Raw genomic sequence first — 72,089 nt, 5'->3', positions numbered from 1 at the left:
TTTCACTTGTTTTCAATTTGTTTCATATTGCATCAAAACATGACTTGGAAATACACAATCATTTTAAATTAATTTAAAATGATGTTATACATGTCATTTTTTTGTTCAAATATTTTAAATTATCGTATTTTAGGGAGTGGGGCGGAGGTGGATAAGGGGAAGAATATGACTCCACTTGTGACGATGGCGATGACAGCAATGATAGCGAGCTCCTCTTCTCTTTTGATGTCGTGGACGTGGTGGTGAGCTAGGGTGAATTAAGAAATTTGGGTGGGTGTTAGGGTAGGAGGAGAGAATAAGGGAGAGGGAAGAAGAGCGGTTCCCAAGGCAATCGACACAGATTGCTACTTGATTCACCAGTTTTTCTTGTGTGAAAGTAGTTTGATTCAGTTCAACTCTACACTATAGAGCTTCCCAGCAGTATTTTTTTTAAGGGAAAACAGCATGAGATTGCGCCATTTCATTGAATATATCAGGAGAAAAATACAACCCTAGGAGTAAAAAGGAAAAATGTCAACACAGTTGTACACTATACAAGATGCGGTAGAAGCTCGCGTAGTCGCTTAGTGCTAGCTAGAATCCACAGTCTAGCCTCTTGATTTTGGCAATTAGGTATAGCGCCGTGGACTCCTTGTGCTCGAAGATCCGCTGGTTCCTTTCCTTCTAAATTTCCCACACAACAAGGAGGATGAGGGTGCGCAGTCCCTTCTTGGGGACTCTTGCCATGTTTGCCAGACTTTCCTACTAATCCTAGACCGATTGAGCGGGCCTCCCCTGTAGTTTTGAGTAAGTCGATCCAACTCTTTATGCATAATAACCCAAGATGTCAGCTCTTCGTGTTTGTGCAGCCGTGCATAGTTCAAAATTTCCAACTGAAATTTCTGGCCTATATAGAATTCCTACAAAATTGTTTGGTCGAACCTTTTCGATTTCTTTATGAATTTGGCAAAATATGAAAATTTTTATTTATAAAATCAAATTATTTTGGAACCACACTATTTTTCCTGGATCCGCCAGGCTCGTACGGTGCTTCGTAAAATCATCAAACCATGCACATGGCGAGGAAACACTCGGCTTCTCGGTGCGAGCCAGACGATAAGCGGACTCATAGATCAATCGAGCTACTCTATGCATCATGCGAAAGTGTTACGTGTCACGTGTCTACCAGGTTTCGTCCGTTCTGAAGATTTTCATAATCGAACTCTCATCTTGATCTTGTCGCAAATTGCGAAGAATTGAAGTCCAACTTGCATGCCAAGTTAATTGCATACACATTATACTCCTACGAATCGTATTCGAATTCGGATTCGCGAATTCATCATGTAAATATATTCACAGTACTACACTAAACTAAAACCCAAACGATTAATGCGAGCGTACGTCTCAATAACCATCATGGAAATGAACGAGACGGCGACGTCGGCGGCGGCGGCCGTCGATCTGATCAGCGAGCTCAACGACGACGTGCTCCTGCGCATCCTCGGCCTGCTGCCGTCGGCGAGAGACGTGGCGCGCACCGCCGTGCTGTCGAAGCGGTGGTGCCACCTCTGCGGCATCGCGCCATGCCTCCGCTTCGACGTCTCCTCCTCCGCACGTTGCCACGACGCCGCCCGGCGCCTCATCGCTGGCGTGGGACCGCCTAGAGTGCATAGCCTGCAGGGGGGTCATCGCGACGTCGACCGTCCGGCACCTCAAGAAGATTTCCCTCTTCTCGCACGGCGGCGACGACGACGAGACCAACGTCGCCGCCGTCCGCCTCCTCAAGAGCTGCACGGCGGTGGATCATCTCGAGCTGAGATTAACACTCCGCGTCGTATGTCATCTCTACTTGATCTCTCTCTTGATATGTTTTTGTTATGAAGAATTATACAGTACTACTCCCTCCATCCCAAAATTTTTGACGCCGTTGATTGTTTTAAAATGTTTGGCTATTCGTCTTATTTAAAAAATTTAAGTAATTATTAATTCTTTTCCTATCATTTGATTTATTATTAAATATACTTTTATATATACATATAATTTTACACATTTCACAAAAGTTTTTGGATAAGACGAACGGTTAAACATATTTAAAAAAGTCCAACGGCTTTAAACATTTAAGGAAGGAGGGAGTACTTGTTAACGGCTACAATAATTTATAGTGAATTTAAATACGACTTTATTAATTGTTGCTCAAAACTTATAATTTTAAAATAAATGCACGCCAATATACGACATATGAGACTAGCATATAGGAAACTTTAATACTGCGAATCACCCATACTCAACGTTCTACTTTCGACTAGGTAACTTACCTTTATACCATTTTAAATTTAACCACTCTTCACATCCAATACATCATATATTATATGGTCTACTTAGCTTCAAGAGTTCATCGGTATGCAAGAAATTGGTTTAATTGAAGTCACATTGATGTACCTGAAAAGAGAAACATGATATGAGTAGTCCAAAGTGTAATAATAATAATATCACATACTACATCCGTTTTAAGTTATAAGACGTTTTAACTTTGGTTAAAGTCAAATTGCTTTAAGTTTGACTAAGCTTGTAGGAAAAAATAGTAACATTTCTAACCCAAGATAAATTTATTATAAAAATATATTCAATTATTGATTTGATGAAACTAATTTAGTATTATAAATATTACTATATTTATCTACAAACTTAGTCAAACTTAAAACAGTTTGACTTTGACAAAAGTCACTTGAAACGGAGAGAGTAGTTCAAAGTGAAAACATTTGTTAAAATATGATACAAAGTGAAACTTTGGTAATAAAATATGGCCCAAATACAATTTACTTTTTTCATCATTAAATCTTGCTGAGAAACATGTAACTTTATTTATCGAGTAATGCTAGCATGCAACATGGATCTTTGTGTGTCTCAATTTGTAGACACCATGAAGGATATTAGCAAAATTGATGTTTGATATATATTTTTTCAATTATATATGTAATTCTCACATAAAATTACAGGAATCGTCGAAGGACACCATGAAGGAAATACCATATCTCCCCACAGTCACCAACTTGAGGTTAGATGTGAACACATGGTGGAAGGGGCATACCATAGGTGCAACCCTAGCCAGAATCATTGCAAAGTATAACAACATCAAACACCTCTCCATTCGTGTCAGTGGCTTGGTAAGCATGATCACTTATCATGTTTAATTTATATTCATCACTTTATTTAATTAAGATATATGGTTTCTTTGATCCATTGTACTAACTAGAGATAACTACACATGGTTCCTCGGCCGTATGCATGGTTCTAATTTACAGTATTTCATTGATATTTAAATATACGACACTATTGGTTTCATTGAGTTAAACTTTCAAAACTTTAATATTAATTAGTCGTAAACATAAAAATCATATGGATTTTTTTTCTTTATAAGCACTTTTACAAATATTATAATTTTTAGCTTTATAGTATTATTATATTTTAATAAAACATAGTGGTCAATGTTACATATAAAAAACGAATTAAGTAACAATGTCATATATTTAAATACAATGATCGTTTAACCGAGGATTACATATTATTATTGAGAATCGAAATACCAAGATGGTAAATATTACAATAGTATAGAAAAGAAACTCTTAACTGTTCTACGCCAATTTAAAAGGATACTATTGATTAATAAATCCTAAACTTGACATAATGTCTTTTATTCTATAATTGCAGTTCAAAGTATGTTCAGATCCTCAGTGTAATTGCAGTCAGCCAGAGGGCTGGGAGGACCAAAAGATACAACTAGAGCATCTAAAGAAGGTAGAGTTCAAAGGGTTTATACTGTGCGATGATCGGAAAAGCCTCTTGCGACTATTGCTAAAGAACGCACCGGTTCTTGAGAAGATAAACGTGAAGCTCAACAACACATACATTCTCCAAAGCCCAGAAGAATTTAGGGAAAACACAAATTTTGATGTGCCTGGTTATCAAGGGTTCTGGACACCATATGAATGGAAGTACCGTGAGTGTGGCATATTCTATGGCGCCACAAAATATGAGTGGACCCGAGAGACAAATTAAAGGAGGAAAAATGATCGATCGTTTTTATTAATATGATGATTATTATGCTTGAGAAGTGTGATTGTTCCGATGTTTTTTTTCTAACTATACCCTGCGAGTACCAGCGATAGGGCACTACTATTTTTGTTATTGGAGTTTGGGTACAAATATTTTCGTCGTCATTCTGTACAGATTTTTTTCCTTTAATCCTTAATTATGTTTATATTTCCGACCAGTACTTGGGTCGTCCACTGCAAATCATAGGTTTCTTGCTACCGCAATGGAGACCGTAGGTACGTAAATCTCTAAAGTGTACCAGCGCCCGGTTCTTTTTGGAACCGGGACTATTGTAGAACCGAGACTATTGTGAAAATCGTCCAACCTACTAAAGATCACTTCTCCAGTAGTAAGCGTACCATCAGGCAAAATCTAGCTAGTAGCCGGGATAAATAAAAATTGAATGAATTAAACTGAATCAATTTTTAGCAGTTTGAACAAACTTACCTCAACCAATTTGAAGAAATCTGTATGGATATGTTTTTTCCTCAAAACACAATACATACACACATGTACTGCTGCATATAAACGCGCGCACACTTACCCTACACATCATACACCCTACCATTAGGCTGTGGAAGCGTTCCACAGCTATGGTTGAGAACAATTAAATCTCTCATGCACGTAAAATAGAGTGATCCATTAGCACATGATTAATTAAGTATTAGCTAATTTTTTTGAAAAATAGATCAAAATGATTTTTTAAAGCAACTTTCGCATATAATTTTTTTTAGAAAAAACGCACCATTTAGTAGTTTGAAAAGCGTGCGCACGAAAAACGAGATGAGTGAGTTGGGAAACTCGATAAAGTGCCGAACTCAGCCTTATAAGTAGCTCCGAACATTTTGCTGATATATTGAGATTGACAACAATGTCTTCCACTCTCTCTCTCTCTCTCACTATGCCTACATACAAATTTTCAGCGGTTTTTTGGGGAAAAAGAATAACTATATCTCTTTTGGTTTGGAGCCTTACTAAGATGCTCCCTATTGATAGGAGAAAGCAATCTTAACCGTTTATATTATTTGATCGAACTGTTCAAATCTATTTATACTACCATGCTAATTAGCGGTAGTAGAAACGTGGAGGGGTATTATTTTCAAAAAAAAATATGTGCGAAGGGTATAATCGTCATTTAGCAATGACTAAACATTTGTTCTTTCTTTTCTGGCTTTTGCAATGGAATATGAACGATGCTAACGTAATGGATAACCACATATCGATCCAGAGACAGGGAAGGAAACATAAATAACAAAGTTAATCTAATCATTGCATTAGTAGATTATTGATTTACCCTTAATAACAAACAGTTCAGATCATTCTTACTGATAGTATAATACTACCAGTAGAGAATATTGAAGTATCGCTCTTTGGTTTGAGATTAGTGTAACATAATTTTGATATGTATGATTTTTTTTCTAAGGAGAGTCAAACCCGGACCTTCTGAACATAGAAAACGCTGCGATGAACTGCTATTGTTAACGCTGTTGAAGATGAAAAAGGGGTTTAGCAGGAGCCGACGAGTTCGGTGCGGAAGACCAGACCAGAACGAGCCCCTCAAGAAGCGACGTTGTGATGTGCACCACGGCCGGCCACCAATATATTTGGAGAACGCGATGGTGTACCTTGTCAACGGGGAACATAGATGGGAAAATTGACAGGGGACTGCACAAAGCAAATTATCTTATAAGTCACAAATCCTCTTAAAAGAAAGAGGTGTGCCTAGGGATGTCAACGGGGCTGCGCCTGCTGGGTTTTGCCACCCGTCCCGCCCCCATAGCAAAAGAATCATCCCATCAATATCCCCATCCCCGCACACGGGGGAGGGTTTCTCCCCGTCCCCGCCCATGTGTGGGTACGGGGCACCCGACGGGTGCAATACTCTTTCCGGTGCCCACACCCGACAGTGACATCTCACAAATTAGGGGAACAAGAAGCATAGAGTCCTATTTTAGGAGAGAATAGAAAACCATTCAGAAGAAAGAACACATTTGAAATAAAATGTAAACATCCACAGACGATCCATCTTTCTCTTTACATGAAGACACGTACACATGCATGTACAGAACCATTTGATTCATTCCCAACAGAGAGCTATAGAAGCATAAGCATAGAATCCAGAGAAATACAAGGAGAGACAAGTGAATGCTATGTGCCATGGAGGCTGTTGCTTTGTTGCACAGGACAAGCACGACTAGCAGGTGATGGCATTGGCGTGTTATGAGCCGACCTCGCTGCTGGCGTGACGCAGGGCCGTCCCGTCAAATTCGTGGGCCCTGTGCAAAGTTGAAGGATAAAAACTTAATTATGAAAATAATTTATACTCCGTAATATATTTCATAGCAATCTAGAATGGCTTAAAATGATAATCTTAAATTAGGGATTACCGGATTAGAAATTATCAGAAAGAATTAGATAGGGGCACGGCAGGCGTCAGGCGGCAGGACCGCACGAGAGAAAGAGGTGAGGTGTCGTTTACTCCTCTCATTCGTTGCGATTGGCGATTGGCGAGGTCCATAGTGGGAGGCGATTCAAGATTGTGAACCGGCACAACTATGCGAACCGGCAAAGGCGTAATCGAAGCCGAAACAACAAGAAAAATAACAGATTTTCAGAAGTAGCTGGGCTACCAATTTACTTATTGAGTTGTATATCTAGTGTTGAAGTTTTGGGCCTAGGGGGCCCCTGGAAATTGGGGGCCCTGTGCGGGCACGCTAGCCGAACGCCCCTAGGGATGGCCCTGGCGTGATGATGCTTGGAGCCTTGGATGCGGCAACGGTTGCTCTGCTTGAAGCCTTGGATCAGTTAGATGCAGCGACGGCGATGCGATACTTTCGCTACTTGGAGAGGCGTGGCGCTGGTGGTACTTTGAGGCGGCAAGTCGGCAACGTCGTGGATTTCCGTTGGTGCGGCGTGGAGGAGGGAACGAGGCGGCAGGACGAAAGGACCGTGTATTTGAATTTTGGATCTGAGAGGAGGGGAAGAATGAAGTACGTTGCTAGGGTTTCACTAGTGTGTGTGTGTCTGTATATATGGACCTCCAAAATTGATATCTAACTAGCCTTTTAATTTCTATCTGGGCTACAGCTTTAAGGGATATGCACACGACCCTAATAATTCTTGGCCTATAAGGATTTGGGGCCGGGGGCATGTAGAACGTCCCCGCCCCTGGCCCACCCGACGAGTGCCCCATTTGGCCGACATATGCTCCTATTTGTAACCCCTAATAAAGTTTTCCCCACCGAGGTTCGGGTCTCCAGTGCCATCCCTAGGTGCGCGCGCTGTTCTCAAGAACATGCACACAGGTGATGCTCGTTTGAGGAGGCTGAAGGGAAGGGAGGCATTGGAGCTGTGCTCAGGGAAAGTTCTGGTACAGTGGTGTTCGTTGCTTGTGGCCATATTAATCGATGCAGGTCTGTCTTGGAAGCAGAGTTGCTTGCTTGTATAGAAGGGATTTTCCTTGCCCTCCAATGTACTACCTCCATTTCAGGTTATAAGACTTTCTAGCATTGATTAACATCTATATGAATGTAGATAATGCTAGAAAGTCTTATAACCTGAAACGGAGGAAGTACCTTGCTGCCGATTGTGGTCAAGTCTGACTGTCTAGAAGCAATCCAGTTGATCAAGACAGTGGATAAGGTGCTGGCTGCAGAAGCATTCATAGTCAAAGAGGTGAGAGACCTGATAGCTGGAACAAGGGTGATTCTTCTTGATAAAGTGCGTAGGGCTCAGAATAGTATAAGTCATTTCTTAGCAAATACTTTAGCAGGCTTCTGGCCGCACGGTTCTTGTAATTTTATCTCACATTTGCTGTGTGAGAACTCCTATTCTGAGTAATATACCCTTGTTTCCCCGGAAAAAAAAAAGAAGGAAGGGCGTCTCCGACGCCGGCAGCAGCGAGCAGAGGGTGCATGACAGTTGCTCGACAAATGTTCCAGTCGTTGTGGCAGCGGCAACCGTGCGCCGTTCATGTCGCGTTCCAGGCAGCTGGTTCGGCATGGCTCCAGCGATAACGGGGTAATTAACAGCATGGAATTGTTCCGATGAAACTTAAAAAAGCTAAATATAAGGATGCTTGTATAATCTTTTGCAACAAAAAAAAATGTTTCTGCAGAAGCAGCTTATGAGAAGGAATTATATAAGTATAAGTAACAGGAGGAGGCTTTTAATCTGAAGGAGAGGTGAACAAGGTTAAGTCTAGGGAAAATTATGTAAAAGTAACACACTTGTGGCATTTGAGAGATTTTGTTTGCTATTTTGGCATTGCTCTCAGTTTGCCAAGGTTGAGATGCATGACTATAGATGGTAGGTTGCTACATGCTACTCCTTCCGTCCCAAAATATAAAAATTAGAATTGGATGGGACGTTTCTTAGTATAATATATCTGAACAGTCTCCCTATCCAGATACATTATACTTAGAAAAAACGTAGCATCCGTGTTCAACGGATGTAGTACTATGTTCTTTTTTTCACTTCTGTGCACTGTGAGCTTGGTGTGGCATAGGAATAAGTGTTTCATTTTTAAGATTGGAATAAGTGGTGACAGCACATTATTACCAACTTTTTTTTTTGCGAAATGGGCCAAATTAACAAATCGGGCCCAACCCAAAGCCCAAAAACTCTCTCTTCCTCATCACTGCACAGGGTTGGCAAAGGCATTCTTCATTCCCCTTCTGCTTCTTCCACTCGACTTCTCGAGAGGGTGGAGGCAAGAGCGCGAGACGCGAGGAGAGGGTTAGGGTTTTAGCCAGCCTCGGCGAGAAGCGGAGTGAGGGAGGCGGCGGTGGTCGGCGCGCCTGTCTCCTCTTCCGCCGTCGTCTCGGCCGTCTCCGTCCTGCTCCTTTTTTTTTTGTTTTCCCCTTCCGGTCGTTGTGGCGAAAAGGCGCCGCTCTTTTTCTTGATTCCGGTCTCAGCTCTCAAGGTAACCTACCCAAGCTAAGGAATTCCTTCTCCTGATTCTAGTAGGTGAAATTTTTTTTGTTTTGTAACAATGCATTTTGTTGATTGTGATGGTTGACGGCGGTGACCTAAGTGAACTCGGTTCTTGATTTCTAGTGATTTTTTCTCTCTCACCAATTTCGTGGACTTAAAACCTATACGATTGAACTCCTGAGTTTGTGGGGTCTGCTGGACCATACTAGTTATTGAATGTAGCTTGTCAATGGTTAGTGGACCTTACCTGTAGCCGTTGCTGTGATTTTGGTGTGATTAGTTCAGTAGGTGCTATCATGTAGGTTTGTATTTTCTAATTCAGTGATAACTGGCTCTGCAATTGCTTGAACTTCTGTGTTAATTCGGCTATGTATTGTTCATTGAGTTGAATGGTGACGAGGGGCGGTACTTGTCTGGACTTGCTTCACCTAATAACTAGAAGTTAACAGAAGATTCTTGAAGGGTCGTTTTGATAGTTTATTTGGGAGGGACCGAATGGTTCTAATCTGTTGATGGAAAGATCCAATGGTACGTTTTCAATCAATTGTTGTATCTGACGGCTATATTTTTTCCATTGACGTGGCTCATCCTGGTGGCGAAAAAGATTAGTTTTTTCACTACTTTAGATAGATGTGGTAAACGTATACTTCAACTCCTGAATTATGTTGGAGCGCAGAGTTTATTCTTGTGATCAGAGTCAGTGGACTTTCAGTCGTTTTGTGTTGAGTGATTTGGTGTTGTCAGTTGAGTACCAGTTTAGCAAATTCAGACACCGTTGTAACTATCTTGTAGCATTGTATCGTCTCATCAACTGCAGATATGTGTACTGTAATTTCTTATAGATTACTTGTTTGATATAAATAGGCTGCCAACCTTGTCTTGTTTTGAAGGGTAATACATGGGTGTTTAACAGAAAAGGGTTCATAAGTTCATCTTTATATATATGCTCCTTTGATGATTTTCCCTACTGTAATTTGATCACCTTCACCTGTATCTTTCTTATCTTATTAATTTCATCTCACCACTCGGATACCTGCTGAACCAGGTGCGTTTAGCTTGTTCATACGTACTTCACAATGGAGGGTCTTCCGGATGCACTTATTGGAGAGATCGTCAAGAGGATTGACAGTACCAGTGATCTGAGTTCTCTTTCCCTTGTGTCAAAGCGTCTCTACAAAATTGAGGCAGAGCACAGACATTCAATCCGCATAGGCCGTAACCTTCCTCCAGCAACAGATGCCATAATATCACTGTGTTCACGATTTCACAACTTGTTGAAAGTAGATATCAATTACTCTGGTTGGACGCAGGGCCATGGGAACCAGTTGGACAACCATGGTCTCCATATTCTTTCGTCATACTGCCTCTCATTGAGTGATATCACCTTAAGCTTCTGCTCATACATTGATGATATTGGTCTTGGTTATCTAGCATTTTGCAAGAAATTGATGACCCTCAGGCTGAACTCTGCAAAAAGAATAACATCAAGTGGGCTTCTTGCTGTGGCTGTTGGTTGCAAGAATCTATCAGCTCTCCACCTCATCAATTGCAATAAAATCAGTGGGACCTTTGAATGGCTGAAGTACCTTGGCAGTGATGGAGCACTGGAAGAACTTGTAGTTAAGAACTGTGAACGAATCAGCCAGTTCAGCCTCCTATTGTTTGGTCCAGGATGGATGAAGCTCCAGAAGTTTGTGTTTGAGGTCAACAATCTTTACAACATATTTAAACCTCATGATCCCTCGTATGTGAATTACAGTATTGCTATGAATTCTGCTGTGAGAGTCTGAAGGAATTGAGTTTGAGACGGATTGTAACTGTGGAAGAAATAGGACTTCGTTCTCTCCTTGGAAAATGCAAATCATTAGAGAAACTTTGCCTTCATTTTATTCTCGGTCTAACTGACAGTGACATGATTACACTCGCCCAGAACTGCAGCAACCTTAGAAGTATCTCACTTCAGCTTGAGCCTCTCTTCTGTGAAGGACCTGAAGGTAGAGTTTTCAGGACGCCATTGACCGATGAAAGCCTCAAGGCTCTAGCCCTCGGGTGCCGTATGCTTCAGGTTGTTGAGCTCACAATGTTTGCTTGTGAGCCTGCTTATCCAGAAATAGGTTTCAGTCAAGAAGGCCTTGTGATTCTTTTTCAGTCTTGCCCAATCCGTGATCTTGTGCTATGTGGCGCCAATATCTTTGATGACGAGGGGATGAAGGCCCTCTCATCTGCACAATTCCTGCAGACGCTTGAGCTTATGGATTGCATACATATAACTGATGCTGGGATGCGCTTGCTTGCAGATAGCCCATCTTTGGTTAACCTCACATTGCGCCAGTGTAATGGTTTTTCTGATGTTGGAGTTGGTGCGGTCGTATGTGCACGCAAATTGGATTCTCTGGTTGTCGAGGGTTGTGGTAGGGTCTCTCGGAAGGCTGTGCTGGGTGCTGCCAAATCTGTTCGCTATGAACGAGATTACCCAGGCTATGGCCATCTAAGAAGATCAAGCTTGAGCATCCTGCAGGATTGAGTCCCCTCAAGATCTTCAGTTGTTTTTTGGGCCCCCTGTTGAAGTGGTTGAGTTGTTGCTAAGCGCACATCATTGACAGCTGCTGTTTTCATTTTCCATGTTTCTGAACCTGCTTTTGATTGCTCTCTGTCGCTCTGCTATATTAGCTTGTAATGGTGAGCCTTGGACTTTTGCAAGGCATCTGATGTGGTGAAAACCATCGTAAATTCGTAATGGTCACCACTATGGCACTGCAACCAGTGATTCACTTATTTCTTTGCTCTTTCTTCTGTGTGAATTCTGGAAGTATGTCATACATACTGCTTCGTAGTGACAAGTGGTCACGGATGCTAAAATTTTCAAGACTTTGGATGGTAACACGTGTACATGTATTGGTAGACTGGTAATCTGGAAAATCAGGTCACCCTTCCCATTATTCTTCACATACTACCTCCGTCTTAAAATATAGCAACTTTTAGCTATGAATCTGGACATACAGTTGTCTACATTTATAGCTAAAAATGCTTATATTTGAGGAAAAGCTATAGATCCAGTCCTAGGAGATGGGCATGTTTTCTCTAAGTATAATGATCTGAACATTCCGGCATTTGAGGAGCAAGCAGGTATTCATATGCTTACAATGAAATTTTGATATGCACAATATCTAAACAAACTATACCTCCGGTCCAAGAGATGAGCATGCTTTTTTATAATTTTGATCTGCACATGTCTGCTTTTGAGGAACAAGCAGCATAGTTTTATGGTTTTATCTGTTGTGATCTGCACATGTCTGTTCTGGCCAGAACCCATGCCCATTGAAGTATGTACCAAATCTATATTACTAAAGCTGGCTGGTTCTCCAGCCAGCTGATTGGTCCACGTGGCTCAACAGATTTGGAGATAAATAGATGGATTAGCACGGTAAAAAAATAAGAGTAAAAAAAATCAAGTGCCCTAAACCACACGTAAGATGAATCCAGAAAAATCTATACGTGAGAGAATTTAAAAACCACATCTGTATCGCTAGACACAAATCTGAGGAGCATACGAAGAGACACTAATAACATCCCTCCTTAAATACTGACGAAAAAAAATCGTTAAGCACACACATCGACGCATACAAGAAGATGAAGACACTAGGGTAGAGTATATAAAGTCGTGCACGTAATCGTGCGGACGCGCCGGCAGGACACCCTTCTCGATCTCTCCCGTAAGGCCGTAATACGTTTTTACCAGGATGGCTGGGCCAAAACTCCCTCCCACGCACAGCCCAATAAAATATCCAAATTGGCCCCTAACAGTGTGTGCGCTGAAACAGCTACTGTACAATATTGTCTAGGAGTATTGGATGCCATGCGTTCGAAACTTGTAATATTATAACACAAAAGCTCAACGAAATATAAGTTGTAACGTGAAATTTATATTGAATTCATATGTATTGATTATTATGAAATAACTTAATGTTTAAAGTGCAACTCCAATATAATTGTAAAAGCTACAATATGCCTCTCAAAAAGAGAGTACGCTCTACTACAGGTTAAAAAAAACTTTACATTAAAAAATAAATATGAATTATAAACAAATACATAAGGTGTTAAAAGTATATTTTTTTTGCTAATTACAAAACTTTTATAGTTTTAGGAAAGTCATTGATAAAAATTCCGATAAATACGACGTGAGACAGGTTAAAATTAGAAATAGATAACTTAACCCTATATATCCTTTGTTTCTAAAAAAGGTAGAACAGTTAGTAGCAATTATAAACACTATAAAAATTATTTACTTCTAAATTCTACAAATTCTAACAAGTTATGTTTAAAACTTTTAAATTTAGAAAAGCGAGGCATAATCTTTAGAAAAGAAATAAAATTTTATATCCTTTAAAATATGATCTTCATCGATTCGTAGTGCATATAACTATGATTCTTCCATGACGTAAAAATAAAAACACTATTTATAAAGGTATAACTAATGCTTGAGAAAAAATATGGGTTAGATTAGCAAGCACGCCAACAGGCACGCTAATTTTCTAGTCTCTCCAATTGAAAAGTGAATCCTGGGATGGATCCAGGAGCCACGTCATGCAAAATATATAGACCGTTGGATTGATATGGTAAATGAAGCTGGGACGTAGGATTGAAAGTGAAGGGGAAGGAATGGTTGCATGAAAAGAAAGAAAAAAGATGAATCAACAAGGTTCACGTGCCTTCAGTTGGAAGTTCAGCTGCTTGAAGAAAAAAAAAACACTCATCAAGAAGGTAATTTTATATAATGTGTTTTTATTTAACAAATTAAAATGCAATTTATAATACTAGGTCGTACAATATTATATATATCAACAAATTACATCATAAAAATAAAAAAAAGTTAGCTTCAGTTGTTATCATGAAGATCATGCAGCTCAAGGATTAAAAAATCGTTTGAGTGAGCACAGGTACTAACGGAGGGAGTATTTGACATGGTTCTGGCTTTCAAGTTGCAGAATTTCCAGAGGGCTGTACACATGCATATTTGTAGGAAATAAAAAGAAAAGGAAGAACAACGACAACATTAAATCATGCCTTTGCTCAAAATAACACATATTATCATTTCAATGACACAAAGGGTTCTACAATAGCAAACTGTTTAAAATTTTCTGTTATTGATTAGCGTTTCTATTTTTCACACATACTAATACTCAAATTCTTCAATTGTTGAACATCATAGGTAAGGTTTTATCCACACCATTAATAATAGAATGATTATAGTCACGCGAATGCGTGACTTCATAAACTAGTATTATATTGTGTCATGTACATATCCTTAACCTCACTACCACCTAATCTTCAGTAAAGATTTAAAAAAAATGTAAATTTCACAAAACCCAAAGTTATTATTGTTTAAATCTTGTAAGTTTTGGTAGGTGACATATAACCTCAATTATTATGGTCATGATAGTTCATAAAACTACATCATTGTTCCCATTCTAACAAATCCAAAATGAGGGGTCTACATGTAGGTTTACGTGGCATGCCCATGTAGATGCTGCCGGGAACAAATCCTCTCAACTTTCGCTCGTGCAACCTATGCCCATTAGAGGCGCTCGTTCCGAAACGGTCAAACGGCTAAGAGAAGTAGAGGTGATTGCCACCTCTAATTTTGTACATATTATCTAGTTATTAATTAAAAGGTAATGCATACAACACATTGACTATATCATTCCAATACAACATACTTCGTCCATTTCACATTATAAGAGGTTTTGGCCCTCTCCATCTCTCCTCTAGATTCACTAGCATTCATATAAGAGATAATCCATTATATGCCACTAACTTTGTCACAAGTCTATGATTTGAGTTATTAATTAAAAGGTAATGCATACAACACATTGACTATATCATTCCAATACAACATACTTCGTCCTTTTCACATTATAAGAGGTTTTGGCCCTCTCCATCTCTCCTCTAGATTCACTAGCATTCATATAAGAGATAATCCATTATATGCCACTAACTTTGTCACAAGTCTATGATTTGCCACCGACTTTGTCACGTTCTACAATATACCATCAACTTTTGCTTAACTTCTACGATTTACCATCGCCGTCCGGTTAGCCTCCGTTAGTACTGTACAATTTTGTCCAAATGACCAAAATACCCCTAAGGACAAAAATTTCTAAATGTGGATAAAAATTTCAAAATATCATATTATAAACATAAGATTGTAAACATCCAAACTTTGGCCAAAAATTTAAAATCTGATATTTCAGAATTTTTATCCAAATTTTGAAAGTTTTTGTCCCAGGGGTATTTTGGTCATTTTGATAAATTTGTACAGTACTAACAGAGACTAACCGGACGGCGATGGTACATCGTAGAAGTTAAGCAAAAGTCGATGGTATATTGTAGAATGTGATAAAGTTAGTGGCAAATCGTGGACGTGTGATAAAGTCAATGGCGTATAATGGATTGTCTCTTCATATAAATCTATGCATAAATCTATTAAAAACTCAAAACGTCTAATAGTATATATGAAACAGAGGAAGTAGCTATATATCCAGTGGCGGAGCCAGGATAAAATTATAGAGGGGTTAAACCAAAGTGGCCAATAAAAGTTGAAACATGTATCATATAAATTGGCTATATGTCTAATACAAAGTATAAATATATGGATTAGAATTTTAGGTGGTATTATGGAGGCTCTAATGGTCCATTAGGGGGTGTGGGGGGGGGGGGGTTCTAAAGACCCCTCCGCCCCCACGCTGTCTCCGCCACTGTATATATCGGTTGCTTAATTCCATGACATTATGGTCAAGCGCAGTGACCAAATACTTGTCGGAAATATAGATAGATACAGGATGAAAGAAAAAAAATAAATGCAATACAGAGTGACAACGAAATAAATTTCTAGCTAAAACTCCCATAACAAAAAGACTAGGATACATTGCGCTTGTACTTGCACGATTGTTAAAACAAGAAAAGAACAGTCATATTTCTAAAACTATAAATAATTATCATATAATTTGAAAGGATCGATCGTATTCCCCCTTCCTTTCTTGGCTTCTCTCGTGTCCACTCATATTTCGTGGCGCTATCGAATAGCCACACTCACATAACTTCCAATCACATGGGGTCTAGAACCCATGATAACCATGCATGTTAAAATTTATCTTTTCCGTAAATTCTTTTGGGTTTTCAAATATGCACGAGGGGTCAAACTTCACGGTTATGTTCTCAAGAGCCAGCGTTTCTTCAGCAATAGTCGCAAGAAGCATTTCCGATCATCGCATGGTATCAACCCAATGAACACTATATATTTTCTTTATGTGCTCTAGTTGTATCGTCTAGTCCTTAACCCTCTGGCTGACTTCAGTTATACTAAAGGATCTGGTATACTTTAAACTGCAATTATATCAATATAAGAAATTATATCAATTTAAGGTTTATTATTGATCGACAATATCACTTAAAAAAGATGTGAATATTAGGGAAGAATCTAATATCAAATAATTAGAATGGGTGAGACTTCGAACCTAGGTCGACTAGTCCACCACCTTGTCAAGCTGGCCGGCCGGAAGACCCCCTTAGCGTTTCTCATCGACAATATATATCATCAGTTCATGCTGTGTGGTAGCATGCTGGCCCAGGGCGGGCCGCGTGTTGTGCTGTGCAGCGGCTGACGGCGACAGTGTGTAACTGTGTATCTGTTGGGATTTAGGCTTCTCAAGACGAAAGCCAAAAGAATCACTGGGGCACATGCCTACGTACATGCTGCTGAAAAATCAACTGAGTGGACTGGAGACAATTACGGGGTTGACACGGTTAATGACACATGTGGCCCTCATCTCTATCTCTACTACTTAAAAAATAAAAAATAAGAGGTGCTTCCATCGTCCGTCAAAAAAACCGGGCGAAAAAAACCAGGCAGAAAAAACCAGGTTTGTCCGATAAAAAAACCGGAACGGAAAAAAGAAGTCCTATCTAGAAAAAAAAAGGGCGAAAAAAACAAAAAAAACCGGATGGAATCCGAACCAAGGAAAAAAAAGGCGAAAAAACCAAAAAACCGGACGGAAAAAAACCAGGTTTGTCCGATAAAAAACCAAAAAAAAGTCCGACTCCTATATCCGTAACAGTGAAATAAAAAAGTCCGACTCCTATATCAGATTCGTTGTTACAAACCCAAAAAAAAAAGTCTGACTCAATTGGTGAAAAGAATTGATGTGCCGGATTGAAGAACTGTTTGCAAAAACGGAATCTACATATCGAGAGCATTCCATTTTTATATGATTTTAATTTTTGGATTTGTACTTTTATATTTGAGTCCCTGTAATTTTTATATTTACATTTGAGTTCCTATAATCTTGCAACAAGCTACTTGAGGCCGTTTTTGTTAAAAAAAATAATAAAAGAGAAAGAGAACAAAGGCAGAAAGGTGCATAAAAAGAAAAAGAAAAGCCAAAAAAAAAAGTCTGACTCAGATTGGTGAAAAAAATTGATATGCCGGATTGAAGATCTGTTTGCAAAAACGGAATCTACATGTCGCTACATGTCGAGAGCATTCCATTTTTATATGATTTTAATTTTTGGATTTATACTTTTATATTTGAGTCCCTGTATTTTTTATATTTACATTTGAGTCCCTGTAATCTTGCAACAAGCTACTTGAGGTCGTTTTTGTCAAAAAAAATAATAAAAAAGAAAGAGAACAAAGACAGAAAGGTGCATAAAAGGAAAAAGAAAAGCCGCACAAAAAAGAAAATAAAGAAAAACAACAACAACAAAAGTTTTTTCCCTGAGTGGCGAAAAAAAAGTAGATCCGACGGAAAAAAAATCTGATTCATATAAAAGGCAAAAAAAAAAGTGGTGACAAAAAAAACTATCGAAAAAACACGCCATTTCTAAAAAAATGGTTTTAAAAAACCGTGCAAGAAAAAAACACCGTCTATTAAAAAAATCGCTCTGAAAAAACTGTCAGAAAAAAGCTAAATTGATGGACGCTTGAGTTGGATAGGATCCATCGATTTTTTTGCCATTTACTACATGGCTTTATTTTGTCATATATTCTCCTGTATTGGAAAAAAGCAAAAAAAAAAACCTTCGAAAAAAACAAGCAAAAAAACGTGCGAGAAAACAAGAAAAAAAACACACGAGAAAAGAAAAGCAAAAAAGGGAGAAAAATATGGTTTTCTTCATAAGTAAAAAAAGCAAAAAAAAACATGGTAGGAAAAAACTGTTAGAAAGAAATGCGCCATTTCTGAAAAATTGTTTGAGAAAATCACGCAAGAAAAAAACACTGTTTATAAAAAAACAAGCCGCTCATTAAAATAGAAACATTGTCATTGACAAGATTATGCATGAAAAACGTATATTATTATTAGAATTTTTTTACCCGTTGCAACGCACGAGCATTTTTGCTAGTAATATGTAAAAATAAACATCCTGATCGTGCTTATGCGAGACCTATCTTCAGAGATAATCACCGCAGCGCACCTAATCACATTGGCACCAAATAACCAACGAGGTAGAGCTGTGGCCCTAGTCAATTTCTTTTTCTCGAACTGCTCAAATCGCTCGAATTATGTATTCGATCTGAAATCCGATCGATGAAATTAAACCTTCATTCCTGATTCATTAAGGATATACGATAAAACGAGCTCAATATTAATTATATTTGGACATCGTCTGTTATTGAATTCGCCAGGTCGCGTCCACCGGTCATAGAGTCATTCCTCATGATCTCGCAAGTATTATTTGCATGCAAAATTAACGCCAAGTAATTTACTTAACATTTTGTATGATGAATGTGGGTAAAAAAAAATCATTAGACAGGCGGATGTTAAGCTGTGTGTTTCGGGAAAAGAAATCCGTTCAGATTTCTTCAAATTGGTTGGAGATTTGTTCAAACTGGTAAATTTAATTCAGTTAATTCTTCATTCAAAATTTTATTCTCCCAGCAAGGTTTTTACTGACAGTACACATTACGGTCTCTCTACTCGTCACTAGCAAAATTAATTCAGTTGAATTATTTCAAATTAATATTGGATTTCTCTCTGGTCGCTAGCAAGAAGCTTTTGTTTCTCTCTGGTCGCTAGCAAGAAGCTGAGGATTTGCAGATCGAGAAGCATGCTGTCCTGAAGATGCACACTATGTACCTACATATCAGTCGTTCATGGCGATTGGCAAGTGCAGTGACATAGATATGAGTGATTTGATGGTTGACTTCTGGGGATTGACAAAGAAAATAGTAAACTGATACTTGTTGGAGCCTCTGTCTTATGTTGGGCTCTATGTTTGAGCAGAAAAGATAGGTTTTTGATAAATCACCATCTGTTTTCTATATGTAGGTAATTTTCAGGGCAACATATTAGTTCCGGCAGTGGGCACAATTACAAAAATGTGATGAAGATGGGGAGTTCCTGATTGTTGCATGTCGTAAGCTTGAAATGACGGTTATGCAACTTTTTGCCAATTATGGATGGAGATTCACCAGTAGACTAAAATAATGTTCTCCTTGTCTTGTTTGGTTTTCTTCTTATTTTGGTTTGGTGTGTTTCGCTTTATTTTGGACTACACTCTTTTAGAGTGCTAGATTGTAATAATTGGCTGTAGGTCTTTTAATCAAAGGCCGATATGTTTCATTCTATTATTAAAAAATAAGTGATTTTATGGTCCTTAAGAAGTTATCAAGAGGTACCGTATTTTCTAGTGTAAAATTTTGTACTGGAAGGTACAAAATTTATAGTAAAAATTTTGATGCTTAAGGACAGTAAAATTTCTTTTGGCATATATATAACGATGAAATGAAAAAAAAAATAACAGGACAGAATGAGCGAGTGACCATGAAATTCTAGCGAAAATTCGAATTAAAAAAGTACTACCATTTCTTGTACTTGCTGGATTAATTATTAAAACAAGAAATTCTCAAACTAGAGTAATTATCATATTATTTGAAAGGATCGATCATATTCCCTCCGTTGGCTTCTCTCGTGTCCACTCATATTTCGTGGCACCATCGAAAAAGCCACACTCACGAAACTCCAAATCGCATGGGGTCCAGGACCCTTGATAATCAGGCATGTCAAAATCTATCTTATCCCTAACTTCTTTTGGGTTTTCAAATATGTAAGAGGGGTCAAACTCCACGGTTATCTTCTCAAGAGCCGGCGCGTTCTCTAGCAATAGTCGCAAGAGGCTTTTGCGGTCATCGAACGGTATAAATCCCTTGAACTCTACCTTCTTTAGGTGCTCTAGTTGTATTTTCTGGTCCTCCCAACCCTTTAGCTGACTGCATTTACACTGAGCATCCGAACATACTTCCAACTGCAATTAAATCAATAGATAAGACATTATGTCAATATAGGGTTTATTTACCGACAATATCATATTAAGGTGTTGTGGAATAATGAAGAGTTTCTTTATGGTTCTAATTATTTGTGTTATATTCTCGGTGTCTTAATAGTAAGATGTTATACTCGGTTATACTATATCTGTAGTTAGATAGTGTGCAATTTTAATCACTACTATTTTTTATTTTAGAAGTTCTTATGAAGAAAAATCTATACATATGACTTTTGTCCTTTACAACTATAAATATTTAAGAGCTACCGATGATCAAAGTTTCGACAGTTCGACTGAATAAAATCAACAATGTCATAAATATATCGATGGAAGACCTTGTTGGCAACTTTTTTGACAAGTCGACAAGCACGATCGCAACACCTAAACGCCTTGCGGTGATATGGAGTCGCCAACCACTTCGATCTAGCCAAAGGGCCAAATTAAGATGGGTTTTGGAGAAAAATAGCTAAACCGGCTAGCGGAGCCGATTTAGAGATCAAAATCAGCCTCTAGGCCAATTTAGATCGATATGAGGATAACTACCCGTCTCGTGGGCAAAACGGAAGGTTTCTAGGACAAACCTATAAAAAGGTGTTGCACTCTCGCAGCGGCGGTGGACGGTTTACGGCGCAAACCGACAAAGATGGACTAAAACTAGGGTAAAATAGAAAACATAGTAAAAGAACGATTCAAGTAGATTGTATTCGGGGGTTTTACAATGAACCGGCCTTGTCCCTTAAATAAGGGTTGGTCTTGCCCTCTACAGGCCCTTCTCCATATCCAACTCAGGATAGAAACCAATGGAAACACGAAATATGCCTTCCCGAGCAAGGAAACCCGAGACCCGATGAAAACAACCTCGGACTCGGACCCTGACGGTCTGATCACCCACATACCTGCGGTCAGACCGGCCCTACTAGCCGGTCAGACCGCCCATATACCTGCGGTCTGACCGGCCCTGTGAAGGAAACCCGTTACTTTCCAAACTTTGGCAATTTTCCCCTATTTCGTCCATAGATGTCAAATTTAGGTGTAAACAGACCTTAAATTAGATCAAAATGTACCGTCTTAAAATAAAGTGCAAGAATACTAATAAAATATGAAAGTGCTCAAGCTTACCAAGCCACGGACGCGGATGGAGAGGTGCTCGATGTTGTTACACTTTGTGATAATTCTAGCAAGGGTTGCACCAATGGTATGCCGGTACCACCATGTATTCACGTCTAACCTCAAGTTGGTGACAGTGGGTAGATGCGATATATCCTTCACGGTGTCCTCCGCAGGTAGCTACAATTTTATGTTTATTATTGAATTGCGTAATTGAAAAAAAATTATATCAATGATCAATTTTGTTAATATCGTGTCCACAACTAAGACACATAGAAGATTAATAGAGTAACATGTTCTCGCAAGATAATAAATTTAAAGATTTCGTTTATGCTACTACTACATATGGTGTACATTTATTCTAAACATATTATTAGTTGGTACCCCACGCTTTGCATGTTGCAGAGAATTTAAAAGTACTTATATCATGCCAAAGAAAATTTAAACAATTTGAAAATCATGTACTTATAATGCTTGAAGGTCAATATTTTGAGCTCTTTAGAGTTAACGTCGTATTACAACTGTGCGTGATATAAGGATGGCTATCATCATCAAAGCATGAGAGGGATCTGATGGCTCTATTAATTTTTTTCAATGTGATCCACCGCCTCAAGGGCTGCACCGTGGTTTACTTGCACTCATATTTTAAAGTGTCTTTAATTATTGTAGCCATTGACATGTACAAATCTTCATGACAATACATTACCTCCGTTTTTTAGAAAAATATTTGACTATTCATTTATTTATTTTTTATGCAAATATAAAAAAAAATAAGTCATACTTAAACAATATTTGATGATAAATCAAATTATAATAAAATAAATAATAATTACATAATGTTTTTAATAAAATATATGATCAAATGCATTTCACAAAAACAAAGAGTAAATTAAAAAATGAAGAGTAAATTTCACAAAACTATGAAAACTATGATCAAATTATCATAAAACTACAGATTTAATTTGGTGTATCGTAAAACTACACATTTAACACCAAATTTATCACAAAATTACACATTTCAGATGAAGTGTCACAAAACTACATGTTTAGTAAGTAAATTATCGCAAAACTACATGTTTAGAACTAATTTAGTCATAAAACAATAATGTTTATAAGTCCAGCATAATAATGGTGCTAGGGATTTAAATTTTAAAAGTTATGGTTTTGTGATAAGTTCAATATTAAATATGCAGTTTTGTGATAGTTTTGTGATAAATATGATGCTAAATCTATAATTTTATGATACAACACCTTAAATCTGTAGTTTTGTGATAAATATGGTGCTAAATCTATAGTTTTATGATACAATGCAACACCATAAATCTGTAATAGTATGATCAAAATACCTGTAACTTTGTGAAGTTTACTAAAAAAACGAATGAAGTACCAACAACCAAGGCAGAGAGATCAAGTAGAGATGACATACCACCCGGACAGTTAATCTCAGCTCGAGGTGATCCACCGCCGGGCAGCCCTTGAGGCGGCGGACGGCGGCGGCGTTGGCCTCGTCGCCGCCGTGCGAGTAGAGGGAGAGCTTCTTGAGGTGGCGGACGGTCGGCGTCGCGATGAACTCCCCGCAGGCCATGTCCTCCAGGCCGTCCCACGCCAGCGTCTCCAGCCTCGGCGCCGACATCCTCGCCGCGGCGGGGTCGGAGTACGGTACGGCAGGTCGTCGCAGTGGCCGACGCGGAGCAGCCGGAGCCCCGGCGCGTCGACGTGGAGCCGCCGCAGGTCGGGGAGGTACACCAGCCGGAGCTCCTCGAGCGTGCCGGCGGCGGCGTCGAGGCGGAGCCGGATGAGGCCGGCGACGTGATGGAGCTCCAGCCTCCGCAGCCGCGGGCAGCACGGCGACGAGAGGAGGTGGCCGAGGCGGAGGTCGCCGTTATCGTATGCGTCGATCTTGGCGCGGCAGAGGGTGAAGTCGGTGAGCGCGCGGAAGGCTCCGGCGCCGGCGATCGGGACGACGGTGTTGGCGCCTCCGAGGGTAAGGCTCATGGCCGCCGCTCTCGCCGTGGCTGGCAACTCGACAGCTTCCTCCTCCGCCGCCGGCGGCGGCAAGTCGAACTGTTCGTCCACGGTCTCGACATCTTCTGCTGCCGTCGCCGGCGGCAACTCTTCCTCCTCTTCTGCCGCCGTCTCTTCCTGCTCTGCCGGCGACACCTCTTCCTCTTCTACCGCCACCGCTTCTTCCTCTTCTTCTACCGGCGGCGCCACGTCTCTCTTCGCCTCGTCGGCCTCCTCCCGATCCTGCTTCGCCGCCGCCGCCGCGTTCAGCAGAAGCTCGAGGACGAAGCTGCCCGTCACGTGGCGCTCGGCGAAGCGGAGCCACGAGTCGACGAGCGACGGCGTGATGTCAGCCTCATGGTGGTGGTCGTGGATGTAGTACCTCTTCCCCACGGGCTCCCTCTTGTACCAGCTGTTGTCGTTGTCGGCGTCGCCGTACACCAGCGAGATCTCCAGGACACGGAGGACGTCGTGTCCTCCTCCTCCCTCGCCGCCGTCGGCGGCGGCGGCGGCGCGCCGCCGCGCGAGGCAGGCGTCCGCGCCGGCGATGAGGCGCCGGGCGGCGTCGTGGCAGCGCGCGTCGTGCTCCTCCTCGTCCTCGTCGTCGTCCTCCGCGAAGGAGCCCGGCCCGACGGCGAAGCGGAGGCAGGGCGCGATGCCGAAGAGGTGGCGCCACCGCCTCGACAGCACGGTGGTGCGCGCCACGTCACCCGCCGACGGCAGGAAGCTGAGGATGTGCAGGAGCACGGCGTCGTCGAGTTCGCTGATCAGATCATCGGCGGCCGCCGGCGCCGGCGCCGCCGGAGAAGTCGTCGTCGTGTCGTTCATCTTCTTGGAATCGATAGATCGATCTCGCTGAAAATTTTCGAGACACGTATGCTCCCATTGTTTGGGTTTTATAAAATAAATATAAAAGGTGGGATTATGCACGGCATGCATGCGTACGTATTTGAACTGGAGTACTATTCAGTCGTTTTTTTTAGAAACTATTCAGTCGTATTTTGGTTGATTATTAAGACTGCCTTGTTTATGTTGGGTATATTATGAATGTGATGAATAATTATTCGAATTCAAATACAATTTGTACGCGCGCGTATGTGTACTTTATCGATCAGCAACACAATGATACATGCACGTTATATACGTGTATACTTCCTCCATTTTTTAACAGATGACATTGTTTACTTTTGGACACATATTGACCATTTAACTTATTTCAAAATTTTATGCAAATACATACTCTCTTCGTCCCATAATACAAGAAGTTTTAGAGTTAGACACGATTATTAAGAAAGTACTCCCTCCGTTTCACAATGTAAGTCATTCTAGCATTTTCCATATTCATATTGATGTCAATGAATTCATTGACATCAATATGAATATGGAAAATGCTAGAATGACTTACATTGTGAAACGGAGGGAGTAGGTAGAAGTAGGGATGCAAGCGGGTCGACCCACGAATTTACTTATAGGTCAAATAGATGATAAATAATGCATTTTAGCATCGTGGTTCGGTTTACCGCATCTAGATATACAAGTGGGTCAATCTATAAACTTATTTATAGGTCAAATTAATAGATAACCCGCGAGTCAAACCCACGGTTACCCACTAATTTTGCCTATAAGCGTATTCGCGGACAAGCCCGCTTGCAACCCTAGGTAGAAGCGAATGGTGGAGGGTTGTGATTGGATGACTAGTGGGTAGGAAAAGTAAATAGTGGTGGGTTGTGATTGGTTGGGAAGAGAATGTTGGTGGAGAAGTTATTATATTTTGAGACAAATACTAAGGGCTAAAAGTTGTTATATTTTGGGACGGATGGAGTAAGATATAAATCGTGTTTAAAGTAATTTTAATAATAAAACAACTCAAAAAATAAATAATAAGTACGTAAATTTATTATCACTGAAAGAATAATAAGCCATTAATACGAGCATCCGTCTTAAGTATAGGATTTAAATTTAGATGGATAGATCCACCACATAAATTACCCATATGTATTTATAAACAATTGATTTACACTTACTACTCAAAGTGAAATTTATATCAGTGATGAGAAAGTAACTAGTCTACCACCACCACCACCATGAAGCTGACATCACACGCCATCGCTTGTCGTAGCTTCCTCCTCCAGATGCCTTCGCGGCGGTGGCGCAGGATCTAGCGGAGGAAACGGCGCGGAGCATGAAAATCATTTGTGTAGTAGTGCATTACGGTCTCTCTCATCGCTAGCAAAATTAATTAATTCAGTTACATTATTTCAAATATTTTATTTCTCTCTTATCGCTAGCAAGAAACCGAGGATCTGCAGAGAAGCATATGTTGTCCTGAAGATGCACTATATGTACTTCCCCCGTTTTATATTATAAGACTTTCTAGCATTACTCACAATAATATATATGTTAATAAATCTAGATATATATGTGTGATTTGAAATAATGTAGGTAATGCTAGAAAGTCTTATAATCTGAAACGGAGGTAGTACCTATTAGTCATTCATGGCGATTGGCAAGTGCAGTGACCCAAGTACTGGTTGCAAATATAGATAAGAGTGATTTTACAGTACTTAAAAATGTATTTGATAGCACCGTATTTTCTAATAATGTAAAATATAGTACTTGAAGGTACTAAATTTGTACTAAAAATTTTGATACTTCATATATCTCTCAATGATAGACATATATAAAATGAAACAAAAAAATGCAGTATAGAGTGACCATGAAATAATTAATTAATTTCTAGCGAAAACTCCAATACAAACATATTAGTAACATTTTTTTACTTGCAGGATTATTAAAACAAGAAAAGAACAATCACACTTATCACACTAGAATACTTATCATATTATTTGAAAGGATCGATCATATTCCCTCATCTGTTGGCTTCTCTCGTGTCCACTTATACTGATCATGGCGCCATCGAAAATGCCACTCTCACGGAACATCCAAGCACATGGGGTCCAAGACCCTTGATAACCAGGCATGTCAAAATCTATCTTATTCATGGCTTCTTTTGGGGTTTCAAATATGTAAGAGGGGTCAAACTTCACGGTTATCTTCTCAAGAGCTGGTATTTTGGTCAAACTTCATGGTTATCTTCTCAAGAACTGTATACTATTTTCCGTCGTATTTTGATTGATTACGACTGCCTTGTTTTGGTTTGCTATTTGAATGTATGATGAATTCGAATCCAAATACACAATTTATACGCGTACGTCGGTACGTGTACTTTATTGTATACTACTCTCTCCAAATATTGTATACTACTCTCTCATTTTTTTAATAGACGACGCCGTTAACTTTTGAACACATATTATTTAATCATTTGTTTTATTTAAGAATTATTGTACAAATGCATATAAGATATAAATTATGCTTAACTAATTTTAATGATAAAACAACTGACACAAAATAAATGATAATTATGCAAATTTTTTAAATAAGACGAATGGTGTCAAATGTGTGTTCAAATGTTAACGACGCCATCTTAAAAAAAATAATGCAGTCAATTTATCTGCACCAAATAAATACGCCAGAAGATAAATCACACCCACTTCTCATACCACTGATCCAATTTGAACTTTCCAAACAACTCGATTACAAAACAACATATAAATTTCATGCTTCCTCTTTTGGCTTCTCTCTTGTCCACTCGTATCGTGGCATCACTACATCCATGGCATTCTTCCCAAGCACAAGGGACCCAAAACCCTCCATAATCAGGTATGTCAAAAACCACCTCTATGCCATCTTCTTGGCTCTTACTTACGTGCCTACTGTCAAGCTCTACGGTCATCCTCTCAAGTGCCGGCGAGTTTAAGAACAGTAGTCGCACGAGCCATTTCCGGTCATCCTTGAACGGCGCGAACCCACGGATCTCGATGTTCTTCAAATGCTCTAATGGGATCATCTGGTCCTCCCAATCCTCCGGTTGGCCACATATACAGAGAGGATTTGAGCACACTAAGCACTGCAAATTACGCAAAAAAATAATTTCAGTCTTTTAAGTTGGTTAGGAACATGAAACTATATTTATTTTGTGGTAAATTAAGTACTGCATTTTATTTTTAGCGTGTTAAACTGCATAGATTAAAGAAGTTGGTAAGAAGGAATTATGCTTACCCCATCCTGGATGTGAATGGAGAGTTGTTCGATTCTTTCAAACTTTGAAAGAAATCTGGCTAGGGTTGGACTTATGGAATGCCCACCCATCCATGCCCTCGCTTTAATCTTCAAGGTCGTAACAGTAGGAAGATGAGGTACATCTAACATGGTGTCTGCCATGTTCAACTATATTTTTTAAAGATCAATAAATATATAGTTAGTGTGTCTAAAGGAAAATACACAATTGAAACAAAATTATATGAATGATGATCACATTTTTTTTTGTTCAGAATGGGATAATTGATTTTAATTTGATTATGTGGGTGACAGGGTTGATTAAAATTCCGCTATGCTATACTCTCCTATCAGGCATTGAATCAATTTTGTAAGGCCTGCATTTCTTAAAAAAAATAAAATCAAACCTAGCTTGTATGTCTTGAGCAACAACTTTATGTTTATTGTGCAAAATATTGCTGATACAAAATATGTTTCATTTGAAATTAATGTTTTCATATGGTATTTGTTTTGTAGCATGCATTTATATATATGGTGAGTGTCCGCGTTACTGTGTCTCTTATAATTTTCTTACAAAATGCTTACAAACTCTGATATGGCAAGCTGCAAGTAAATCTAGATTTTTTTTGTAACTTCCATCTAGTTAAATTAAACGGTTGAGAAATTTGTTAGTAAGAGTTTTGTAAGAAAATTTTAGTACGTATGGCAATGCTAAAAGAAAGTAATAATGTTTTTTTTTGTGGGGAAAGTAATAATGTTATGTTGAAGGAATAAATCACAATTTTAGGTTTAATTACCATGGCAAAAAATAAGTCCACGTCGAGATGATCCAGCGCGACGCAGTTGTTGAGAAGCCACAAGGCGGCGGCGTTGGTGTCGTCGCCGTCGTTGCCGGAGCCGTGCGTGAAGAGGAAGAGCTTCTTGATGCGCCGGACGGTCGCCGCGCCGGCGAACCGCAGGCGGTCAGGGTGCACCATGCCGTCGCACGCGAGGTCCTCCAGCCTGGGCGTCGAGATCGCCATCGCCTCCATCTCCGCAGAGCCGGAGCAGCCGGAGGCCGGCGGCGTCCACGTCCAGCCGCCGCAGGTCTGGGAGGTTCACCAGCCGGAGCTCCTCGAGCGTGCCGGCCGCGTCGAGGCGGAGCGCGGCGAGGCCGCCGATTTGCTGGAGCCGTAGCCTCCGCAGCCGCGGGCAGCAGGACGACGAGAGCAGGTGACCGAGGCGGAGGTCGTCGTCGCCGCTGCCGGCGTCGAGCACGGCGTGGTGGAGCGTGAAGTCCGTGAGCGCGCGGAAGGCGCCGGTGTCCGGGACGCTGACGGTGGCGTACCCGAGGTTAAGGCTCATCACCTCCGCTCTCGTTGAGCAAGGTAACTCGACGACCTCCGGTGGCGCCGCCTCTTCTTCCTCAACGTTCGCCGGCGCCGCGACATGCTCGACGAAGATCACCACCCCTTCGTCCGTGGCCGAGGCGATGTTGGCCTTCTCCCACGCCGCTCTCCTCGCCGCCGCCGCCGCCACGGGCGCCACCAGCGGCAGCTCGAGGGTGAAGCTCCCCTTCACGTGGTGCTCGGCGAAGCGGAGCCACCCGCCGACGCGCGGCGGCGTGACGTCGGCTTCATGGTGGTGGTCGTGGAAGTAGTACTTCTCCCCAACGTCCTTCGCTTTGAACAAACGGTTCACGTCGGAGCTGTACACCAAGGAAATCTCCAAGACATCGACGTCGTCGTCGCCCTCGCCGCCGGCGGCGTGCCGCGCGAGTGTGGCGTCCACGCCGGCGATGAGCCGCCGGGCAGCGTCGCGACGAGAGACGGCCAACTTCTCCTGGTCGACCTCGCCGTGCTCATCCGCGAAGGAGCCCGGCCCGACGGCGAAGCGGAGCGCCGGGGCGAGCGCCCAGAGGCGGCGCCACCGCCGCGACAGCACGGAGGCCCGCGCCACGTCGGTCGCCGACGGCAGGAAGCCGAGGATGTGAAGCAGCACGTCGTCGCTGAGCTCGCTGATCCTGTCGGCGGCGGCCGCCGGCGAAGGCTCCGTCGTCACATCGTGCGTCTTGGTGGTGGAATCCATGGATGATACCGCTTGATACTTGTCATGAATATAATTAAACGCAATTATGCTCGACATGTATGAGCGATCGAATCGGAGTCTGAGTACTAATCAATGTAAATTTAGGTATCTGTCGACTGTCGCGTGATGTTAATAGCACAATCGTAGGTTAGGTTGATTACAAACACGCATCTGTGCGACCTCGAATCCGCACCGACCTCCGACCACTACTACGAAAATTGTTTTCCCAAGTGGTCAAAAATAGTTTTTCCGGGCGAGGAAAAATGCCGCCTGTAAATAAAGCCCTGCGAAAATAGATGATTTTGCAGGTGGGCCTATTAGATTGTGAATTTCTCTTCTTTGTTCTTCTTTTTAAATTGTGAACTTAGCCCATCAAACAACACAAGCTAAAATTCGCTCGTATGGAGATTTAAACTCAGACATTGGGAGATACTACTGCAACAACTAGCTAGACTACATGCCCTCTCGCTCTCTTCTCTGTTCTTCGTCACTGTTCTCATCTTTTGCCATGCCGAACAGCTGCAGTTTGCACGCAAGGTGTTTGTTCGGGGTTATTTCGCCAACAAAGCCTCCCCAGCCGCGCACGGTCAGGCAGCTCGACGACGACGACAATATCTCGCCGTCGACATCATCGTCGTCGGGCGTCACGCGGCTGAGCCTCAAATCGCGGTAGCATGAATGAATACGAGTTGCACGAATGAATTGTGGAACTACGAGTCGCTCGAAGCTTTGTGTTTTTACCTACCACGCGGAATTGTGTAGGGGGTGGCGGCGTACGCTGCCATGCGTGGCGTCTTTTCCTGTAGGCGGCGGCCATGAGTGACCTGATCTTGCGGCTGTCAGGTGTGGCAGAGTTGGAATCTCAAGCTGATGGTGTGTGAGCCAGAGCTAATTCCAAACGATAGATTAATTCGAACCATAATTACAAAGATAATCACGACTATACCAGACCAAATCATGATCTTCGTCGACTTGGAGCTGGTTCTTTTCCCGTGAATCGTGACGTGAGTTGCAGAGATGAGAATCATGCAAAATAAGATCTCAAATACTAAACAATTGAAACAAAAAAAACATAAGACAACAAGAGTAAGTACCAATAGTCTCATCTTTTTGTCATCCTTTGCTCTTTTTCACTCAATGATGGTGAGCCCAGGTTTCACATTTCGGTTTCAATCGAAATTTCAGTACCACCGAAATTTCAATTTTCAGGAATTTCCATGTTCTTTTACCTAAACTTTTTGACTTTTTAACAAAATTTAACTGTATTTAAATAAGCTTTGACCGAATTCAAAAACATGAAAAAATCCAAAACTTTCAAGTGAGATAATGAATTGCCAGGGTCCAAAATTTCAAAAATTTCAAACCGACATTGTATTCACTGGGTGAGCGAGTGTTGATTCTATAATGAATACTCTAATAAGTTGCCTTCCTGTGTTGGCCGGATTCTATATATAGGAAAAATGGTAATCTGCACAGATTTGATTTCAAATTTAGAGTCATATGCTCATTGGCTTCCTGAGCTTTGTACTAGTAGTTTGAGTTGACGGCCCTCTTTTTTCCGGTTGGAGTGCAGTACTGCAGGGGAATAAGAGGGGATTAAAAAAATTTCCAATAAGAGGTGAGTGGTTCAGTAATCTTTCGGTTTGGTGTGTTTGGCATCAGAAACAGGTTTACAGGCATTTAATTTTAACAAGGTTCGCTCTAATGTCTCTACATTGATATGATGCTCCAATGTGTAGCCCAATTTGTGACAATACTGTACAAATAGATATCATAAAAAACAACATTAATGGATTTAATTGAGTTCGTTCTATTGATACTCTTTTATAAATGCTGAAAAGATCTGAAAGGAAAAATGACAATGGACAGATTGATCTTGTTTCCCATTGCAATGCACAGATACTATGTTACAAAAGATCATACTGCCTCATTGGTACACATTTCCTGTGTCCACTTAAACTTCGTGCCACCGTTGAACTTATGAACACCAAATTCCCAAGCACAAGGGTTCCAATACCCTTGGTAACAAGGCATATCAAATTGATACTCTTTGCCTTCCTCCCGACAATTCACCAAATAACTGCCGTGAAGCTCCACAGTCATCATATCAAGAGCCGGTGAACTCGCAAACAATAGTTGTACGAGGCTTCTCCGGTCATCCAACGGTGCAAACCGACGGATATCTACCACTGTTAGGTTCTCCAATGAGATCATCTGGTCTTTCCAATCCTCTGGCTGGTGACAAAGGCAACCTGGTTCTGAACAGTACAAGTGATACTGCAAAAATACCAGTACAGAAATCACTTTGTAAGTCATTTCGAGTTTGGTTAGATACAATTTTTTTTATATACAAAGACTATGTGGTAAGAGCTAAATCTTACATACCCAGCCTGAAAAATCGATGCGAAGGTGTTAGCGATGAACTTGGCTATACTTGCTCCTACGGCGTGCCCGTCAAACCACGAACTTGCTTCTATTGTCAAACTCGTAACACTGGGAAGTTGTGGTACATCCTTTATGATGTCGTCATCATCTGCAGGTTCACATCCCGGTTTAATTAAAACCACAGGGTTATTGCAATAGAAAAACCACAGGGTATTAACATACATATGCATGGAAGCAATGTACATAGTGCAAACAAATTATCACTGATCGGTTTATCTAGCTATAGAAACAATTTTTGATAAGTGGACACAGATTATTTCTTTTTTGAAGTTCATGGATGATTATTATTTCATCTTTTGATAAGAGATGAAAGCTGATTCATGCGTCCATGAGACATAAATTAAGAATTACTGAAATTAACAATGGAATATTACTGTAGTAGCTTAATTTCTCGAGGACCTTGAAAAATCTAATAAAATGTTCCCATATATTTATATAAATATATTTATATATTTATATTATCTAAAAAATAAATGATTTATAAATAGGCAATGTACAAACTTTTTACTCCTGCTTTATTAAATGAAATTGGCACCTAGTGTTGGTTTTTTCAAGATAAATAAAAAGGAGTACCTAAAAAAAGTCGCAAGTTTTTTGAGTTAAAACATTTCAGATGTAACTATGGTATAATTGAAGGATAATTACATTGTAACCGTATTTATATAACTGAAATGTAACTACGATATAAACTGCTATAAAACTTACATTTAACTTTGGTTTGGTTAGCTAGCAAAACCAAAAACTTGCGAAAGTTTTCTAGCAATTCCCATAAATGGCACTTTACCTTGTTGCGCAAGAAGAATTTCTAGTTTCACTTTTAGATGATCGACGGCGTAGCAGTTCTTGAGGAGCCAGACGGCGGCGGCGTTGTCGTCGGCGTCGCCTAACGACATGATCTCGAGGTTCTTGATGCGCCGGACGGCCGCCGCGCCGTTGAACTCCAGCCGCTCCGGGTCCACGAGGCTCTCGCACGAGAACTCCTCCAGCCTCGGCGCCGAGATGGCCATGGCGGAGGAATCGGAATAGGGCAGGCGGCTGCAGCCACCGACGCGGAGCAGCCGGAGCCCCGGCGCGTCGACGTCGAGCCATTGCAGGTCGGGCAGATGCACCAGCCGGAGCTCCTCGAGCGTGGCGGCCGCGTCGAGGCGCAGCGTGGCGACGCCGGCAACGTGCCTGAGGCTCAGCCTCCGCAGCCGCGGGCAGCAGGACGACGAGAGCAGGTGGCCGAGCCGGAGGTCGTCGTCGCCGCTGCCGGCGTCGAGCACGGCGTGGTGGAGCGTGAAGTCGGTGAGCGCGCGGAAGGCGCCGGTGTCCGGGACGCTGACGGTGGCGTATCCGAGGGTAAGGCTCATCACCTCCGCTCTCGTCGACCGAGGTAGCTCGACGACCTCCACATCGATCTCTTCTTCTTCTTCCTCAACGTCCGCCGGCGGCGCGACATGCTCGACGAAGATCACCTCCCCTTCGTCCGTGACCGAGGCAGTTTTGGCTTCCAGCCAGGCCGCCCTCCTCGCTTCCGCAGCCGCCACCGCCGCCGCCACGGGCGCCACCAGCGGCAGCTCAAGGGTGAAGCTCCCCTTCACGTGGTGCTCGGCGAAGCAGAGCCACGAGTCGACGCGCGACAACGTGATGTCGGCTTCATGGCGATGGTCATGGAGGTAGTACCTCCTCTCCATGCCATAACTACACACATAGTACTTGTCTACGGAGCTGTACACCAAGGCGATCTCCATGACGTCGACGTCGTTGCCCTCGCCGGCGGCGCGGCGCGCGAGGAGTGTGGCGTCCACGGCGGTGATGAGCCGCCGGGCAGCGTCTCGACGAGAAACGGCGAACTTCTCCCGGTCGACCTCGCCGTGCTCATCCGCGAAGGAGCCCGGCCCGACGGCGAAGCGGAGCACCGGGACGAGAGCCCAGAGGCGGCGCCACCGCTTCGACGGCATGGTGGCCCGCGCCACGTCTCTCGCGGACGGCAAGAAGCCGAGGATGTGAAGCAGCACGTCGTCGTTGAGCTCGCTGATGATGTCGGCGTCCACCGCCGGCGGCGTCACGTCGTGCGTGTTGTTGGATGAAGCCATGGATGATGGTGATTGAAACGAAAGCTTGCATGAAGCCATGAAATTTGTTGGTGTGAAATACATAGAGGGTCGAATCAAGCTCGGGATACATGGTCGAATCGGAGTCTCGATCGATCGATGCTAATTGCACTCCCAGTAGGGATTCGTTCTGTTATTGATAGTATATAATATTTCTTCCGTTTTAGATTACAGGACGCTTTTGACTTTGGTCAAAGTTAAACTGCTTTAGATTTGACTAAGTTTTAAAAAAAATAATAACATTTTCAACCCAAGATAAATTTATTATGAAAATATATTCAATTATTGATTTAATGATATTATAAATATTACTATATTTATCTATAAAATTAGTCATTATATTTGTCTATAAAATTAGTCAAATTTAAAGTTGTTTACGTCTTATAACCTGAAACGGATGGAGTATATCAGTTTCACTTATACGTTAACAATGACGAAAATTATTTCACGTCAAAACAATAAATTAAAATTTCAAAAAATGAAACTTCCTAAACTTTAGGTTATAAGACGTTTTGACTTTGGTTAAAGTTAAGCTGCTTCAAGTTTGACTAAGTTTGTAGGAAAAAATAACGATATTTTCAACTCAAGAAAAATTTATTATAAAAATATATTCAATTATTGATTTAATAAAACTAATTTGATATTATAAATATTACTATATTTATCTATAAACTTAGTTATTTTTGAAGTTGTTTGACTTTGACTAAAATCAAAATGTCTTGTAACTTGAAATGGACGGAGTAATCGATTCTTGACGTACACACATCAATGCTGCATGGAGAAATTCAACTAAAATAAATCGCATGGTTAGTTTATTCACTTGCAACTTATTATTTTTTTTATTATTAAGTGGGAAGGTGATAATCGAGTTAAAAACAATTTTTCTGGACAAGGGTCTATGTAGGTTAACCATCTCTGTTCACGCGTACAAAAATTGACCTGAATTTTCCTACACGGTTCATACGGTTCCTTAAAAGTTTCGCATATAAAAATTAATTTTCACAGACGGACCTCTTAGCAGACCTTTATGTATGATAAACATATTTTCGGGGGTGGCCCTGTTAAGAGGCATGTGTGCCATCATTCCACCACCACCTTAAAATATATAATTTACACTGCGAAACATCAATCCACGATTAGTGGTTTGGGTAAAGTAAAGTATAAATTCATTTTTATTACTATGAGTACATGTCATCGCGGTTCTGCTGAGAATGGTTCATCGTTTTCATGCAGCATACCCTCCTTACGCTATCCGTACATGGTGCCAGGACGGAATATGTTGACATAGTCTCACTATTACAAAAATTGTTTTAGCATAAGGTCAAATTTGATTTTCGCAGGGGACTGGGCGGTCCTGGCTATACCTTGGTATTTGCGAAAAGCACGTCTTTGCATACAGCCAGCACAACCTCATGCGAAAATCTCATCTTCGCATGCGATCCCCTATACCAACCGCATACGAAAATATTTTCCCCGAAAACAAATTAAAAATTAAGAAACTCCAAACCGGCCAAAACCCTAGCCCGCCACCAGCCGAAACCATAGCTCCCAAGCCGATTTCATCGTCACCGCCACCACCACCGTCTACATGCTCACCATAGCTCGCCGCCACCATCATCGCCACTGCAGAAAAACGAGCTCCAGCCTCCCGCCGTACCATAGGCCACTGGACCCAACGTTGGATCTACAAGGGAGGAGTCCTCCGCCGCCGAATCCGTGAGGGAGGGGGGATGCCGGTGACAGCGAATGCACGCCTCCCCTTGCTGCCACCACCAAATCTGTACATAGAGGGGGAGGCCAGGGACGGTGAATCCATGCATCCCCTACCACTGCTACCAAGGACCCACTGCTGGGTCTGCGAGGGAGAGGGCCGTCACCGTTGTCGTTGGTGTAGTCCACCTCTCACAGTAATTGAGGCCCCATGAGAGAGAGGGGCCCCACCATCGGATCCATGCGGGGGAGGGCCTCCTCTCTATCGCAGTTTGCTTGCCTCTTCGCGCGCATTTCACTACCGCTCCCGACCGTAGTCCACAATGATATTTCACGTTATTTATTTTTTAAATATTTTGATGGCCTATTTAAGTGATGACATCTAAGAAACACTAAAATATCTCCTTGATGGATGAAAACATTTCCAGATTAAGCCGTAGAAAATTAATCCAAAACAAACTCTCCATATTGAGAGATCACTTTTGTTCGGACAAGACGAGTTTCCTAAGATTCACCCACCGTGGATACACTAAGCGTTCTTCCCGTTGGTAAATCTGATTCTTGCAAATCAACATTAGACTTAGAAGCTTCACTGGGTCTGGTCTCGCCAGTAGTGTACCACGTCTTCCCACGACACTACTACATAAACGTTTTTTCTGTACGAGACCCCATGATTTTTACAAACGGACCATAACTTGCATCTTCTGGAAAATCGAGCGGTATTTTCGTATACGGCTCCTTAAGACGCCCTTATGGAAAAATCAATTTTTCCATACGGGCCTCTTAAGCGAACTGCACACAAAATATTTTATTTTTGCGTGCAGTCTACTTGAGAGGCCGGATTTTTCCATGCGGGCGTCTTAAGGAGCCGTTTACGAAAATAAAATTTGAAATTAGTTTATCCTACTTATATGAACTCTAAATTGGATGATTTTTTCCTAAAAGTTTCTAAAATCATGCTCTATCATGTTATTGCGTTCTTACTGCTATTATTATTTTGGCCATCTTTTCTTGTGACTTTATTTTATCAACTAACTCGATCGAGTTATATATTACAGCTAATTTCTTCTCGAATTCGAATCGATTAGCTTTGCCAACGGATGCATATGCCGTACCAATCACTACCCATGGATTCGGAGAAGATGCACGAGATGACGACGACGATGCTCCTCCGCCGTTGATCACATCAGCGAGCTCGCTCGCCGATGACGTGCTGCTGCACATCCTCGGCTTCTTGCGGACGGCGAGCGACGTGGCACGGACCACCGTGCTGCTGTCGAAGCGGTGGGGAGCCATCTCTCGACTCTCGCATCGGCCCTCTGCTTCGCCGTCGGGCCAGGTTGTTACAAGGATGGTGTCATATATAGACCGTATAACTGAACATTTTTATCATGATCGATTAGAACGTTTAACTAAACCTTTTTAACCGAAGGTTTATTTTTAAAATTGAAAATCCGCCACGTACGTGACACTGGCCGTCGACGACAATGAACTCCACCTCATTAATTTTTATAATAGTAGTGATAGAGATTCATATTTTAAAAGAAGTTTTGATGTGCGATTTCAATGGATTTTTAAATCTGCCAAGTCGGATTATGGTCCTAGCTGCCGTACAACTGTCTCTATTCAAGAAATTAGAAATTCTTTTAATTAACTAGAAAACATGCCCGTTGCAACGCACGGGTAAAGAGATTTTTTTAAGTAGTATATTAAGAAATATTAGGATCACTATTTACATTATAATTGAAAAAGAAAATGAAAATCCTAACATTGGGATCGCTATAGATTAAAATTAAAAAGTTAATGAAAAACTTTCCATGGTTTTCGGCAGAAGGCTTTCCTTCCTTTTCAGCCCTAGGCTAGTCCGCTACCTTCCTCCATTTGGTATGCTTCCCTTCGACCCAACCACAAGTGGAGCCGTAAGCCCAACTCGCACAGTCGACTACCATCTTCAACCTACCGAAGATGACTACCATCTTCAATCTACCGAAGATAGTCCCGTGCCCGGGAGGTTGACTATCATCTTTGTTGGGGCCATCGCCATCCCTCCTATTCAATCGTAACACTCAAACATGGAAAGTTCTTCTCGAGTTGGAAAGTTTTTCTCGAGTTGGGAAGATGTTCTCAAGTTGGCAAGTTCTTCCCGAGCTGGAAAGTCCCTCTCGAGTTGGAATGTTCTTCTCGAGTTGGGAAAATGTTTTCGAGTAAGAGAACATGACCCAGTTGTTTTGTCATTTGTAATTAGTTTTTACTCAGGAATGGAGTGAGGCAGGTTCACCTTGGCACCTGGGAAGATGGTGAAGAGTGTGCGAGCTCCTGAACTCAAAAGACATTCGGCTAGAACTCGAAGGGAAAATCTATTCGAGCAAAGAAGTCGAATGAAAAATTATGTGGGGACCACTTCTCAACCACTCTTGCCAGCTGGAGCCAAAAGACCATAATAGCCCTAAAAATGTACCATAATGCCCCTAGGGTTGCTGACGTGGCAAGAACATTATAGAAAGTTCACTAAAGCCCATGAGGACAGAAATGTAATCTCATATGTGAGACCGTGGACTATAAAAGCCAGTCAAATCCCTGTAGCAAGACCGGACATTTTTAATGGAAAAGTAATCCTTAAAAGTTGTGTTTGCTGTTTAAGTTCATTATCAAGGATAGGCGGGAAAGTACCTTTTTCCCGGTCTATCCCTAATCTTGTATGTGACCTGAAGTCACGACAGTGGCGCCGTCCGTGGGGACATAAAGTCTCCATTGGATTTGGCTCAAACAGTAAATGCGATGTTCTCAATGACAGAAGACTGTGCCAGTATGCTACAAAGGAGCTTTTGTAAGTGCAACAACCGCACTTGAAAAAGAGTGAGAAAAAGCGGTGGAAGAGAGTGATATGGCAAAAGCGACAGAGGTACTCGACAAGCAGTCGGCAGAAATGGCCAAGACATCCACGCAAGCTGAGATAAATGGAGCAAGTGAAGAACACGAGTTGCTAACACAACGGTGGATGAAATAGGGAAAACACCCCTTAGTGAAGTAGAACTTGCCGAGTTGGTCCAAGCGCAAGGGGCTGTCATGGTGAGTAAAGGACAATATGAGGAATTACAAATAGAGTTACAAAGGTTGCAAGCTCTACACAACCAGGTGATAGGAGCAGGAGGATCAAGTGATCAAGGAACAACAGCAAGGGCTGGTGAAAATCAATCAGATGAGGGAAAAGAAAATGCCCAGAAGGAGAACATAGGAGAAGAAAGTGCCAAAGCCACCTAAGCTCAAAATCCACCCAAGCTCAAGTTTCCAGTCAAATTCAAAACTCACCTCAAAGACAAATTCCCGTTATTACTCAAAATCCAACTCAGACTCAAAATCTTAGCCTAACACAGAATCAAGTTCAGTCCCAATTTTCAGCTCAAACCCAAATTCCTGTTCAAAACCAAATTCCTATTCAAACCTAATTTTCTCTTCAAAACAAACTTCCTATTCAAACACACATTCCCACTAAACACAAATTCCCGTTCAAACCCAAATTCCCACCCAAGTACAATATCCCCAAACCCAATTCCATCAAATCCGTATTCCTCCGAATCAAAAACATCAAATCCATTCCAACCAAATCCAGATCCCCTAGTCTCAAGTACAGAACAATCAATCTCGCATCCCGCAAATACAAGTCCCACAAAGTGACATCCCAGAAATACAATTGCCACAGAATGATATACCACAAATACAAATTCCCCAAATTCAGATACCTCAAGCTCAAACATCCCAGCCAAACCTCCTACACATGCAAGCGCTAAACACTCAAGCAACTCAAAACCATAGCCAACATTCCCAAGGTTTTCCCCCTTTTCATATACAATAACCGGAAATAGTACTTGAACAAGGATACATCCCATAAATGGCCAATCATATACAATACATAGGTCAAATACCAAACCAAACCTTCCAATTCCAATCCACACAACCTTATTTTCACCCAACCAGAGCCATATACACTAAAAATCCTCTAAGCCAGAACTTGCAAATGGCACCTTGGCCAGCGAATTTCAAGTTATCAAACATTACAAAATACTGAGGGGATACAGACCCCAATGAATACTCGAGGGTGTATGAAACAGCAGGGGGAGATAATACAACAAAAGCTAAAAAACTCCCGACCATGTTGGAAGGAGTGGCATTGTCATGGTATACAACAATTCCTCCTATGACAATCTACTCGTGGGAGCATATGAGAGATACTTTTCGAGCAGGATTTATCGGAGCTTATGAAGAACCAAAGGAAGCAGATGATTTGTATGCAATTAAGCAACTTCTAGGTGAGACTTTGAGAAGCTTCATTGTTAAGTTTTCTAGAGTTAGATGTCACATCAGACAAGTGGATGATGAAATGCTCATAGCAGCTGCCAAAAGAGCTTTGTTGCCTGGTCCCCTTCGTTTTGACCTTGCAAGAGACATACCAAAGACAGCAAAAGATCTGTTCGAGAGAATGGAAAGTTTTGCAAGAGGCGAAGAGGACGAGCTGAGAGTGCAAGTTGGCAACATTGTTAGGCAAAAAGGAGCAAAAAAAAAACAAGCAAGTTTCCTAAGGGGAAGAACAAAAAGTGGAAAACACAAACAAACCATGGTAAAAGTTCAAGCATGATTACAAGCAAGAGTAGAAAAAGCAAGTCAATTTCATTGGTGATAGATCACATAATGGTAAAGGATTCTTCCAGCAAGATGGAAAAGGTAAAAACTAGTGGGATAACTCAAAAGGAGGAAAAAGTCATTGGGGGCAATCTTGTAGAGGTCGAGGTCAATGGTGGAATTCTGGTAGAGGTAGAGGAAGATGGTGGAACAATGGAAGAGGCAGAGGAAGTGAAAGTCAAAAAGATCAAAGCAAATTCTGTCAAACACATGGCCCGGGTGGTCACTCCATGGAGGAATGTTACAACAAATTTTGTCAAAATCACGAGCCAGGAGGCCATCTGACAGAAGAATGCCGACACATGAAGCATTTGTTGGAAAAACACATCAATCAGTACTGAAGATAGTCCCGTGACCGTACGGTTGTCGGAGCAATTATCCAAATCCGGCCGAATCATTCTCGATCAGCCAAAATTGGCCCACATCAAATCTGACCGAATCTTTCTCGATCGGCTAGAATTGGTTGAGGGTTTTTGATCCACTCGATCTACTCTTTCCATTTTCCCCAAAATCAGAGCATAAAACTCGGGATAAAAACGATGGGAGAAGATCGCTATCATCAACGGCAAGTGTTAAATGGAGATTAAATCCGATGAATTAAAGCCGAATCGAAAGGAAAATCATGGAGAAAATGATGAGAGAGAAATGTGGAATCGATTTTTCAATCAAATTGGAGGAGAAAACGCACGATCAATATGGCGGCGACACGTCACTAGGTTCAAGTCGGAAGGCGTGCGGCGAACATATCGGGTTAAAAACCCGGATGAAAAAAAAGCGCACGGGTGAAAAAATCGGCGAAAAAAATTGACAAAAAAACTAAAAGCGCATGGTGAACAGATCAGATTAAAAAGGCCGGAAAAAAAACCAAAAGCCTTAGCGTGTGCGCATAAAAAACTCTTTCGCGTGCAAAAAAATCGGAAAAAAAAAACCCGGTGCCAAAAAAACCAAGCGGACTTTTTCTACGGGAATCGGATAATTGTTTTTTATGATGAGATGTTTTTTTTACTTACAACAGAAGCTTTTTTTTATCGCTTGTTGAGTCGGACTTTTTATTTCTTTTTTTTTTACCTTTTTGAGTCGGACTTTTTTTCTTTCTTTTCTACAGATGACAGAAATTTCTTTTTTCAAGTACAGAGATAGATTAAAATGGAAACATAAAATTAAAACCGATTCAAACACGGATGACGTAACAAAATACCGGCAAAAACGTCTTCAATTTTTATAATAGTAGAGATAGAGATTTTGATAAACAAAGCACTCGAAAACTTATTTCCATATCCGAAAAGCTTTTGGCAACAACATGGAAAATGCTTTGCATCTGCCATCCGACGGGACGAAAAATATCGGACAAAAACGTACGGTGGAGCCCACCATTGATTTAACCCATCCTTCGCACAACCTTATCCTCTTTTGCATCTCACTGCTTTGCTTCCCAAAAAAAAAAAATCCCATCTCACGGTGATGACCCCCACCGCCACCGCCGCCACCGCCGCCACCGATGCCGCGAAGCTCTTTGTCTCCGGCGCCGTCCTCGCTACGCTGCTCACCTGCTGCGGCTAGGCCGACAACAACTCTGATGGGCTCTTCTTCGGCGTGGCCAGCCACACATCCGCGGCTCCCCCTCCTTCTACGACAACGACGACGACCAGGCCCGCGCCTCCTTGGGCCCCTACCTCTCCATCTCTGTCACGGGGCACGCCTCGGTCGCGCAACCTTCCTCCCTCGCCGATCCGCTCGGCCGACCGTAATAGTAGAAGACAAATATGGGTTTTGTTGGGAATTTTAGTAAAGTTGCAGATTATTTGTATTTTTGTTGCACTTTGTTTCATTAAGTTGTTTGTTCCATTTTGATTGATTGTTGCATACATCGATTTTTGATGTTGCAATCAGTATGTTCGACTATTGATTTGGTTGAAACAATTTCGCTCAAGCACTGGAACATTGTTTCTCTGCTAGTAAAACTTTTGGCTCATTGTTGCATACATTGATTTTTAGTGTTACAATCAATATAGTCAACTATTGATTTGGATGAAACAATTTTGCTCAAGCACCGAAATTTTTCTTTGCTAGTTAAACATTTTTATTGAAACAATTTTTATCAAGAGATGAAATATGTGAAACATCCCTCAACAGCACGGTGCAACACCGTCCGACGATTTCCACAAGATCGGACGTCCGATCTGTAGCAGCCTCCCAAGAACACTTTTGTCTGATGTGGTAGGAAAAATAGTTTAATTGGAGACTATATAAAAATTAAAGTTAGGTTCAGAACATTTGCTAAAATACCGTCGCCAAATTTTTCGCTTGGTTACAATCGATTTCTCTATCACTTGATCCCTTCCAAGATTCATGCTGTGATAATATACGAGATATGAACCAAGCACAATGCTAGCATTTTATTAAATAAACTAATCATGCGATTTATTTCAGTTGAATTTGGCCTTGCAGCATTGATGTACGTACGTCAAGAATCAGTTATCATTTTATTGAAATATATAATTTATTGTTTTTGACGTGAAGTAATTTTCGTCATTGTTGTTAACGTATAAGTGAAATTGATATCTATAACTAATATAAATATTCGTATTTTTCCTTTCTTCACCTCCTCCGTATGGTGATTTTTCGTCCCCCCCTCAAAAATCCCAGTCAGAATTCCATCATCACACAAATAGAATCCCACATTAAGCACACTTTCTCTCCAAATCTCAAATCATCGCAATCCAAATCCAAATCAAACACAAAATCCTAGTCCAAATTTAAATCGGAATCATCAGAAAACATCATATATTAACGTGAGATGACGAGAGGAGAGGGAGGGGAGAACCGGATCGGAGGCTGCAGCGTGCTGCTCCTCACCACCTCGCCGTCGGCCCGCCGGATCTGGCGAGAGAGTGGTGCGGCGGCCACTGCCCGACGAAGAGAGAAAGAGCTGGCGGTGGGGAGAGGGAGCGACGCCACCATCGCCACGCCGCCACAGCCGCTCGCTGCGAGGGAGTGTGCTGCCGCCGCTGCTTGTGGGAGGGCAGGGTGCCGCTGCCGCCGCCATCGCCGCTCGCGGGAGGAAGGGCGGCGCCGCTGTCCGCTTGTGGGGAGAAGGTGTCGGGTCCCAAAACTAATGAATCGGAAACCGACATATTAAAACTGTATCAAGCCCTGGATCAGTAGATTGATACAGGTTCAACAGTCTGGATCTTCATTGCATACATTTGAACAAGGCTCCGAAGGAGATGTCTTTATATAAAATAAGAGGACATTTACAAGTTTGTGGCTAACTACTACAACAGAAGCTATACGATGACCCAACTCTGCTGTTTTACTATAGAATTAAACCGTCTAACTATATTAGACTTGAAGACTAGGTTTAAAGGAAACTAACTTATGTGATTGAACTCCCAGCTTCGGCAAAAACTCCAATTAGACTCTGAAAAAGAGGGGTTGAAGCAAGGGTGAGTACAACGTACTCAGCAAGCTATTACATCAAGTATGAATGTATGAAATAGTATCTGAGTGGAGCTAGGTTTAATTGCAGAAAGCTGAGAAAGTAGAAGGAGAAAGCTTGTAATGTTTTAAATGCAACAGTATTTAATAAAATTTCGAATTAGGTTTCTATCCAAGATGCCATAGTGAGTCCCAATGCCCAATAACCGTGAGCATGGCTATTCGAATAGTTTTAAGAATATTCATACTGCAGTAGATGTATGCTTTACCCGCAATCCATGACGTGCCAAACACATTAGCCGTGGTACCTGTTCGGTCACTAACATCAGTGGTACCTGTTCCATGAACTTTAGTCCCCATGCGCTCTGAACGTAACGTTATCAACAGCGAGAGGAGTTCTGGTGTTCCCGAGGTTTTTCAGAGAGAACTGGATGAGAGGCCCCATGTCATCTCAACCAGGTTTCCATAAAATCACACACACATCGCGCGATAATCAAGATATTTACCTGCGCCTCGGTAAATATCACATTTGCCCTTCTCGTCATAAGTTTGCCTCCTTCGCGAGGACTTACATAAGAACCACTATACAGAGGTACCACCTTTGCTAGATAACTTAATCTGCTAGGTCTATGCCCACACGAGAATTGCGGTCGTACACGTATGTTCTTCACATGTACTTGGCAATCTTATGTCGGTTGGAACAGTACTAGCCACCCGGAAATCAACCATTTCTACCGTACTGTTCCAATCTAAGTTCATTATATTTTATGCAATCTAACTAGGCATGGTTAAGAAAAAGCTAGCATATAATTAGTTTGCTATATGTTCAGGTTATGCATTCAAAATCATGAATGGCTAATGCATAGAATAAATATATAGAATATAGGGTAACTATGCTCAAGGGGAGGAATAATAACTTGCCTTGCTCGAACGCAATTAAATCCAAGATAGGCAACCTGATTATCCGATCCTCGATACCATAGGTTGCCATCCAAAATACAATAGATTCTACCGAAGAAGAGGAAGAACCAAATTCAATAAAAGTCATGAAATAGTAAGAAAGCGATAAAGAGCGAGAAGGGCTAGGTTTGGGGTGTAAATATCTCCTTTTTATTGGGTATTGGGATTTGGATGGTAACTGGAATTTAACTAAGAAGGCATCGGCTAGGGTTTTGGGTGTTTGCTAGTCGTTGCTAGAGTTGGGCAGTATAACGACTAGATTTGGTATCTTCTCTAGCCGGTGTCAATAGATAGCATATCGGCTAGAAGAATAGGAGGTGGGTGCAGGTTTAGTGGGGTGGTAGTGTTACTCCGACAACCGTGAGTGGCGGCGGAGCAGCTAGGATCACACAGAGCCTGAGAGCTAACTGTGCGGCGTGCTATGGAGGTCGAGGGGATAGTGAAGCTCCGACCACAAAACGCATCAAGGCTTGGGGTGCTAGGAGCAGCACTTTGACCTTGGGTTTGGTTTATGCCGGGCTTTACAACCAACGGTCTGACATTGAGGTCCGTAGACCGCACAAACGTCCCCATGGAAGGCGTAAAGTTCCAACTGGTGGCTTTTTAGTGGCTAAAGGGTATTTTGGAAATAAAATAAAATATTTGAAGGGCAAATCTAAGTTTAAATTGGAAATTCAATTAAAAGATTAAATCAAATATTTGTTCAAATGGTATTTGAATAAATTAAGGAAATTCAAATAAAATATTAAAATAACAAATTTGATATTAAAATGTATATTTTGAATTTAGATGAATTTAGGTCCAAATTTGACTGGAATCGGATCTATGGTTTAGGAGATACGGGCTTCTAAAGATTGAATTTTCAATTAAATAGGAAATAGTACTGTGCAGGGGCCCACCTCTCAGTATCTTTTCTTTTTCCTTTTCTCCTTCTTCTTCTTCTCTTCTCTTCTCTTCTAGCACGGGTAGACAGGGAGGACAGGGAGGAGGGGCGCCGGCTTTCCGGCGGCTGGAAGGCGGCGACGCCGGCGGCGGGTGGTGTTCCCGAGTGACGCGCACCCGGGGAGGGTAGTGGTTGGGAGAGAGGGAGAGGGAGATGGCCGGAACGGCGAGAATAGGAGCTTAGCTCCGGCCGGTAAATGAAGTGGCTAGAGTGGCTTATAGGATGGCAAAGGGAGAGGGAAAACAAGAAAAATGGGTTCACCTCGTCGAGGCAAGCCCGGTGGCGCGAGGGTTTGGCCGGCAATGCTCCAACGAGGGAGATCGGCCGATGATGGTGGCAATGGCCGGACACGGCCAGGAGAGAGAAGGAAAAGAGCTTCAAGCTCGATGTGTGGGGGAGAAAGGACGGGCTGGCCGGTATTTATAGGCTTCGGAGGTCGGTTCGGAGGAGGAGATCGAGAAGGACACGGCGGCGGCAGTGGCGTCGGGAGGAGGATGACGACGCCGATTTCTTAGCAGCTACGGAAAAGAGTTTGCGGCGGCGTGCGCCGTGCGCAACACGTGCACTGGGAGAAGAAAGGCGGTTCGGCTGTGGCCTGTGGGCTGATTTGGGCCGGCTTGGCTTAGCTGGGCCGGCAGCCCAAGAAGGAGGAGGAAAATAGAAAAAGGATTGGGCCAAAAGGAAGAAAGAAAGAAGTTTCGGCCCGATGACAAAAAGAAAGAAGTCTAATTTGAATACTTGATTTGGATAACTAGGTTTCGCAAAGAATTTGAAATTTGGAAAGAATTTGAATTCGGAAAGAATTCACAAAAGAGATTTCTTAATTTATTTGAGTGCAATCTTTAGAGATGGAGTTTGAGGGAATTTATTTGGAAGCACTCAAATAGGACGGGAAATTAATAATATTCCTCAAATATTTTTGGGAATATAGAAGGGAATTAGTTGAAGGCAATAAATAGGATTTGAACTCTAAAATTGGTGTTATGTATATTTATGGCTAAAAGGGGAAGTTGAGTGAAGAGTATAAGTTGGAATTTTCTTAGCACAAGAGCAATTATTTACAATATTTGCAATAATACAATTCTTGTGCCGAAGAGGAAATCAAGCCATAGAAATTAAATTGGTGGCTAGATCAAAAGGAGGAATTTGGATATTTGGATCGAGAATCAAAGGATGGGTTTAAAATCAAAGGATGGATTAACAATTAATTCCAATGAAATTGGAATTACTTTGGTCTAAGTTCAAGGGTAAAATTGGAGGATTTCTTGGACCATAATTCATAATAGTAAAAATGGTTTTCAAACTAAATTTGAATAAAAGAGTTTTAGTCAAAAGAAGGTTTAATATTCGAAAATAGAAGTCCAACAAGAAATACCAAATATGTTTTTAAATGAAATACACAAAAGAGATTAAATACCATAGAGGTTTTTATACAAGTTAGTTTTAGGAGGTCCCGCTAATTATATTTTCCTAGGTTTAGAAAGTTATTAAGAACATAAGAATCAGCATGATGAAAGATTAGAAAAATGACACAATTTCAGGATGTTACAGAAGGGTGCCGCCGCCACTGCTCGGTGGAAAGGGGGGCGGAGAGGCGCCGCCGGTGGGAGGGGGGCAAGAAGCGTCGGCGGTGGGGGAGGGGCGTTTAGAGGCATCGCCGGTTTGGGGGGGGGGGGACGTGGAGAGGTGCGCTGGTAGGGGTGTGGCGCGGCCGCCTGCTAGGAGAGAGGCGGCCTGCGTGGAGGGGAGGAAGGGGAAGAATGAAATTAGGGTTAGGGTTTATTTTGGGTTGGGGGTTTTGATGGATTAGGAGTCGATGTGAGCCATCCATCAAAACGAATGGCTCAGATCGTTCCCGCGTCGGGCCGGCCTCCATCATCGGTTCGCATCAACGTTGGGCCACGTGCGCTTCATGGGCCGCACGTAGGTCAGCCGGCCCAACAAAAACTTAAATTAGACTTTAGATTGGGGCTCATATGGCAGTGAGAGGAGAAGTAGGGGGACCACAGTTAGACTTCTTTCTGGGCCGGACAAGTGTGTGGACTGAGGCGGATGGGAGGAGAAGGGAGGGAAGCGGGCCGGCTCGGTAGCGGGCTGAAGAATAAAATGGGCTGAAAATGGCCTAGAGAGAAAGTAAGATTTTTATTTAAATAAATGTTGAAATGATGTTTGTATTATCAAAATGAGCAATTAAGTTTTGAAAATTCCAATAAATATTCCAAATAGCATAATTAATCATGGAGAATTTAATTAATCCTTTCCATATAAGTGTATATTCCTTATGGAAAAAGTGAAAGGATATTCTATCTTCTGTTTCTTTCAAAGTGCATAGAAATTGCAAAGTAAGCAAATGAGAACCAGGCTCATCTACCACAACAAATCTCTGCCAACCAACAGCTTTCCAAATAGCATGAAAATCAATATCCATACCTATCTTTTTTAGCAGCTCCGGAGAGTATTCTCGCGTGTGAGCATACTCCCGGTCACTCAGCATGTAGTAGGCTTGTCTTTCCCGATCGTCGACATGGTCGAGGTCGGCGTCGTTCAGGAGACGTCGCGGAGCATCGGCGTCCTCCATCGAGACATCGACTGATTGTTGACGGCTGTTAAGTACCAAATTAACGCCGTCAATATTTGCATAAGACCATAAACATGGAATATCCAACAAAGTGGTAGGGTTTATTTCTAACAGTTTCCACGAGTGTTGGTGTATATTCATATGCAGGTGACAAACTACCAAAGTTGAGAAGAAATATACATGAAGGAGGATGAGAATCAAACTCGTATTCAAACTTAAGGAGTTTTGGACCCATAAACCCAATTAAACACCTCCAAATGGGCCAAACATTCATACCAATGAATTGGGGGGCCCAAAATGAGTGTCCAGGATAAAAACCGGAGCGAACGGAGCCGTCCCGGGTTCAGCCGAACCCCTGAGTTCGGCCAAACCATAGCAGAGGCCGTTTGCCCCGGCCCAAGTCCAGTTCGGTAGATAACTGCTTCCCAATGACGGTTATGACCGTTTCCGGCGCTCCAATCGTCATCCAAATGGACACTTGGCAGGAGGAGAGTAAATACGCTCATTGGATGCCATGGAGGATCTCCACACTCCCAAGCAAGCTCCACACTATAAATACCCCTCTCCTCTCCCTCATTTGACACACACCAAGATGTAGAGCTGAATTACAAGAGGCTCTAAGTATGCTTTAGTTTCTTTACATGTTCTATAGTATACTTAGAATAGGGAGAGAGTGAAGTAGAATAAGTCGGAGGATTCCCAGAGTTATCGGTAATCCTCTCCTTATTCTTGTACTTTGATAATTACTCTGCTTCAATAGAAATACCATTCTGAGTAATTAAGATTTGCTTAGTGAGAATTATTCTTGGTTAGTTCCTAATTAGCATACGAGATCATTGTTCACTATAGTCCATTAATTATATAGTGTTTGCTTTAGTGCTTGGCCAGTGCTAGAGTAGTAATTAATTGCGTAGACGCGGTGTCTGGGTAATTAATTTCCAGTGGTTGCTGCGTATCCCACAGTACGTTAGAGGTAGGTGTAGAGGTGGTGACAGTCCTCGAGAGCACTTAAGTCCTCCCTGTCCGGGTACGTAGTAGAGTGACATCTGGGAACAGCGGGTTGCCGGTGCCTGAAATATCGCGTTAGGATTAAACTTAAGCTTTTCTTAGACACTGTTTCTCACTAAGAAATCCTCTCTACCCTTTGCCCATATTTATCTTGTGTCCTTGGATTTGATACCCTTGGAATACTCCGTAGGGGAAGTGCTACATCGGTATATCTGTGCGCTTGCGGATTCTATCTGTGATCGTAAGAAATACCAATACTGATGAACGAGCACTAGACTTGTCATGAGACTTGAACAGACGAGACAATCGCCTCCTCATTCTGCACAATGGAGACCGAACAGACTAACTCGGCGGGGGTTAGAATAGCAAGAGTTTCACCCGCCAGTTAGTTTTCACCAAAGCAACTTGTATGTATGCAACTAAGTGTATGAATTTGAGGGAAAACTATGAAAGCTTGGATGAACTTGAGAGCAAACTTTGGAGAGGGAATGAAAATGTGTTGAAATGGGGTGGAATTCCGTCTCTCGGCCGGCTGGCTTAAATAGGGTACCCACAACGGTCAGAAATGGTATGTGGGACCCACTAGCCATTACCCTGCCAAAAGTGGCAGGTAACCATTGCCTGGCCGGTTTGGCCGAACCATGGGGTTCGGCTGAACCCCTGGTCGGCCCAACCGGCCCCACTTTCGGCCCTTGGGTTCCAACGGTCAGTGTGGTCGTGGCACAATGAATTTTCGTTGAAAATTTTATTTTGATTTGCTCTGAAAATTCATTTGAGAGAATTTCCTCAAAATTCAAAATCCTAAATGCAAATTTGAAATTCAAACATGTGTTGATGCAAAAATTTAAATTGCCGAAAATAAATATGCGGATACATACCAATTTTCCTGTTAGCGATGGTCGCGTCATTTTGGGTCCGACATGCAAGACCGCACCTCCTTCCAGTTTAGTTCGCGGATTTTCCACCCGTCTCCGGAGGTGATGGAGCAGGCGTCTTTGGCTTTTCCCTCCACACCTTCTTTGGTTTTGGTGCGGGAGACGGCTTCCTCTGAGCCAGCTGCTCTAGCTTCTTGACCGGTTTACTGGCTTTTACCGGCGTCTTCCAATAACGGTTTATGGGAATCACTATTTCCTTCTCCCAAAAATTCTGCATGAATTTCACCAGGCTGTCCGTCTTGGGTGGCTGCACCTCGACCACTTGGATGTTTTGCGAGTTTGGCCTATACTTGATTCTGACCATGGATAAGTGTTCAGTCCTTGGCTGAAACTCAAACTTCTCTTCCTTCCTGTTAATATGGAAACGGATACTTCTCGTTCCCACATCAATGTTGGCTCCCGCAGTGCTAAGGAACGGACGCCCCAAGATCAGCGGCGTTTCCTTTCCCGTGTCCATATCCAGCACCACAAAATCAAACGGGATGAAGAAATCCCGTATCTTGACCGGCACATCCTCCGCTATCCCTGCCGGGTAACGGACTGACGAATCAGCCAGCTACAGGCGCATCGGTGTTGGTGCCAACACCGTGAAGTTGAGCTTGTCAAAAACATCCTTGGGCATGACATTGACACTTGCTCCAAGGTCATACAAAGCTTGGTCGAACTGCTGTGCCCCGATTGAGCAGGTGATCGTTGGACACATCGGATCCTTCTTTTCTGAGAGCTTGTGGAGTATGACGTTGCTGCATTGCTTCGTCAGCTTGACCACTGTTGAGTTGTGATCCAAATTCATTTGCACTTAATAAAGGCCAGCTTCTGCCGTAGCAGAGCAGAGGTCCGTCGTCGGAGGCTTGGGCCGGAGCGTGCGGTGTTATAACCTCACCCCAGATATAGTGAAGATATTTTGCTGGCTGGCGCCCGTGGTTTTTTTCTCTCCTGTTTTGGGAGGGTTTTCCACGTTAAAATCTCGTGTCTTCTGTGATTGATCTATTGTTCTTTATCGTTTGTTTGCCTATCGTTTCCTAACAACGACCTCCATTGTTGGGAGCGGTCTCTTGTTGTTGAGGATATCCTTGAGGTAACGTGCATGTAGGCACTTGCATAGCGTCCAACAATGGTACGTTGATGTGAATCTTCTAGATCACTTCAACAAAACAAGCGAACTGCTCGTCCACTGATGGTTTCCTGTTCCTTTGAGGAAACGGTAGCAACTGTGTGTCGCAGTACTCCTGCGGCACATCCTTCTCTTGGTGAACCTCTTTGTCAGCCGAATTACCAGATGGCGCTTCCTTGTTGATACCGTTAGTCCCTGCAAGGTTAGGATATGGCGGATTATGAGTGGACTTACCTCCTGATGAGGACACAACTAGCTCCGATATAACCATGACTACCTTATGTATTAACCAGCTAAAGGCGCATATGTTCTACATTAGATTTACTTGCTATATATTTCAACAAACATTGCTACACAATGAGTTTTGTGTGTTTTCATTTGCAGAGGTACTTGCTTGGATGACGGAAAAGAGGCCGAGCATAATGAATGCATGGAATATCAAAGAAGTTGATTGGGGACCTTCTCCAACTCGACTTCGAGTGCAATTCGGAGTCCAGGACTAATCTGCACTAAAACAGGCGCCCAGGTCGCATACGTGCTCGGATTGGGGCATTCTTTACATGGATGGAAAGCTAAGAACATAGCCTTTCCAATGGTTTTGGTCCCACGACCAAATTCTTTCCGAGTCAACGGGAATCGACCGAACAAATTGACATCCCGAATCTGTCCCGGTGCTGTGTGTAGGGGTGGGCAAAATAAGACCGAACCGAAGAACCGAACCGAAAAGACCAAGACCGAGACCGAGAAATTCAGTTAGTAGTTCGGTCTCAGCCATTGAAAGACCAAAATTTATTCGAGTAATTCGGTCATTACCCTCGGTTAACCGAATTAACCGAGAAAACTGAATTGTGGCCCAATAGACCTAGGAGGCACAATAAGACCAATAAACTAAACCCTAGAGGCAACAAGTACCACACAACCACTCCCTCCAACTCCCTCACGCGGCGTCGCCTCCCAGGCTCCCATCCCCATCGTGTCGTGCTCGCCGCATCCGCCTCGCCACCTCCGCCCTCCATCGCGCCGGCGCCGCCTCGCCGCCTCCGCCCTCTAGTCCTCCACTGCGCCGCCTCCCATCCCCATCGTGTCAAGCTCGGCTCGGTCATGCCGCCTTCGCCTTCCGCCTCCACCATCCACCGTGCTGCCTCCACCTCCACCGTCCACCACGCCGGCGCCGCCTCTGCCCTCCACCGTGCCGGCGCCAGCGCCGCCTCTGCCCTTCAGTCCTCCACTGCGCCGGCGCCACCTCCAGCCTCCACCGCACCGTGTTGATGCGAAAAATACACACTGGCCTGGATGATCTGATTAACTTCAGTGCAGGTCCAAAATCTTGCTTTTAGGTTCGTGAGCGTGCCAGTTGATTTGATCCTGCAATCAACAAGAAAGAAAGACAAGAAAATAGCTGTTAAATCCATAAACGATAGCCGATCGGCTAGTTGCCGATGACATATCATTTATCTTCAAGTCGATGTCATATTGAAATTGATCGGCAGTCATGAACAAATAAGATAAGACTAAATCTACTCGATCGGCTGTAGATATTAACAACATATAATCCTTCCTTCGATGTATATTTAAACTAAATGATTGGGATAGATCGGTCACCATGCCGAGACAGTATAAATCACTTAAGTCGAAGTATACATTAAAGCAATGATTATATAAACGTTTATAGCATAGCCGATCAGATAGATCTAGCATGTATCAGCTAATATTCCGATACCACTTTATACTAAGATATTAAAACAGGTAAAATATATTAAACAAGAAGCCTAATATACTTTAGTGCAATAAGATCTCAATATAAAGGGAAGATCTAGCATATCAATCAAACATATGAGAGCTAAATCAGGTAAGATCAGCTGAAACCCCGATGCTATCTCTTCCGATGATCATAAAACAATCCAGATACCATAATCATAGATATTACTTAATAAATCGAACTCAACCGATGCAGCATTAAGCATAAAGACAAATATAAGATCTAGGTGAGATGATGAAAACCTCTAAGGGATGGTAGATACACGATATAATCTAGATTAATAACGAAACATAACTCTATCGACTGCTTTTTAACAGTAAGAACCAGCTGATGACAAGTTATTTGGCGCAACTAGCAGAGATTACAAAGTGTATATGATAACTCAACGAATTACATAACCAAGTTTAGAGTGTCATAAAGATGGAAGCACTAATCCCGAGAACGCAAGCCGCCATGACAAGTTTACCTCTAGTTGAAGATCGAAATCGATGCACCTCAACCCGAAAGAAAGAACTTGTCGAAATAGAACGAAAGTAAAAAGGGTGGCGATGCGCCGAAAGTGTTATTGAACTGTTGTTGTAAATTACATGGATTCGGGTTATTTTTTTACCCGAGATACATGATATGTCCTTGCCGGACACGACTCTTATCTCTAACAAATTCTAGGATACCATAAGTCTTTGCGGCAGACATTTGCCCAAACATATCTCGAAGGAAATTACATAAAATATCCTAATTAATAGGTACAATTGCCTTTCTGAGAATTTATCTCTATCGTAGCAATCCTTGTGAAGCACGTAGATCGATTCTGGAAACAATCTCAGAACCATCTTTATCAGAATCGGCTGTGTTGGCTCTATCGGCTGAATCGGCTATCCTCTGTCCGATCCATCTCAGCCGTTGCAGACTCCAGCCGATGCCTTCGCAGCCGATGCATACTCTGTTCTTCGAATCTAACTCTTTGCCGAATCCGCTTCGATTCCAATGCTGAACCTGGTTCATATCTTACCAAATTTGGTCGTTAACAGATGCCCCCAAGTCCGCTATATTTGTAATATTGCGGATTTGCTCAATTTCCCTTTCCGATTAAAACTAGGGTTTCCATCACCGATTCTGTTTTGGCCGTTACCGCGCTCCCTTTTAAATAGTAGCCACCGCTTTGCACTTTTCATGGCGTCAGCTTCCGTTTTAACCGCTCTAGTGAAAAACTTTCCCCAGTCTCTTCCTTGAGCTCTCCAGCGACATCTTCGAGTTTTCGGCGACCCAAAGGCGATCCCCTGTAGCTTCAACCTTCATCGCCAACAATGTCGACCTCTGCCAGCCCTCCAAGTGCATCGACCGCCGATTATGTTGAGGTAAGTACCATTGGCTAAACTCCTTTCTTACTGCGCAAGATTGGTTCTTCCTTCGCTCAATCTTCGATTTTCTTCTTTCTGTAGCATCTCACTCACCAAGTTGCAATCCCTAGCGTATCCGATGAATACCAGCTCTTCCTTGGTCCAATCGGCAATCTAGATCCCACAGAGTTTATCAATGGTGAAACCAATCGGATCCCCTCTAGATTCGCCAAACCCAACCTAAACCTCTGGAAGAACACTTTCAAATCTTGGCCATCGGCTGAAAAGAGTTGGCCTACCTGGTATATGAGAATGTCGGCTAGCAAGTTAACTCACTGGGAGGAAATCGGCATATCTCAAGCCTTAGCATTAACTGCAGCAAATATGGCCAAAGACGAGTCTGTGATGACAGCTGCAACTTATTTCTGGTCCACTGCTATGGATGCATTCCTTTTTTCCCAAGGACCAATGACCCCTACTCTCCTGGATGTCACCATGATAACTGGTTTGGATATCACCTCATCGGCTAACCTAGTTAGTTTGAACACCAAACCCACCTTTGACTTCAAGACCCGGAGTATAGGTGGCTGGTCAGGCTATATTGCAAAGAACATGTGTACTGGCTGATTTTTACAAGGTAACATGTAGGCTTCCTCGTGATGTGGCTTGAAAAGTTTCTGTTCTGTGGTCCAAGCTGTGGTCCTACTGCAAATTGATAGCACATAGCTGAAAATTTGTAGAAAAGAAGCATTTCCCCCTTGGAAAATATCTGCTAGGCTATCTATACCAAACTTTGAATACTGCAATAACCAAGTTAGCCACTGGATTATCAATCGGCACAGGAGGTCCCCGGTGGCTACTCCAGATCTGGTTAAACCTACACACTAGGATGGTAGCCGATCGGCCACAGCTAATAGATGCCAAATTTTCAAGGTTTGAGCCGATCGTCGACGATGATGGAGAAGAGAGCACCTCATGCCGATGCATGTCTTTTGGAGAAGCAGCATCTGTCAGTACCGCATCCAAGCTATCGGCTGAACCTTTCCGAGATTGGTTCAACAATTTTTATGACGGATTTCTGTCACAGCCTGAATTTTTGTTTCAGGATTTATAAATTATTTAATAAATTATTAATAGAATTTATATTAAAAGTTCATTAATTTACAAGTGAAGTTAAATGTGGGAAATAAAATTTCCTAAATATAAAGCATGGCTAGATTTAATTTTTATTAAATTCTCCATGATTAATTATACTCTCTGGAATTTTCTCGAATTTTTCAGAGCTCAATTCCTAATTTTAATACTACAAAGAATATTTCAGTAATTAGTTAATCAATAAATTAATCAATTAATGATCTAATTATAATTATGTTAAATGTTTTGCTTGTTTAAAAATCCTTAAATTATAAATTGTTGTTTAAAACGAATTATTATAAATGATCTTAAAAGCCTAAAAGAGAAGATCTAATTTTAATTTGCTAAACCTCAATATAAAAGTGAGCTAGATAAAATTTTGTTAAATACTTCTCTTGTTTCTATAGTTCCTAGATTTTTCTAGGATTTATTTGAGCAAAGGAAATATTTTTAATAGACGGAATATCATTTCATGAATAATTTAAATAGAAAAATGTTTTTAAATCCTTCTTTTGGATTTCGGCCGAAAGTCAGCCCAAGTCTCTCTCTCTCCCCGGCATGCTCGCGCTCGGCCCGAGCCGGCCCAGTCCGCCGTCCCTCCCTCCTCTCTCTCTCTCTATGCCGCTGACTGGTGTGGCCCACCTGTCAGGTCTTCTTCAACCTCCGGCCGCCCTAGCCTTGCCGCGCAGCTGCCGATCCCCTTCCAAATCTGGCCGCCACCTTCTTCCTCAGGCCGAATTGATAAAGGGGAAATTATCCTCGGGATTTCCTCTTCCTTTTCTCTTTTGGAATACCGAGCTAATTTTGTTTGGAAATCGACGGATTCGAGTTCGATTCGGATCGATCTCTCTCCTCTAACCCTAGAGCTTTCCTTCGCCGCCGCCAGTCATCCTGGGCCTCCATCGCCACCTCCTAGCCCCTATATAAAGACCCCCGGACCTCCTCTATCTGCCACCACCTTTGCCTTAGCTCGCCGTCGCCCGTAGCGCCCTAGCCGCCTCTACCCAAGCGCCGTTGCCGTCGCCGTCACTTCAGCCGCGCCGCGCCGCCATCTCAGCCGCCGCCTTTGGTCGCCGTCACCACCGTCGGGATTGCAAGGAGGAGCCGCACCTCGTCCACCCCTTCGTTGCTGCCGTTTCTCACCGGAGCGTCGCCGTCACCGCTGACCCGAAGACCACCGCCGCCTCGACCTCGCCGCCGTCGTCATCCGTCGTCGTTTGCCGCCGTTCAAGTGCTCGGTGAGTTCGTTGTGCCGATCCCTACCCGTTGGTGCCCTCCGTTTGCGCCACCGCGTCGTCTTTTGCCGACGAGCATGGTGTGCCGAGCCGCCGCCGGTGATGACATCATCGCTGATGTCAGCGCTTTGTTAGCCGTAGACCCCTGGTAGACCGGATCAATCTCGGCCGTCCGATTCGGTCAAGTTTAGGTCAATTAGATCTTGGCCGTTGGTTCCGTGGACCGCTTCTGTGAACCCGGTTTACCGTGGACCGTCTTTAATGACGCAATAAATCCCTTTTTCTTTTCAAAATAATTCTTTATTGCGTCATAATTCAATTAAAACCCATATAAATGCTTTAATGCGGTTTAATCTTTAGAAATTCATAACTAATTCATTGTAACTCGGTTTAATGTGGTTCAAGTTGCAAAAGTTGTATAAAATAAAGATCTATATATTAAAATTATCCATAAATTGTGTTAAATTTATTTAGTCCTTTTTAAATAGGCTTTAATTAGATTTAATCTTGCAAAATTGGTAATTAATTCATATGAAGTCAGAATGAGACCGTTCAAGTCTCATAATTCATCTAAAATCATGATCTACATGTTTGTTTACTTTATATGTGCTGTTTATTTGGAGTTTCTTAGTCCTTTTCCTTGTTTTGCGTGTTAGCTTGTCGTTTCCGTTGTTTCGAAGGTCCGTGAGTGCGTTGGAAGTATCCAAGATGATTAATTGAAGACCCATTATTGCAAGGCAAGTCATACAGATCCCAAACACAATTCCTTTGAGCATGTTGATCGTATATTTAAATTCTCTATTTATTTCAACTGTGCATTTATTTTCGAATGTCACCGGGTGGTGTGAACATGTTCCTTTGTTTTGGTCAATTTGCATTGATTACCCTATTTCTTGATTACCTCGGGCTATAATTTTACTAGTTGGATTTATATATTAGTTCAACTAGATGTATTAGATATAATTACTTAGCCATGCTTAGAAACATTAGCACACGATTAGGATAACTAATGTTTCACTATGGATTAATGATGGATATTTAATTGTAGCTACGATGGTCAATCGTGATTGGTTAATTAATTAATATGCCAACTAAAACTTGATAATGGTGGGTTGTGAGCACATAGTTTTGATGGTCGTGCTCATGACAATTAAGGACCGGTTCACGATTTTCGGTTGTGAAACATTAACCGTGCCAACCACAAGCCAGCATGGGCAACGGCTTTACCTTTTGTATAGCATGGTTCATTGTGGGGCACCAGACTGAGAAGTGGTGGAGATAAGCCCACGGGGGTCACTGTGGAGTCCATGCCTTGTTTATAAGGGGGTGATTATGATCCAGGAACGGTGCGCTGTGGTGGATTGTGTTATGCGAGGGGTACTGTCACAGCTCCTTTCCGAGGTACCGTGGTGGGATTGAGGCGCATGGTGACATGTTGTGGGGCTGTGTCTTGTTGGTACAGTGGTACACCTCTGGCCAGAGTAAAACTATTCGAATAGCTGTGCCCGTGGTTATGGGCGGGTCTAACAATATCTTTCATGATTAGTCTCACAGTTCTCACCATAATAAATGATGCTATAACTGGTAATAATTTGATTAGCTCCTGGTTTGGAATGGTACATTCCTGGTTTGGAGATAGATCTGTACAGCCGGGTATGGTTGTTCAGGATGGTTGGGCCTGTGCAGCATGGGTGTGCTGTTCAGTGTTGATTAATATTGATGATTAATTACTCTATTGTTTTACAAATTCTCAACTCTTTGCTAAATGCTGCTTTTGCAAATGAGCCCTATGTTATGCCATTCTTTGGTATCCTTGTGCACTTGCATACTTGCTGGGTGGCTTGCGGAGTATTCCATGTACTCACCTTGCAATAATCAATCAAACCTCAGTTAAAGAAAAGTTGCGAAGGAGAAGACGTTTGGCTTATACCCCAGTTGAGCTGCCTGTGAGAGTGGAGCCGGAGCTTCGCTAGATTTTATTTTCCGCTGCAGTTTTCTTCGTGGTGAGCACTAAAGTTCCTCTTATGTAAGTATTTATCGCATTATGATGAATCTGTATATTAAATTGTCAGTTTGTGTACCTCGGCTGATTCCTCGACGAGAATTTTATGCACAAATAAGTTCGGAAATTACTAGTGAATTTCTGTGCGTGACAATTTCCCAGGAACACCATAATCTGGTTTGCATATGAAGAATCTGGTTCTTTTGAACTGCCAAATTGTCGACGTTTGATGTCACGACTAGGGTATTTGCATAGTATGTGGATCATTGGCTCCAGGGTATATGCGAGACTGAGGTAAAAGAGACAGAGACGAGGAATTTTATACAGGTTCGGGCCCCTGAATTATTAGGTAATAACTCTACTCCTGTTGACCGAAGCCAATCGTTGCTCTTATTCATCATAATCACACCAGTACAATATTTGGGGTAGCCTATCTATCTGTTGTCGACATGATGGTTTGAAGTGTCATCACGTAGTCGACAACAGGGTAGTCTTCGTCCTCGAATCCGTGTCCAGTGAGATCAAAGATAGCACTAGATCCCTCCTGACGGTAGTCGTAGGTACCGTATGGGGACTAACTAGGCTTATCTCCAATGTTGATATCCGGCGGCTTGTCTTGGCGTGTGTGTTGGCTTGTATGCTGATCTATTGTTGCGTATTTCCCCTCCTCCTAGGGGGTCTTGTATTTATACCCATAGGTGTCCCCTTGTCCAAGTAGAACTAGGGAAACCAATATGGATACAATCCAAGTAGTCCTTGTCGTTTCCATGTAGAACTCTATTTATCTTTCATTATCCGGAATCCCTCCTATATCCGAAGGTTGTTTCCGTATAAGACATGGTATGTGATGGGTCCTGCCGAGATTCAGTCAACTATTATTAGGTATGTGGTATCCATAACCTTGACACAAATGATTTTCAGTTTGAGGAAATCAATTCCGAAAAGTATATTCAACAACCATTAGCCCTTGCATCCTTCCTGTCGGCATCCACCAAGGCAAAAATATCCAAATAACTTATGAGTTCTATCATCCGACAGGAGCTGCAAGACAACTAGGCATGGGTCAACTGCCGATCAGCTTGTTCTTCACCGACAAGATCCAAACTAGAGGGGAAATCACATCGGCACTTATGATGGATCGGCTGTTGAACATTCCAGGGCCGCCTCTAGGCAGCATCGATAACATCAAGCTGAGGATGTTGAGAAGTGCAGCTTTTGATCGATGGTGGATAGAATGGAAAAAACATTTATTTCATCAATCACCCTCATTGTACCTGATAGAGCTGTTCCTTGAAGCTATCCCTCAAGTAAGACTATTTCTCTTTTGTTAATTGTCAATTGTGAGCCAATGCATCAATCTTAACTTTCAAACTTCTTCCTTTTGCAGAGAACAGAATCTTCTCCTCCCTATCACAGCGAGAGTGGCATAGACATCCAATATGCTCCATGTCTATTGCCCAATGGTGGTGGCTTATCCCCTCCAGTCATCGGTTATCATGCCCCCAAGACTTCAACACTGCTACATGGCTTTCCATGAGTGCCGATAGCTCTTGCCACTGGGAAGAAGAGGAAAACAAAATCGGCTCTGCTCCATCGGCTGCAAAGAAGAAGACCAAAAAGCCAAAAGCAACCGCCGATGACCTGCTAGCCATAGATCCAGATGTAGCAGAATTCCTGGAGGATGAAGAAATATAAGAGGTTGTGGACGATGCTGCCGATATTGTGAGTGAAACAAGGGAGCAAACACCTCCAGCTGATCCTCCTATTCCTCAGAGAACTCCATCACCTCCAGTACGTCCTATAACTCGACGGTATGCATTTGATCTATAACCATGATTCATTTTATCTTTACACCAACTTTAACTTTGACTCCTTACAGAAAAAGCTGGCCACCAAGAAACCACAGGCACTGATTCCATCGGTTAAACCTCTAAATCTCATCAGCTTTCTTTTCAATTTTTTGAATAATCGATGCTAATCCATACTTATGTTTTCAGCCTCCTCAACCTCCAACTCCGATCTCTTAATCTAGTGAAGATACTCCATCTGCTATAGGAAGCCATCATGTGGATAAAGAAGAAGAAGCAGCACCAGCTCCAGCCATCCCTGTAAGTATTTTTCTTAAATCTGAAAACTATATCGGCTGCTATATCTTATTAATCCATAATCTAAATATGCCTCTTTCAGGTTTTAGCTGATATGTTCTCTTTTGACATTAGGCAGTTCATGGATGAAGAGGAAGAAACCACAAGTGGAGCCTTGGTGCCCCTAGCCGATGATGTAAAAGCAACCTTGCTTGATATCTCCAAACGGCTTGAAGGTTCTCTAGAATCTCTAGTGGTCAGCTGCGGATCAATTAGAGACAGATTCCTTGAAATCCATGACCAACTCCCAGATGATCTAGCCGAGACTATAATCCCGGCTGCATATCTTGAACGGCATCGGCTCAAACTTGAGAAGGCCAAGCAAAGAATTGCTAATCATCGTGAGAGACAAGGCATTGAAGCAACTATCCAAGCAAACAGGACCTCAATCAACGAAGAAAAAGCCAAGCTGGATGAACTGGAGGCTGGTCCAAACTCTACTGAAGCCAATATCAGACGGCTGAATGCCCGAAAGATAGAGCTCCTTGCTGAATTGGAACAATGCAACGCTCAGCTTGCACTTGAAGAACAAAAACTTGCTGATCTGCCCAAGGCTATTGAAGATCAAAAATCCAAGCTGAAGGCATCCATCAAACACTTAGCTGATCTGATAAAATCTCTGAAGATCATCCCTGGGACTGACGTAGCCGATGTTCAAGCTATTGATGAAGTAGATCAAATTAGGCAAAGGTCAATATCAGCCATCCAAAGATATGTGTCTGGATGAGCTAACTTTTGTAACTTTAACTTCAAGCTTGCAAACTTTTTGGGCTATAATGAATTTGAAGTTAAACCTTTGCTTCTAAAATTTTGTTTTTTGAAATCCATATTTCATATATATCTTTGCCCTCCTAATTTTGCAATGTTAAAGACATTGATAAAATTATAATTTAAACTAAGGGCGATATATCAAATATCGGCCATCATTCATCGGCAAAACACAACCGATTATAATAAGAAAAAACTGCTAAGGGCGATATAACTTATATCAGCCATCATACATCGGCAAAACACAACCGATTATGATAAGAAAAAACCACTAAGGGCGATATAATTTATATCGGCCACCTGAAGGCGATGTCATCACATCGGCTAGCATGTATCGACAACCATCAGCCGATCATGAGTTAATCCATACACTTGGGTAGTATTTCTTCAAGTACTTGCCATTAAGCGCTCATCCATAAACTTCACCATCAAGTCCTTGCAACATATAAGCCCCTTTGGATACAACCTTGTAGATCTGAAATGGTCCTTCCCAATTCGGTGACCACTTGCCGCATTTATTGTCACGAGTTCCTATCGGCAAGATCAATTTCCAAACCAAGTCCCCTTCTGAAAAGGACTTAGGCACCACTTTTTTGTTATAATGGTGAGTAACTCTTTCCTTATCCTTGGTCACTGTTGGTATTTCTTATGATCACAGACAAAAATCCGCAAGCGTACGGATATATCGATGTAGCACTTCCCCTACGGAGTATTCCAAGGGTATCGAATCCAAGGGAACGTGTGTGGTCAGCTCTTCCTCCGATTCATCAAAGGACACCAAGAAAATGATAGGCCATGATAGAGAGGATTTACTAGTAAGAAACAGTGTCTAGGGAAAGCTTAACTTTAATCCTAGTGCAATACTTCAGGCACTGGCAACCCGCTGTTCCCAGATGTCGCTCTACTACGTACCCGGACTTCTTCTACTCTACTCTCTTCCTATTCTAGTATACAGTATAGTACAATAGAGCCTCTTATAATTCAGCTCAAGCTTGGAAGTGTGTGTGTGAAGTGAGGGTGTGATGTTTTTATATGGAGGTAGGTATGACGATTGGCGAAGGGGAAATGTCCGAAGTGCCCTCCAACCGTCATCAGGGATGCATCTGGGACGTCCACGCCAAACCCCACATCCAACGGTGGAGATGGGGGTTCGGCCGAACCTGGGCTGGGCCCATCTGACCTGGCCTTTAGCCCATGTCCTCCCCTGGTCTTCCTCTATTCATTCTTCGATATTTTGGGCTGATTCTCTGATGTTTTGATGAAGTTCACAACCCATCCTTGTATGAATACACATTTCTCCTCATTTTAGTCTGATTTTCCTCCTAACTTTAGGGTTTATCATCTGCATACAAATATATTCCAACACTTGTGGAATATGTGATATTAAGCACCTATCACTATGTTGGATGTTTTATTATCCGAACTTTATGCAGATGTTGACTGTATAGAATCGACATTTAACAGCCGCCAACAGTCACCTTTGCAAGGACTCTCAATCTAGACTACACTAAATCTTCTGCTTCATCTGCCATAAGATTATAATACTCATCGGCTGTCAACCCATCCTACAAATCTATCCTTCTTGAGCCGATTTTAATTTCCCATGGCAGAACTGCTTCATGTCCATAAACAAGCTTATAAGGAGGAACTTGAATCGATCCATGACAGGCCATCTGATAAGACCACAATGCTTCAGCTAATCTTGTATGCCATTGCCGAGGAAAATCGGAAATCTTTCTCTTAATCAACTTGATCAAACTCTTATTAGATGCCTTAGCTTGCCCATTAGCTTGCGCATAATACGGTGAAAAATTCAGCAATTGGATACCCATGCTATCGGCAAACTGAACAAATTCATCAGACACAAAGATTGATCCTTGATCTGTTGTTATGGTTTGAGGGATACCAAATCGGTAGATGATATGTTCCTTGACAAACTGTATAGCATCCCCTGAATCAACCTTCTTCAAAGGAATCGCTTTTACCCACTTGATGAAATAATCGGTTGCCACCAATATGAACTTATGTCCCTTGCTTGAAGGTGGATTGATTTGACCGATCATATCTATACCCCATCCTCTAAATGGCCATGGCTTGATTATAGGATTCATAGCCGACGCTGGCGCTCTCTGAATTGCTCCAAACTTCTGACAATCTTGACATCCCTTGTAATATCGAAAGCAACCCTCCAACATTGTCGGCCAAAAATACCGTGCGCGCCGAAGCAACCACTTCATCTTATGAGCCGATTGATGAGTACCACATATACCTTCATGTACTTCTTCCATCACAACTTTAACTTGATCGGAACTTAAACATTTAAGCAACACCCCATCAATCATTCGATAATATAGCTCGTCATCCAACAAGGTGTACTTTAAAGCCTTATAGCACAATTTTCGTGAAGCCGATTGAGTTGGATTTTGTGAATACTGATACACATCATACCTCCAATCATCGGCTGCCATTGTAGCAACTTATACCTCAATATCCTTCATCATCAGCTTGTATTCTGATGCCCCCTAAGCCAAATCATTAGCTTCAACGTTCTGCTCTCGAGACACATGCTTTAAAGTCACCAGCCGAAAATCATCCATTAATTCCCTGCACTTCTCGTTGTAGACCATCAACACATCATTCTTGCACTCATATTCTCCTGCCAATTGACTGATCACCAACAAGGAATCCCCCATGATTTCAATAGCATCGGCTTCGACTTCCTTTAGCAATTATAACCCCTTAAGAACTGCCTCATACTCAGCCTGATTGTTAGTTGCATAAGGTTTGATAGTATAAGAGAACTCAAAACTTGCCTCCTGAGGAGAAATTATAACTAAGCCAATACCACAGCCATGAGTACAAACCGATCTTTTTTCCGTCGAAAAATAAAGTCCAAGGCACAATATCGACCGAGCCAATTGAATCATCATGATGCTCCACAATGAAATCGGCTATAGCATATACTCGGTGGAGAGGTGACTTGTACTGAAGATCAAACTCTGTTAAGGCATATATCTACTTTCCGATTCTCCCTTTTAAAACTGGAGCCGACAGCATATACTTGAACACATCAGCTTTGCATACCAAAGTGCATTCATTGGATAACAAATAATGCCTCCACTTGGTGCAGGAAAAATATAAACACAAACATAACTTCTCCACCGAAGAATACCTTGTCTCTGCATCCAAGAGCCGACAAATACAATTTGAAAGGTACTCCCTTCTGTGAAGGAACTAACACTGGAGGAGAACTAAGATATTTCTTAATATTGTCCAAAGCTTTCTGTTGCTTTGCCCTCCCAAGTGAATTCTTGATCGACTTTCAACCTTAGCAAAGGTGTAAAAGGTTCCAATCTTCCAGATAAATTAGAAATAAACCTTCTAACAAAATTCACCTCGCCGATCAACTTCTGCAGCTGCTTCTTATCTTCCGGGGGTTGAATTTTCTTGATTACATTAATGCTCCTCTGAGTCACCTCAATTCCTCTCTCATGAACAAGAAATCCCAAGAACTGCCCAGCCGATACACCAAAAGCACACTTCGTGGGATTCATCTTCAAGCCATATTTTCTTGTTCTCTCAAAAACCTTCCTCAAATCGGCTATGTGGTCCTCTACCTCCTTTGATTTAACAACCACATCATCAATGTAAACCCCAACCAACAAGCCGATCGGATCATGGAATATATAATTCATGGCCCTCCAATATGTAGCCCTAGCACTCTTCAAGCCGAAAGTCATCACAACCCACTCATATAAGCTGATTGCACCAGGACACCTGAAAGCAATCTTGTGAATGTCTTTCTGCCATAAAAATCTAATTGTAACCTACATTACCATCCATGAAGCTTATAATCTTATGTCCTGAAGCAGCAACAACCAATTGATCAGCAATCGGCATTGGGTATTCATCCTTAGGGGTAGCCTTGTTTAAATTCCGAAAATCAATACACACCCTAAGCTTGACGTTCTTCTTGATGACCGGGACTATGTTGGAAACCCACTCAGCATATCGGCATGGCCTGATAAAACCAGCATCATATAAACGAGTATTCTCAGCCTTGATAGCATCATACATATCGGCTTTACATCTCCTTGGAGGTTGCTGGTACGGTTTGTACCCTGGTTTGATAGGAAGCCGATGTTCAACAACCGATCGGCTGAGTCCCGGCATCTCATAATATTCCCAAACAAAGCAATCTCTATACTGTTTTAGAAGTTCTATCAACCTGGTTCTGAATTCTGCCGATAAATTCTTACTGATGAATGTCGGCCTTGGCCTATCTCCTAGACCTATATCAACTTCTTCCAGATCGTCGGCCGACATGAAACCCTGTCCTAACTTGCCATCGAGATCATCCACTGTGTCCTTGGTGTAGAAATTTGAACCCTCCACGACACCCTCAAAGTAATAATTTGGGGTCTCCATCTTCAATTGGCTGTATATATCACAATCGGACACTTTTAGATAATCTCCTTCCCAAACTTTTCCAGATAAGCAATTAATCCCATTCACCTCCCAAAGAGCTAAATCGGCACTAACAACATTAACTGACCTGTCAGCTGGCACGATCTCAATCTTGTCACCTTGCCATTGAATCAAGCACTGGTGAATGGTTGAAGGAATACAACAATTTGTATGAATCCAATCCCTTCCAAGCAACAGGCTATAGGAACCCTTCCCATCGATGACAAAAAAACGTTGTAGGAACAGTTTTGCTACCGACTGTCAACTCGACATTTAAAACTCCCTTGGTCTCCGAAGGATTGTCACCAAAATCTTTGAGAACCATGTTTGTCTTGATGAGATCATCTGCATTTCTACCCAGCTTCCTGAATTTAGCATATGGCATCAAATTTACAGCAACCCCACCATCGACCATCATCTTGGACATCGGCTTCCCAATGACAAATCCATTAACGTACAATGGTTTGAGATGTCGATTTTCTATCCCTCTGGCTTCTCAAAGATCGCTTGCTCTGGCGACAAAATCAATCTAGCAGAGGTTTATTCTACGTCAGCAACATCGGCTTGCTTGGCTTCATATTCTGCAGTCAACAAAAACACCATATTTACCGATGTAGATGCAACACTCTTTCCTTTAGCTAACCTCTTCACCTTGTTGGCTTCAACTTCATCGGCTATTGCGACCTTGCTCTTAACACGCTACTCTTGCTTGGTCTTTTTCATCCGATGGTTGATCTCTTGCTGTACCTCTTGAAAGCGTTCCCTGTTCCTCATCCTATGGACCCTCCTCTTCTGATTCTTAGTGAAAATACCAGAAGGACACCATTGTATTTTCCTGCCTTCGTCCTCATCCTGATGACGATCCTAATTAATCGGGCCCAACCTCTGGTGAACAGACAGCCTCCTCTGACTCTGCCGATTTCCTCTGTTATAAGATCGACTTGAACTCCCTGCATTGTCACTGCATCCAGGGCAATCTTCAATCGATGGCAGCCTCATCCCTTCGTTCCAGCAAAACCTGAAGAACTCACAATTCTAATGTGGGTCAAAACCACCATCATCTTCCTCATAATATTTCTCCTGCTGCTTGTCGTGCCTCCTTTGATATTAATTGATGATCCTGGGTGAATTTAATTGAGAACTCCGATTCTTCCCTCCATCAGCCGCTCTCCCAGATTTATACAGTCATAGAATTTGATCTTTCCTCCCTTAATAGCTGCTTGAATCTGCTGCCTGAAGACTTTGCAATCATTAGTAGCATGAGAATTAGATTTATGCCACTTGCAATATTTCCTCTTTCCTAGCTCCTCAGCCGATGGAATTATATTACCAGCAGGAAGTTGTATCTGTTTCTCCTGAAGTAGTAAATCAAAAATCTTATCAGCCTTGGTGATATCAAAGTCATACCTTTCTTCTTTCCCAGAATTCTTTACCCATTGACATGGCACAACCTTTTTACTCCTCGCCCACTCAGCTGCTGCTACCTCGGAGTCATCCTCCTCTTCAGAGTCATACATATAAGGATACGCATGATTGATCTTCTTGAAATTCTTCTTAGCCTCTGCAAACCTCTGCTTATGTAGAGTCACCTTCTGTGCAAGATGAGACAAGCTCTCAAACTCTTGAGATGAAAAATTCTCCTTGATCGGAGCTATCAAACCCTGGAATGCAAGATCGGCTAACTGAGAATCTGTCAAGGCCAAACTGTAGCACTTGTTCCTCATATCTCTGAATCTCTGAATGTAATCTTGCACAGTTTCATCATGCCTTTGCCTAACTGCTGTCAAGTCAGAAAGCTTCATCTCATGGGTCCCACTGTAGAAGTAACTATGAAACTGCTTCTCCAAATAGGCCCAACCTTGAATAGAATTATAAGGCAATGAAGAAAACCATGTGAATGCTGACCCGGACAAAGACAAAGGGAACAATCGAACCCTCAAAGCATCGACAGCCGATGCCTCACCACATTGAACCAAGTATCGGCTGACATGCTCATATGTTGAAACATTGTCTTGTCCTGAAAACTTTGAGAAGTCTGGAACCTTGTACCGGTTAGGTAGTGGAACTCTTTCAAACCACTCAGGATAGGGATGCCGATACAAATTTCCAGTATCCTTTGGCTTAAGCCCGAACTGCTCCCTCATCACATGTGCAATCATGTCTGCCCAAGGCTTATGCTGGGGAACTCCTTGCATCTGCTGCTGTACTGGATCAAATTGATTGAACCAGGGTAGAAACTAGGGCTGAGGTGATCCTCCTGTTTGGTATTGAACCTGAGGTGAACGAGGCTGATACTGGAAGTTCAAATTACCACCAAGATAGTTCTGAGGAGGCTGTTGCACATTATACATTTGCTGTTCAGGAACAAATTGAGCCCCAACAGGCTGATTTTGCTGAGCAATAGATGTTCTCTACCTTGTTGGTATCTGTTGCACCGTCTGCTACCTAACCGGCTAGACAACTTGCTGCCCGATCGGCGTCGACTGTATTGGTTCAACAATCGGCTGAGTTGGCCCAAACATTGCAGCAATCTGCTCCTGAGTCAGCCGATTGATATTATGTCCAACGTGCTGAGGCTGCTCTCTGGTCAACACACGAGGATTAACCACCTGCCTTTGTGCCGACGACGGTGCACCTGGTGTTGGAGCTGAAACTGATGTCGTCGGTTGGACTGGAGGTGCATTGGCAGTATGTGTCACACCCTAAAAATTTCAAATATATAAATTGTTGTTTAATTGGAATTATTAGAATTGATTTTAAAAGCCTAGAAGAGAAGATCTAATTTTAAATAATAAATTCCAATATAAAATGGGGCTAGATAAAATTTTATTAAATACTTTGCTTAATTCTATAATTCCTAGATTTTTCTGGGATTTATTTGAGCTAAGGAAGTATTTTTAATAAATGGAATTGCATTTCATGAATAATTTAAATGGAAAAAGGTTTTTAAAAGTCTCTTTTGGCTTTGGGCCGAAAGTCGGCCCAAAACCTTCTCTCTCTCCTCCTCGGCCCAAGTCGGCCCAGTCCGCAGCCGCAGCCGTCGCTCGCGCACGCGTCCGCCCGCTGACAGGTGGGGCCCGCCTGTCAGACTCGTCGTCTTCCTCGCGTCGCCGCCGCCCGAAACCCTAGCGCCGCGCCGCCGCCGTCTCTTTCCAAATCCGGCCGATCCTTTCCGTTTCCGGTGAAATCAATAGAGGGGAAATGATCTTCTCGATCTCCTCTACCTTTTCCCTTTTGGAACTTCGGCTAAAATCGTTTGGAAAGCGGAGGATTCGATCTCGAATCGGATCGGTCTCTCTCCTCCGAACCCTAGACTTTCCTTCTCGTCGCCGGCCGCCTTGGGCCTTCGCCGCCGTGTTCTTGCCCCTATAAAAGGATCCCCGGTGTCTCCGCTACCCGTCGCCACCCTCGCCTTCGCCTCTCGTCGTCCGTAGAGCCCTAGCGCCGTGAGTCCTCGCGCCGCCGTCGTCGCCGCCGCTCCAGCCGTGCGCCGCCGTCGCTCCAGTCGTCGCCGTCACTCGGGAAGGCCGCCGTCGTGGTCGCCGTCGCGTCGCCGTCCTCGTCCGCCCCTTCGTCGTCGCTGTCGACCGCCGGAACTCCGTCGCCGTCATCAAGCCGAAGGTTGCCGCCGCTTCTTCCTCGTCGCCGACGTCGTCCGGTCATCGTCCGCCGTCGCTTTGGTCGCCGGTGAGTTCGCCGTGTCGCCCGCAACCCGTAGAGGCTCTCCGTTTGCGCCGCCGCGCCGTCGTTCGCCGGCGAGCTCGCGCGGTTCGGTCGCCGCCGGAGGTGACGTCACCGCTGACGCCATCGGTGCCGTCCGCTGTGGTCCGGCCGTGGACCGGTCGATCTCGGCCGTTCATTTTGGATGGATCGATCTCGGCCGTCCGTTCCCGTGAACCGTCGCCGTGCACCCGGTCCACCGCTAACCCTAGCCGCTGACGCAATAAATCCTCTTTTCCTTTTCAAAAATAATTCATTATTGCGTCATAATTCAATTAAAATCCATATAAGTGTTTTAATCCGATTTAATCTTTAAAAATTCATAACTAATTCATCTTAGCTCGGATTTAGTTGGTTCAAGTCTCTAAATTTTTCTAAAATTGAGATCTACATGTTAAAAATATCCACATGTACTGTTCATGCTTGTTTATGTGCTGTTTTGGTGTTTTGCTCTTTTCTGTTTAGATTCCGACGTTTCCGGAGAGTCCGTTTTCGCAGGAGAAGAATTTGAAGAGTTCCAAGGCCAGCAAGGCAAGTCACACAGATCCCAAATAACCCTTTGAACATGTTGATCCCGTTTAAAGCTATTGTTTCTATTCAACTATTGCATTTATTTTCGAATGTCATTGGGTGGAATTAACCTATTGTTTGTTATAGCCCTTTTGTTCTTGATTACTTTATTCCTTGATACCTTGGGTTCTTATAAATTGACTAGTTGAGCTTTATATATTGGTTCAGCTAGATATTAGATGTGATTGCTTAGCCATGCTTAGAAACATTAGCACACTATTGGGATAACTTATGACTCCCTATTATTCAATGATGGCTTAATGATAACTCATGATGGTTAATCATGATTGGTTAATTAATTAATTTGCCTACTAAAACCTGTTAATGGTGGGTTGTGAGCACATGGTTTTGATGGTCGTGCTCATGACAATTAAGGACCGGTTCACGAGTTTCGGTTGTGAAACATTAACCGTGCCAACCACAAGCCAGCGTGGGCAACGGCTTTACCTTTTGTATAGCATAGTTCATTGCGGGGCACCAGACTGAGAAGTGGCGGAGATAAGCCCACGGGGGTCGCTGGGGAGTCCATGCCTTGTTTATAAGGGGGTGATTATGATCCAGGAACGGTGCGCTGTGGTGGATTGTGTTGTGCGAGGGGTACTGTCACAGCTCCTTTCTGAGGTACCGTGGTGGTATCAAGGCGCATGGTGACATGTCGTGGGGCTGTGTCTTGTGGGTACAGTGGTACACCTCTGGTCAGAGTAAAACTATTCGAATAGCCGTGCCCGCGGTTATGGGCGGGTTTAACAATGTCTTTCGTGATTAGTCTCATACCTCTCATCATAATAAAAGATACTATGACTGGTAATAATTTGATTAGCTCCTAGTTTGGAATGGAATATTCCTGGTTTGGAGATAGAACTGTGCAGCCGGGATTGGTTGTTCAGAATGGTTGGGCCTATGCAACAGGGTATGTTGTATAGCATTGGATTAATATTGTTTAATTATTACTCAACTGTTTTACTAAATTCTGAAATGTTTATTAAATGCTGTTTATGCAAATGAAACCCTATTATGCCATCCTTTGTTATCCTGTGCACTTGCATATTTGCTGCGTGGCTTGCTGAGTATGTCATATACTCACCTTGCAATCATTCATCAGAGGAGGAGTTCTACAGTGATGCTGATGGTGTGGAGGATTAGGTGTAGCCCTGGTCAAGCTGCCTGTGGAGTGGAATCGTCTGCGCCGTTTATCTTATTTTCCGCTGCTTAGATCTTTATTGATTGAGAGGAACTATCTACCTCTGTAATGACATTTTATTCGCTTATTAATTAGAGTAATAATTGTACTCTATTATCAATTTGTTATTGTGTGCCTCGGCTGATTCCTGGACGAGGGTTCGCGCACATGTAAGCGTTTGGAATTTTGGATAGAAATTCCGGGCGTGACAGTATGCTGCTGGTTGCCTGTCACCAAATTCCTGTACTGC

At 42.5% G+C, this 72,089-nt stretch overlaps 1 protein-coding gene and 3 pseudogenes across 1 annotated transcript; 1 reads left to right on the top strand and 3 right to left on the bottom strand.

Moving 5' to 3' along the window:
• Positions 1-8,755: 8,755 nt before the first annotated feature.
• LOC127756931 (F-box/LRR-repeat protein 14-like) lies at positions 8,756-11,874 on the top strand (annotated as a pseudogene).
• Positions 11,875-19,947: 8,073 nt separating this feature from the next.
• Positions 19,948-25,543, bottom strand: LOC127756356 (uncharacterized; annotated as a pseudogene).
• Positions 25,544-28,220: 2,677 nt separating this feature from the next.
• LOC127756355 (uncharacterized) lies at positions 28,221-29,619 on the bottom strand (annotated as a pseudogene).
• Positions 29,620-32,786: 3,167 nt separating this feature from the next.
• On the bottom strand, positions 32,787-34,282 carry LOC127756354 (uncharacterized). The gene is made up of 2 exons (XM_052281713.1): positions 33,920-34,282; positions 32,787-33,880 (listed from the first exon to the last, which is right to left on the bottom strand). The coding sequence occupies exons 1-2, from the start codon at positions 34,203-34,205 to the stop codon at positions 32,787-32,789; spliced, it is 1,380 nt and encodes a 459-aa protein (XP_052137673.1). The 5' UTR covers positions 34,206-34,282.
• Between the last annotated feature and the right edge of the window lie 37,807 nt (positions 34,283-72,089).

Source organism: Oryza glaberrima, chromosome 12 (genome assembly GCF_000147395.1).
Source record: "Oryza glaberrima chromosome 12, OglaRS2, whole genome shotgun sequence".
Lineage (NCBI taxonomy): Eukaryota > Viridiplantae > Streptophyta > Magnoliopsida > Poales > Poaceae > Oryza > Oryza glaberrima.
The sequence above is the reverse complement of the archived record's forward strand: the minus strand, read 5'-3'. Positions and strand labels throughout refer to the sequence as shown.

Excerpts from the sequence above, each read along its gene's own strand:
- LOC127756354 (XM_052281713.1), bottom strand. The coding sequence starts at position 34,205 with ATGTATTTCACACCAACAAATTTCATGGCTTCATGCAAGCTTTCGTTT. Across the intron at positions 33,881-33,919 it reads CTCCTTCGCGGATGAGCACG|ACGCTGCCCGGCGGCTCATC; the intron begins GCGAGGTCGACC and ends TTTCTCGTCGAG.